At 45.2% G+C, this 72,089-nt stretch overlaps 1 long non-coding RNA gene across 1 annotated transcript; it reads left to right on the top strand.

Moving 5' to 3' along the window:
* Window positions 1-38,901: 38,901 nt before the first annotated feature.
* On the top strand, window positions 38,902-42,204 carry LOC123067113 (uncharacterized). The gene is made up of 9 exons (XR_006431524.1): window positions 38,902-39,373; window positions 39,587-39,745; window positions 40,808-40,915; window positions 41,013-41,048; window positions 41,147-41,242; window positions 41,330-41,413; window positions 41,526-41,790; window positions 41,884-41,934; window positions 42,018-42,204. It is a non-coding gene; the product is annotated as an uncharacterized lncRNA (long non-coding RNA).
* Window positions 42,205-72,089: the final 29,885 nt, after the last annotated feature.

Below are 72,089 nucleotides of genomic sequence, written 5' to 3'. Positions count from 1 at the left end.
GAAACATCTATTCATAAACAAAGAGCATGACAAGTTGATGCGATGGCACAAAGAGGACCGTATGAAAGACGGGAAGTTGATAGCACCCGTTGACGGGTCGTAGTGGAGAAAAATCGAGAGAAGGTGGGGGGACTTTGCAAGTGACATAATGAACGTATGGTTTGGTTTAAGCGCAGATGGCGTTGATCCTTTTGGGGAGCTGAGCAGCAATCATTGCACATATCCCATGACTCTATGTATCTATAACCTTCCTCCTTGGTTGTGCATGAAGTGGAAGTTCATTATGATGTCAGTGCTCATCCAAGGCCCTAAGCAACCCAACAACGACATTGATGTGTACCTAAGGCGATTAGTTGAAGAACTTTTACAGTTGTGGAATCGAAAAGTGAAGGCAATATGCCCTAAAGGCAATAATAAAGTTATTATTTTATATTTCTTTATATCATTGTAAATGTTTATTATTCATGTTGGAATTGTAGTAACCGGAAACTTGATACATGTGTGGATACATATACAAAACACCGTGTCCCTAGTAAGCCTCTACTAGACTAGCTCGTTAATCAAAGATGTGGCTAAGTTTCCTAACCATAGGCATGTGTTTTCATTTGATATACTACGGATCACATCATTAGGAGAATGATGTGATGGACAAGACCGATTCGTCCGCTTAGCATTATGATCGTTCAGTTTATTGCTATTGCTTTCTACATGTCAAATACATATTTCTTCGACTATGAGATTATGCAACCCCCAGATATCGGAGGAATGCCTTGTGTGCTATCAAACGTCACAACATAACTGCGTGATTATAAAAATGATCTACATGTATCTCCGAAGGTGTTTGTTGGGTTGGCATAGATCGAGATTAGGATTTGCCACTCCGAGTATTGGAGAGTTATCTCTGGGCCCTCTCGGTAATGCACATCATAAGAAGTCTTGCAAGCAAAGTGACTAATGAGTTAGTTGCAGGATGATGCATTACGTTACGAGTAAAGAGACTTGCCGATAACGAGATTGAACTAGGTATGAAGATACCGATCAATGAATCTCGGGCAAGTAACATACCGATGGAAAAAGAGAATTACATAGGAGCCAATAAAGATCTTCATAACGAATATTGTTCGACCCATAAAGATCTTCATAGGATATGTAGGAGCCAATATAAGCATCCAGGTTTCGCTATTGGTTATTGACTGGAGAGGTGCCTCGGTCATGTCTACATAGTTCTCGAACCCGTAGGGTTCCAACGCTTGACGTTCGATGACGATTTAGTATTATATGAGTTATGTGATTTGGTGACCGGATATTGTTCGGAGTCCCGGATGAGATCACGAACATGATGAGGAGTCTCGAAATGGTCGAGATAAAGATTGATATATAGGACGATAGTATTCGGACACCGGAAATGTTCTGGACGGTACCAGGTACATATCGGATCACTAAAAGGGGTTCCGTGCACCCCCAACAAAGATATGGACCTAATGGGCCAAGAGGGGAAACATAGCAGCTAGCAGGGGCTGATGTGCCAACCATATGGGCCGCACCTGAGGGGAAGGAAAGAGGGGAAGGGAGAAAGGAAGGGGAGGGATTCGGCCTCCCCCTTCCTTCCCTCCTCCCTCCTCCTTCCTTTCCCCTCCGGTGAATAAGGAAGGGTGAGGCAGAATTGGGGGAGGCGCCCAAGTAGGATTCCTCCTAGTTGGCGCGCCCCTGCTGCTCCCCTCCCTCTCCCACCTATATATATCCGCAGCCCAGGCACAACGTGCATGTGCATGATCCTGGTAGTGGAGCGACATCCAGCACAGCAATGGCACATGCATTATTTTCTTTGCATGCACAAGGCGTGGACTTGACAGATCTTGCCAAACGCATCTTGCTCAACGTAGCCGATCCGCGGAGATGACTACAGATCCAAAGCCCGGTGGCCTGCCAGATTGGGAGCATAATGGCAGCCAGATCGCGATGCCGCGGACGTAGCCAGATCGAGAGGCCGGGGATGCACAACAGCGACAGACAGATCAGAAGAAATCTTGGTTGGTTTGAGTTGAAGACCACCAGATTAGAGAAAGAAAAAAGACGAGCAGGACATGCCTCGCCGACGCCGTCCGCCGTCGGACGACCTCGTCTAGTGGCGGCGTGGTGAACGTGGAGCTGGGGAAGGGCTTTGTAAGGTCCTAGTGGCGGCCGGCGGCGCCTCCGGAGTAGCCCTAAGCGACCTAGGAGGCAGTTACGTCCTCGAGTAACAATGGAATAGAAAAAAACCAATCAAAATTTCTAGAGGGGAACCCTAGTATATCCCACCACATTTTCCTCGATGAGGACATTTTGTTCTTCAAGGCATTCTAGGCTCTCGCAGGTCATGTGGCAGATGGTACCACTCTTTCTCGGAATCGCAATCGATGCATGAACTAGTCTGCAGTAATCTTGGATGGGGTGTGTGTGCGTGTGTGTCAAGTTAGCTAGGTTGGTCCATGTTGCTGTTCATTTCACGTGGCAACCGTTCGAACTTGTTATAGTGGGTCTCACTCATTTTTCACTAATAATGAAGGTATTCTCTTCTTCTTCATTTATAAATTGAAACATATAGACTCCATTTAAAAGAGAATAAATTATTGGATTAGCAAAAATGTTGAATAACCAATAAACTGCTCCAAGATAAACAGATAATGAATGTATATCTCATTATCAGAAGAGAAACTAGGAACCGATCAACTACTCTACCAGATGGTACATGTGGCAATCTATCTTTAAATTTTTAATAATAGTGTGAATAAAAAAAGCTGCTTTTACTTCTTTTAATGAAAATAATAATAATCTAATAATTTCTTTTTCTATTGATTGAAAGTGCCCTGACACTTCCGGAACAGGTCCACAATACAATACACTTATCCAAAATTGTGCAACTCTAAAAACATTGACGGATTTTAGATGAATTAACGAAGAAAAAAAGATTCTTGTACTTATTTTAATGAAGAAAAAAATCATTTCTTTGTAATAACGGAAAAAATGCACTGTACACTTTTGGACGGGTTCAGAATAAAGTATTACACTAACCAAAAATGCGCAACTCTAGAAACATGGATGGATTTTATATAATCAACCTTTATAATGCTATTGCATTTGAGTGCTTTAAAAAGATCCATAGCAAGATCCCACAGAACAATTATTATGCATATAAGTTAAATCTGACAAAGGCATATGATCACGTTGCCTGACGTATACTTAAATGAGCACCGACTAAGCTTGCCTTTTGCCAAAAGTGGATCTCTTGAATGATAACCAGCATGTGGTCAGGCACATCCCCTTGGAAGCTTGTGCAGACGTGATTCGCTTAATTTGCTGGTGCCATAATGTTTGTCTTCAACATTGGTACATGTAAATCGGAGTGGGAGAACCACTCCAATGAAAATTGTTAGGGGGAACCCTGGTATATCCCATTTCCTTTCCATGTGGCGAGACATGTGGTGCCTCGGTTTTATCATTGAGCCATATGTATTTGTTGGCCGATGCCTCGACATTAATCTCAGTGGGGAGATATCAATCACGTTGGAGTATCCATTTATTAATATTTTTCATTAAAGCAAACCGTTAAAAAAGAATAAATGTTTCATTAAAAATATGATCTCTACTTATTCGTTCATGGTTGTTGCCTTGTACTAAACTTTTATACTTCATTTTGTCAACCTATTTTTTATTAACTTTTTTACATAGCATAATTAGTCTAAAAAAATTATATTAAAATTTGATACAATCTCATACATAGTTCAAATGTATATTATAAAAAAAATACACTAATGCTACATTCAGAATATACTTAAAAACAATGCTACAATCGTTCATTTTCTAGGCATTGTCGTGAACACAGTTTTTTTTCAAAAGCAAGCAAACTAAAAGATCAAGATCACACACATCCACATTTTAGTTTGTGGTGTTGCATAACTAAGTTCTGCTCGTTCACAGGAATGTGTATACATGTCTAACTTAATATCCTTAAATATTTGGAAGAATCTCTAAAGCGGGCAATCCAACAGTTGTTTCGATAGACACTTCTAGTGTAGGATATGTAGGGTTGGATGTAATCGTTATAGATTCTAGAGTATATATGGTGCTCACATGAATTATAAATTAATTGGTATCTCTAGTTTAGTGGATCCGCTGTGATTGTTATTTATCCTCACTATCGGACGTCTTCCACTCCAAGCATTCTGTTCGCCAACACCGCCTTGCCCTTTTGTGTTGGTATGCGACATGCGGCTAACCTTATCAGTGTCGACGCTTCATGTGCCAGTTGTCCCCAGCACCTGCATATTTTCCATGCAAGCTCTTACTCGACCTTTTCTACTGGTTTTCCGTGCTCGCCACCTTGTGGCCTGGCATCGCCACTTATGCCTCCCTGGTATAGTCTCCTGTAGTTCTCGTGTGGTCATGTGTGAATGCTTGTTCAGTTTGGTGTTACTTCCATAATTTAGACATGGCCGCGGTCTTCGACGATGTCACATGATGTCTCGTTGACAATGTAACGGCATGTCTCATCATCATGGTCATCGAAGCATTATCGCGGCCGTCAACGTTGTCGCCGGCCGTAGCAGCCAGAAGAGATAGTACCACGAGCAAGCTCGCCACGAGCAAGCATGCTGCAACACAGCATACCCTTGACTTCGACGAGAAGCCGTGCCATGCCTGCTAGCAAGAAAAATGCAGTGTCGACCCTCCGTGAAATCTATGGCGACGGTCGCCGACCTTGCAGCTTGCAACACGACGGTGGTCGGAAAGCCGATGATCCTCACTCGTAGCATCGGCGGCTGCGTAATATCAACAGAGTTGGAATGCCTAGGCAACCCCATCACGGCGGTCATGGCAGCACGATGTCATCGCAGAGCCTGCATGGGCGACCGCACGTTGGAAGCTCCATCACGGAACACGCCACCCACGCTAAAAGCGCTCAACACTGGCAACCACATGCGATGCTCGAAAGCTCCATCACTACACAACCAACCCGCGCTCGTAGCACCGGTGGGCACAGGCAGCATGGCCAGGGGCGGAGCTTCCTTGGGGCCAAACCGGGCCATGGCCCGCCCAGGATTTCTGTTGTTTTTCTATACCTATGCTGCACTTCTTGGCCAGTCAACCACATCGAGTAAGCCTCCAATCTCACACGAGTGCACAGAGCAGGATGAGCCACACGCAGCCGCCCATGACTACCGCCGCCGCCGGCATCCCGCACAGGCATCGGCGCGTCGCACAGCCAGCCCCTCCTACTCACACGCACAGATCGCACAGCATCCTCACGAACGCACGCACACACAGAAGACGGTATTCCATTGGTTGTACTGAGCACAATTAACGCATTTTATTAGTTATTCATAGGTGTCAATAGAAGAAGATATTTTTCCCTTGTGAATCAGCGGATGTTCATACCTAATGCTTTATATTCTTTTGTTGAATGCATTTGAGTGTATGAAGTTTATTGAAACAAGGTAAAAGATGGTATCGTGCCAGTGAGTAGCTCGCTGGTAACTGTTTGCTAATGTCTAAAAAATTTGTGCTTTTCTTTAGTGTGGCCCGCCCAACTTTTTCTTTGAAGCTCCGCCACTGAGCATGGCCCTATCGTTGTTAGCGTACGTGCAACATGCGTCGCTCGTACATGATTATTTTCCCACAATTGCTAAATTTTAGTCGACTGACTTTTGCTCTTAGGCGAGTCGAATTTTGAGAAGGGCGAAGAAGTTTGCCGAAGGGAGGACTTTATTACTCGTTACGTCCGAAAATAAGCGTCTCAACTTTGTATTTTAGTCGTTGGTTGATAGTGTATGGATCTAAATGTAACTTTTATTATTTTTGATGTTCATTGTACTATCATAATCGAAGATGAATAGAAATTTTTTTCTCACAAAAACCAAAAAAAGTACAATATTTCTTTTGAACAAAAGAAAAGTACAATGTTAAGGTAGTACTTATTTTGGGACCAAGATAGTATTAGGTACAGATTCTCGTTTCCTACGTTCCTTAACTCTATCCTTTCCAGCTTTTTTTTTTGAGCATCAGTACAGACACAAGCGCTCATATACACGCGCATACACTCATCCGTATGAACACACACACGCACACCCTACCCCTATGAGCACCTTCGAGAGACTGAGCCGGCATATCATCTTGAGATTTACGAAGTCACCGTAGGCGCCTCGTCGTCGACGGGAACGTCTCCTCCCACTGAAAGCGCATCGACGGAAATCCTGAAATAAATCCAGAAATAATGCGAACACCAGGATTTGAACCCTGGTGGGTTGGGGATACCACTGTCCACCTAACCAACTCAACCACAGGTTGATTATCCTTTCCAGCTTTGACGGCGTGTTAAGCGACCTGAACGTGAAAGTCGCGTGTATTTCTTTTCTTAAGAGAATCGTCGCAGCTATAGATCTATCTAGCCGGCTGGGCGGCCATGTACGATGACACGGCGGAACCAGCAGCCAAGAGGCCGATGCATCCCGCACGACCTCGTGACGGAGGTCCTGCTCCGGCTGCCCGTCAGCACGCTTCTACGCTTTAAGTGCGTCTGTAAGACCTGGCACCGGACCATCTCCGAGGACTCCTCCTTCCATGACGCGCACCTCCACCGGCACAGGACCGATCTGAGATTACTCATTGCCCCACGGATCTGTACCAAAGTTGCCGGCTACAATTTCCATGGCGGCAGCAACGCGTACGTTGACGCCATGGCCGGCCTCTACCTGTGGGAGTCCTATGCACCCCATATGCACTGTAATGGTCTGGTGCTCGTGGGCACTGAGTCGGCAGGGTGGGTGCTCAACCCCGCCATGCGCCGTATCCTGCTGCTACACCTCTCCTTTGGCAAAACCACCATGTTCGGCATCGGACGCGACCCTCGCTCGAAGGCCTACAAGGTCGTTCGCTTTTACCATAGACACAAGCCTGACTCCACATCGGTGACCGGCTACGGAACATCACCCCATGTGGAGGTGTTCACCATCGGAAGCAACTTTCCGTCCTGGCATGAGACGGTGGCACAGCCCCCGTGCCATGTCAAAATGCGACTGACGGCTACCTTCTTCAAAGGGTCCTTGGTATGGATTATTGATCATTGCTACGGTGGCGCTCCCTTGGGTCTTCTCCGGTTAAGGTTGGACGACGAAACGTTCAGCATTGTTCACCCCCCTCCTTGCTGGTCATCGCTCCACCATGAGCCATCCTCCATGGCGGTGCTGCGCCAGGAGCTGTGCATGACAATAAGTGTAGGGCTAACCTACCAATCCCTTGACTTGTGGATATGCATCGACTTTGATACGCTACAATGGGAGAAGCGCCACAACATCCTCAGTGATTGGACTAGACCTCTTCGGCCGGTCGCTGTGTTGGGTGATGGGGTACTCATGTGTCGACTCTCCGATAGGTATATGTGCCACTGCACCTATCAACCCGGAGAAAATGTTGTGGTCAAGCATACAATTGGATTGAATGACATTAGCTATTACCACATCGGCAAGATCACAGCTGTTCAATATCCAAGCCCAAGTACCTTCTACTTTGATGCAATTCCCTATGTTCCAAGCTTGGTTTCAATTTAGTAGATTCTCCGGCTTGGCTAACATTATGTGAGATAAAGACAGCACAATTAGGTGTGCACGCTTGCTCCCTTGAAAGTATTTATGTTTTACCTAGCATGGTCTATATTCCTGGTTTTGCGCTGAATATTTGGCATTTTAATACAAATTCCTGCATCAACTTCAAGTGTCTTTCCTGTTTGCACCCTCTGTTTGCACCCTTTGTTTGCACCCTTTGTTGTAGCTGACAATTAGAAGATGCAGATTCTTCTCTTTGTGCAAGCTGCACCTTACTTATAGAATACCTTGGTTTGGAGTACTACTCTTTGTACATGTTGCGTCATAGTTTACTTCTCAACAGTTAAGGCAGATCTTTCTTCACGCATCTACCACCGTCTATGTTGCTGGTTGTAATTGTTACTGTTATGCGACCGTTAAAATCTATGGATATCTTATTCCATTTTGTCCATGGCACGGTTTGCAATTATTGTTTTTTGAAAAAGGAGGATAGACCCCCCGGCTTGTGCATCTGGACGATGCATGCGGCCATTTTATTAATTAGTCATAGAGGCCATAGAAGGTAATACATCAGTTAGCCTGAAGCCACCATCTAGGCAACACATGTTGCTACTACTCTCCCATTGATGAAGATGTGTCGAATATCCAGGCCTGGCAGGTCAGTGATAAGACTAGACAACTCAAGTAACCAGCATCTTCTACAACCATAAAACTTGCATGTCTTGCAGAAAAAAATAGCCCAGAATTCACAAATGAACTATGTAGCACAAGAATGCTATAGTATACCCGGTAAAAAAACATAACTTTGTAGCACAAGAATGATATAATATAACCTCATTTACCTATTGTTAATGACTCACCCAAGTACACTTCAGTGATAGAAACTGAAAAGCGAAAACTGCACTTGACATGTACCGCTATCAAAAGTGAAAATGTTGTGCAGAACAAAAGGGAGGCAAGAAACATCTAGTTTAAAACACATAAAACATAATTGGCTGTATGCATTATGGTCCAAGTTATCACATAAACAGGTCTGTCACAATGACCAATAGCAGAAGGAGTGTAGATCATCAATGGAGTGTAGATGAACTCAACCAAACAAGGCAGGGCAGCTAGAATTTGTTAACATAATCCTAGCTAGTACATGATATATCTAATTAAACTATTAGTAGGCATAATCTTAGTAGAGAAACCAGCTAAAAGTGATAACAAGGATAGCTACAATTAGTTATCAGTAAGGAGGACACATCCAGTAGCTAGAACCTCTTCTAGGAGCAAGGTAGCATTGCTAGTAATGTTAACAGGGGCCACCATTCAGACAGAAGCAAGAAGGGTAACCAGTAGAGCTTGTAAGAACCACTGCCTTCCAGGAGCCATGTGCGTGATCTGCATCTCAGCGAACCAGGAGACACCCCCCGCTGTGCCTTGGTGGGATAAACACAGGGAACGGAGCAGCAGTAGCAGCGGATGATGGGTTGCAGCTGCACAAGTGGATGTTGCGGTTGAAGGCAGCCATACGACAAGGAAGGCATGAAACCCAGCTTTGCACTTTGACCTTGGAACAAAACAAATATTCCATGGTTAGGAGAGGAGCAACCCAAGGCATGCATGCTGTCAAAGTGAGGCAATTCTTTTTATAGATGCACATATCGATCGGTTGGTAAGCTAACGCAATCTATTAATACAAATGAAACAATCATATTATGACCTCATTTACCTATTGTTAATGACTACCCCAAGTACACTTCAGTGATGAAAACTGCACTTAACATGTACCGATATCAAAAGTGAAATGTTGTACAGAACAAAAAGGGGGAAGAAAAATCCATTATAAAACACAAAAAAACATAACTGGTAGTATGCATTATAGTCCAAGCCATTACATAAATCTGCCTTGTCGCACAACCAACAAAAAAGGGGAAACCATCTACAATCTTATTGGCCTACAAGTCAACTGGGCATATCATTCTACCATCTCATTTACCTACTGTTTAATGACCCACTCACATTTACTTCAGTGGCCAATACTAGAAACTGCAATTAACATGTATGTGACTATATCAATAGTAAACTTTGTTGTACAGAACACGGGGGAAGAAGCATCCATCCTCCATTATGAAGCATAGAATACATAAATGGCTCATGGGATAATCATGATAACATGAGGACTGAAAACCCCGTTCCTACAGAGCCAATAAAGGAATTTCCTGAAAAGAAACACAATGAAACATAATAATGGTTGGTGAATCCATCACATAGATATAGAACCTTTTTCTAGCATTCAAAGGAAACGGCAGCGGGAGAGGATCCCACTGCCTTCTATATTAACATCAACATAGATATAGATATAGAACATTATGTTGACAGTGCATAATCCAATGACTAGCGGCGGATGTGCTACCTGCAAGTTGTTGCGGGCGCACGGTGATGAGCATCCTCTCTTTTGCTCAGCGCAACAACAGCGACCCTGAGCGACCTACAATGAATCAATCACAAGGTGTTGTTGTGCCCATGCCACAATCACAAGATGAGATTCATTGTTGTTATTGTGGCATGACCATTAATCAATCACAAGGTGTTTTTTGTTGTTGTTGTTGCTAGTACTGCTGGGCTGCTAAATGTGTTGAGATGTATGTTGTATATCTCTTAGCTAGACTTGTATACGACCATCCATGTCTGGCTTGATTGCAATGAAACAAAGGAGGAGGAGGGGAGGAGGTCACCATTGCGTGGATGACATGGCAGAGAGGAGGACGGAGGGCATCTAGGCCCAGCACGTCAGTTGTCCCCTTGCCCTTGCCCTTGCCGTTCCCGTTCCAGCACAACGAAGGAAGGAAGGGGTGGTCGGATCTGCAGCACGCACGACATACATGAAAGAAGATGGAGGGCTTGTCAAGGATCGAGGAGGGCGTATGTATCTACCTTGGGCGTCGAGGGCCACTGCAGCAGGAAGCTCCGGTGTGGTGTGTTGTGCCGCGCAACACCGAAAGAGGGCAGTGGATCCCGATGTGGCCGGCCTCCATCGCGCTACTTCTGTGTACGTGGGTGCGTATCTGGCACCGTCGTCACCGGAACATCCATCCATCATCCATGGGTGGGTTGATCCATGGGAGAGAGGGTTTTCATGGGTGGATGGAAGAGCGGAAGAGGGAGGTCGCCCGGCGGTGCATGAGGGGGAGACTAGGTCGGCGGTCGGGATGGGTTTCTCCGGTCAGGCTGCGGGTCGCCCGTCGAGATCAGCAGCGGCGGCGGAGAGCAACTGGGGGTGGGGCGGGGAAGAGGAGGATTTTCTGCGGGGGCACATAGTTGTCATTGTACTCTTCTTCTTCGTTCTCTTCCATCATAACCTCTATTTCTCCGTGCTTGGTCCAAACATTATAGTGTGGCATGAAACCCTTCTCAAGCAGTTGAATGTGAAGGATTTTTCGGTTAGAGTAAGACTTCATATTCTCACAGATAGGGCATGGACAACATATAAATCCATTCTGCTTGTTTGCCTCAGCCACTTCGAGAAAACCATGCACGCCCTTAATGTACTCGGAGGTGTGTCTATCACCGTACATCCATTGTCGGTTCATCTGCGTGCACTATATATATAAGTTCATTATATATAAGTGTGCCAAAAACAATTACAGAACATCATGAATACATAATTAAGTGAACAATTTAATAGAAGTTCATCATCGCATTAAAACCAAAGCACGTACATAGTTCTCGTTGAACAACATATAGCTCTCCAGAGCATCTAATTAATTAAACAACACATTGAAACTATGTAAAACATTTCAATGCGAAAACAAATGCAATCATAATCGCAACCAAGGTAACAATTGATCCATCGGCATAATGATACCAAGCCTCGGTATGAATGGCATATTTTCTAATCTTTCTAATCTTCAAGCGCATTGCATCCATCTTGATCTTGTGATCATCGACCACATCCACAACATGCAACTCCAATATCATCTTCTCCACCTCAATTTTTTTATTTTTTCCTTCAAGAAATTGTTTTCTTCTTCAACTAAATTTAACCTCTCGACAATAGGGTCGGTTGGAATTTCCGGTTCACAGACCTCCTAGACAAATAAAATCTATGTCACGTTGGTCGGCATAATTTTCATAAACAATAAATGAACCAAATAGTTCTAAAGATAATATATACCACATCCAGATTATAGACTGGACGAAGGCCGACGGGGGCGGATACCAAAACCATCACACTATATAATAACAAACAATAATAAAAGTAAGAAAATTAGACAAGTATCTATCTAATTATACAAGTAAGATTTTTTTTCAGAAAGAAGATAAGAACAAGAGGCTCACCACAGTGGTGCCGGCGATGAGATTGGCGCGGGCGATCCACGGCGGTGAAGAAGGGGACGGGACGTGATGGACCGCTAAACCTAGACAAATATCGAGGAAACTGGAGCTTGAAGGTAGAGTTTCGAGAGGAGAAAGCTTAACTACTGTAGCTCAGGCATTTTATCGAACACCTCGTGTGCATAGCAGGTGAGGTAGAGCATCACAAAGCTCTCCCCTCGCCGGCCAGAAAAAACAGAGCAGTGGAGTGCCCTGCTCGCGGCGAGGGGTATATATAGGCAACTCATTGGTCCTGGTTGAAGGAAATATGCCCTAAAGACAATAATAAAGTTATTATTTATTTCCTTATTTCATGATAAATGTTTATTATTCATGCTAGAATTGTATTAACCAGAAACATAGTACATGTGTGAATACATAGACAAACAAAGTGTCACTAGTATGCCTCTACTTGACTAGCTCCTTGAATCAAAGATGGTTAAGTTTCCTATCCATAGACATGAGTTGTCATTTGATTAACGGGATCACATCATTATAAAATGATGTGATTGACTTGACTCATTCCGTTAGCTTTGCATTTGATCGTTTAGTATGTTGCTATTGCTTTCTTCATGACTTATACAAGTTGCTATGACTATGAGATTATGCAACTCCCGTTACCGGAGGAACACTTTGTGTGCTACCAAATGTCACAACGTAACTGGGTGATTATAAAGGTGCTCTATAGGTGTCTCCGAAGGTACTTGTTGAGTTGGCGTATTTCGAGATTAGGATTTGTCACTCCGATTGTCGGGGAGGTATCTCTGGGCCCTCTCGGTGACGCACATCACTATAAGCCTTGCAAGCAATGTGACTAATGAGTTAGTTGCGGAATGATGCATTACGGAACGAGTAAAGATACTTGCCGGTAACGAGATTGAACTAGGTATTGAGATACAGACGATCGAATCTCGGGCAAGTAATATACCGATGACAAAGGGAACAACCTATGTTGTTATGTGGTTTGACCAATAAAGATCTTCGTAGAATATGTAGGAGCTAATATGAGCATCCAGGTTCCGCTATTGGTTATTGACCGGAGACATGTCTCGGTCATGTCTACATAGTTCTCGAACCCGTAGGGTCCGCACGCTTAACGTTCGGTGACGATAAATATTATGAGTTATGTGTTTTGCTGTACCGAAGGTAGTTCGGAGTCCTAGATGAGATCCGGGACATGACGAGGAGTCTCGAGTAGATGATTTTTCATATAAAAAACTTTTTAATCTGAGTTCGTATGCAAAAGTTATGCCCATTTTACAAATTCCACAGAGATTTTGCAAATAAAGTCGAAATTCATATTTGTAAATCTTTCCAACAACTAGACCACATATCACATGGGAAACTTATTTTCTTTTATTTTTTTGACATTTCCATCAGTTTCTTTTATTTTTTGACTCACTTGCATCATGTACTTCATATATAAAAAACTTGCATCATGTACTTCATATGTAATTCCAGAGAGATTTTGCAAATAAAGTCGAAATTCATAAAATGCAAAGCCCCATGTACTTCATATGTAGACTTAGTTGAATCACTTGCATCAGAGCCTCACTGGTATCTCTAACCCTCTGCCTCACCTCCAAAATTATCAACATTACTCTGCACTTGAGCTTGCAGCACAACCTTCTTCCTTTTTTTCAGCATCTCATTCTCAGGTTTCGAGTTTATTTCCTTTTTTCTCCTCGAATGATGTTTTTGCCCAGTTCTTGCTCCTATAGTTAATGGAAAAAATGAAGTGAAGGCCTCCACAATATTCAGTGTTATCTCAATGAATTAATGAATGGCATGTAGGCCTCCATCTTCGATGGACGGCGATGATGGATACGATTCGACTTACATCTCTTTTGGGATTGAAAATATTCAACTCATGGTATACTAGAATATGTGCTAGCCTCCTCATTTGGTTCCACCCTTGGTCATGGTTCTACAAGTAAAGAACATATGGTTTTAAAAAACTTTAGCACCATTTTCAACACAGAAACTAACATTAATTACCACTTTACACTTAGTGATTTCATTCCCCTTGTGCTCTACAAGTAAAGAACATATGATGTGTAGCAAGTAAACATAAAATCCTGCCATTTTTCCTATGAGACAGTGGAAGTTAATTAGTTAGTGAAATCATCTATTAATTAAGTTAAGAGTTCAGACTAATTAAATATAGGAAGTTGTTGTGTGGACTCACATATCGACTTCATATTCATCTTGAAACACCATATCAAAACCAATGTTACCGTCAAAAGTGTATTGCAAAGGTTCTAATTCTTTTAACCTCAAAAGGGTTGCGTGTAACTTAGCAGCCTATTGCATATGAATTAAATTAGCTGGCTAGAGATTAATTGAATCTTTTACGAAGCATGACTTAGATTTAGACAGTGTACCAACCACATTTTTTGCTACTATTGATGTTCCTTTTCCTGTTCCGAGGCATCTAGTGTTGGACAGAAGAGTAGTTATTTCTTATACTCTATAAGCATGATGGATAAAAACCAATGCCTTTTATTATTTAGCATAAAATAAAACTGCAAAACAATATTTCAATTAACGGATGGATCACTTTCACTTGTAACGAACTCAAGACAGCATTTACCCGCAAGAGCATATTCATCTTTGCTTCTTTCCTAAGATAGTCATGAACACATTCTTATATACAATTTTCATTAACAATCTTCGCCTATTTTGGTATCAAAAAGAACAATCAGCTAGTCTTTGTTGGCACGACAAATTGTGAAAACGGAAAATATGCATATCAGAGCCGGAGGATCGATGATCAAGCCAGCGTACTTGCCTATGATTTCCAGTCTTCGATCAAGGCCCTAATGGTCACATTCACAAACTCCTTGTTTACTTCTCCTCCTTCCTTCAACGAATTTATAAACGGTTTTGCAGTTATAGAAGCATCACCAATTTAAACCATTGGATTGCAACTAATTTCTTAAGACAACACATGTTTCTCATATGATTGAATAAATTTGCTACAAACTGCTGGTTTGTATTTGCGTCCAATATAGGTATGGCAACGACTAGCTCTGAGACGGGCAGTAGACGCAACAACTTCAAAATTTGAACCCAATTTTACACATGAAGCCTTGTCTGCTGCCTCTCGAGTTTCTGGTCTTGTACGTGGCAGGAGTATCATGTTAGCCGTTGGACATTCACATATAAACGAGTCTTCATAATTAGAAGCTTTCTGAACTAAAGATTGACAGTTACTTACCATTCTCTATGTGGAATGCATGTGCCGGCAACATAAACATGGTGGGAAATATTACCAACCTCTCCTTTGTTAACTTCTTCCTCTTGTTCCTCCGGATTGGATGCACGACTCCAAGGAGGAACCGCCGCATTGCTTTCGTGAACTTATTCATGCCTAAATAAGTCTGCTAGGAAGCACTTTAGATGTTCAGAGTATGAGATGTACAAATTACACTACATGGTGAGCCAAAAATATAATATTTGTGTAGATTTAGTTATTTTTAATCAATAGAATCATATAAGCAAGATCAGTGTAGTGAGAAATATTACCTTCACCCGTTGTACGAAGAGAACAATTTCCACCTAAGGTCTCCACAGGACCTGAAATCTCCGTTCCCTTAATTGTTAAAGGATCAATAACAACAACAACAACAACAACAACAACACGAGATCGACAACACCAGTTTATTTATCACCAGTTTCATAAGAACTACCGCCATAACAATTCTCCAAATCACTAAAACCTCTAACCACAACAGATTTTCTAAAATTTAGCGTGTCAATTGCAGTCCCCAAATATAATGCAGGAGCTTTCTGGGAAAACACAATTGACACATAAATCAGCTCCCCGGGAACAATATGATTCAAAATATTGCAAACCTAAATATTTCAACCGAGTAGTATAAAAGATTATCAGATTCTTATTGCATTATAGGCATAGACTCACATTTTTCTATAATTCCGGCTAAAGTTCCGAGGAGATGATTTCATGCTCCATACATTGGTGCTTGAAAACAAATTCTGAAAATGATGAGGATGGTCTTGAAATATGCATATGTTGATAAATTTACCTTCAGGCAAACAATGTCATTTTCTTTGCTGCATATTCTAGATCAGTATCTGTGATGTGTGCACTACGTGGAAAACTAGCTACTGGTGCTCGCGATTTTGTATAGGTATATTTCACGTAGTCTGCATATATCAGCTGCATGCAAAGATATAAATATAGATAAGCAACAAACAAGTTGCTGGTACTAAAGCAATATATGAGTTTTGAACTTACATGCAGAATGTGAAGACAACCACAAACATATGTCTTATTTCCTTCTTTGTATGCACATATACCGCCAACAAGATAATCGGCAATGAATGTACACCAGTCAAACCCCTTTATTTTTCGATGATCAATGAGATCATCCAAAAAACTTACATCTACTATATACAGAAGGAGCTAGAAACATATTTAGTCATGCCAACATAAAAAGGACACAAAATTCATCGTCAGACGCAGCTGCTTTCACTTTCCCCCATAATTTTGCAAAAGAGCAATTAACTAGCCAACTAAAATTTATCTTTAAATGGCCACTAATGGCAGTCTTTCACTCTCTAAGAGGTAGTTCGGCTCAAATAATGGCAGCCTTTCTCTCTTTAAAAGCAATTAACTTCCTCTTAGAGACAGAAAGACTGCCCTTAATGACCATTTAAAGACAAAGTTCAGTTGGCTAGTTAATTGCTCTCTTGCAAAATTATGAAGGAAAGCGAAAGCAGCTACGTCTGACGTTGAATTTTGTGTCCTTTTTATGTTCGCATTACTGAACATGTTTCTAGCTCCTTCTGGTTATATAGTAGATGTAAGTTTTTTGGATGATCTCATTAATCATTAAGCAATAAAGAGGTTTGACTGGTGTACATTCATTGTTAATTATCTTGTTGCCGGTATATGTGCATACAAAGGAGATAAGACATATGTTTGTGGATGTCTTCACATTCTACACGTAAATTCAAAACTTATATATTGCTTTAGTAGCATTAACTTGTTTGTTGTTTATCTATATTTATATCTTTGCATGTAGCTGATATATGTGGACTACGTGAAATATACCGATACCAAACCGCGAGCACCAGTAGCTGGTTTTCCACTTAGCGCACATATCATGGATACAGATCTAGAATATGCAGCAAACAAAGCGGCATCTGTTAGCCTGTATGTATAGTTAAGAAGTTCAATAGGAAGAACATGTGCATATTTCAAGACTGTTCCCATTATTTTCATAAGAATCATCTTCAAGCACCGATGTAGAGAGCATGTACTCATCTCCTCAAAACTATCGCCAGAATTATAGAAAAAAGTGAGTCTATGCCTATAATGCAATAAGAATCTGATAGTTTTTCATACTACTCAGCTGAGAAATATTTCGTTTGCAATATTTTTTATCATATTGTTCCTGGGGAACTGATTTATGTGTCAATTGTAATTTCCCAGAAAGCTCCTGCATTAGGTTTGGGGACTGCAATTGACTTGCTAAATTTTAAAAATTATACTATGGTTAAAGATTAGAATGATTTGGAGAATTGTTATGGCGGCAATTCTTATAAAACATGTGATAAATACACTAGTATTGTTGTTGTTGTTGTTGATCCCGTACTACTGTTGGTGTTGTTGATCCATTAATAATTACGGAACAGAGATTTCAGGTCCAGTGGAGACCTCAGGTGGAAATGGTTCTCTTTGTACAACGGGTGAAGCTAATATTTCTCACCACACCGAGCTTGCTTATATGATTCTATTGGTTAAAAATAACTAAGCCTACACATACATTATAATTCTGGCTCACCATGCAGTGTAATTTGTGCATCTCATACTCTGAACATATCAAGTACTTCCTAGCAGACTTATTTAAGCATGAAGAAGTTCACGAAAGCAACGCGGTGTTTCCTCCATTGATTCGTGCATCCAATCTGGAGGAAGAAGAGGAAGAAGTTGACCAAAGAGATGATGGTAATATTTCCCATGATGTTGATTTTCCTGGCACATTCCATCTTTAGGATGGTAAGCAACTGTCAATCTTCAGTTCAGAAAGCTTCTAATTATGAAGGCTCCTTTATATGTGAATATCCAACGGCTAACATGATACTCCTGCCATGTACAAGAACAGAAACTCAAGAGGTAGCAGACAAGACTTCATGTGTTAAATCGGGTTCAAAATTTGAAGTTGTCACGTCTACTGCCCGTTTCAGAGCTACCAATGGCTATACTATATTGGACGTAAATATAAACCAGCAGATTGTGGCAAAAAAATTCAATAGAAACATCCATTGTCTTAAGAAATTAGTTGGAATCCAATGATTTCGATTGGTGATGCTTCTGTAACTGCAAAACCATTTATAAATTCGTTCAAGGAAGGAGGAGAAGTAACCAAGGAATTTGTGAATGTGACCATTAGGGCCTTGATCGAAAACTGGAAATCATAGGACAAGTACGTTGGCTTGATCATCGATCTGCCGGCTTTTGTGTGCACATTTTTTGTTGTCACAATTTCTTGTGCCAACAAAGACTAGCTGATTATTCTTTTTGATACCAAAACAAGCTATTATTCTTGAAGAAAATTGTATACAAGAGTATGTTGATGACTATCTTAGAAAAGAAGCAAAGTTGACTATGCTCGAGCGGGGAAATGCTAACTTGAGTTCATTTCTAGTGAAAATGATCCATCAATTAATTGAAATATTGTTTGGTACACTATCTAATTCTTATTCATGTTCGTAAAAGATTAAATTAATCTCTATCCAACTAATTTAATTCATATGTAACAGGCTGCGAAGTTACACACATCTCTGTTGAGGTTAAAATAACCAGAACCTTTGCAATACTCTTTTGACGATAACACTAGTTTTGATATGGTGTTTCCAGATGAGTATGAAGTCGATATGTGAGTGCACAAAACAACTTCCTATATTTAATTAGCCAGAACTCTTAACTTAATTAATAGATGATTCACTAACTAATTAACTTCCACTGCTTTGATAAGGAAATATGGCGAAATTTATGTTTACTTGCTACACATCATGGAAGAGCACAAGGGGAATGAAATCATCAAGTGTAAAGTAGTAATTAATGTTTTTGTGTTGAAAATGATGCTAAAGTTTTTAAAAACCATATCTTTTTTACCTGTAGAACCATGACCAAGGGCGGAACCAAATCAGGAGGCTAGCACATATTCTGGTATACCATCAGTTGAATATTTTCAATCACAAAAGAGATGTAAGTCGAATCGTATCCATCATCCCCGTCCATCAAAGATTGAGGCCTAGATGACATTCATTCATTCATTGAGATAACACTGAATATTGTAGAGGCCTACACTTAATTTTTTTCCCATTAACTTTAGGACTAGGACATGGGCAAAAACATCATTCGAGGAGAAAAAAGGAAAGAACTCGAAAGGTGAGAATGAGATGCTGAAAAAAAGGAAGAAGATTGTGCTGCAAGCTCAAGCGCATAGTAACGTTGATAATGTTGAAGGTGCGGCAGAGGGTTAGAGATGTCAGTGAGGCTGTGATGCAAGTCAGACTATTGAGACTACATATGAAGTACATGGGGATCTACATTTTTATTTTGGCTTCTTCCTTGCATTCGACATACATAATTGATGTACGAACAAGAACCATTCCGTTGTCTCCATATAAGTTTCATAGGTGCAAAATAGGTTTCATGGCCTTGCATTCTACATAATCGCCAGATTTAAGTGATTTGGGCAAGGTTTCATTAATGGATGCCAAGTTTCATTCTCATCCGTGGATGCCAAATTTAATTCTAATTCCTGGATGTCAGGTTTCTATCAATTCTGCCAGGATTTTTAGGGTGGATGCCAAGTTTCATTCTTATTCGTGGACACCAGATTTCTGTCGGTTGTTCCAGGATTTTTAGGGTTCGCTCGCCGGTCACGCAGGTCGTTACACAGTTAATTCCTACATAGACTAGGTTTTTGGATTGCTGAGTGAATAGGCAGTTTTTTGACCAAATTAATCCAAGATTAAATCACTAGCATGTCATTGACATAAATAAACACATGTTATTCAGTTGTACAAGCACATACTACGCTAATTGCAGACATGTACATATAACGCTAGCATGGCTAAAACCGAAAATAATAGGAGCGGGATAAATGAGTTATACTCTCTAGTAGGCAGGCAGAAGCTGCAGCGGCGGAATTTATGTTTAATTGCTATAAATCAGGGAAGAGCACAAGGGGAATGAAATCATGAAGTGTAAATTGGTAATTAAGGTTAGTTTTGTGTTCAAAATGGTGCTAAAGTTTTTAAATACCTTATCTTCTTTACTTGTAGAACCATGACCAAAGGCGGAACCAAATCAGGAGGCTAGCACATATTGTGATAGACCATGAGTTGAATATTTTCAATCCCAAAAGAGATGTAAGTGGAATCATATTCATCATCCACGTTCATGAAAGGCGGAGGCCTACATGTCATTCAATCATTCATTGAGATACCACTGAATATTGCAGAGGCCTACACTTAATGCTTTCCATTAACTGTAGGAGCAAGACCTGGGCAAAAACATCACTCGAGAAGAAAAATGGAAAGAACTCGAAAGGTGAGAATGAGATGCGGGAAAAAAAGGAAGAAGGTCGTGCTGTATGCTCAGGCGCAGAGTAGTGCTGATAATGTTGGAGGTGAGACAGAGGGTTAGGGATGCCAGAGAGGTTGTGATGCAAATCAGACAACTGAGACTACATATGAAGTACATGGGGCTCTTCTTTTTTATTTTGGATTCTTCGTTCCATTCTACATACATAATTGATGTACGAACAAGGAACTGTTCCATGATATCCATATAAGTTTCATAGGTGCAAAACAGGTTTCATGGCCTCACATTCTACATAATTGTCAGATTTCATAGGTTTATGCCAAGTTTCATTCATGGATGTAGGATGCCAGGTTTTTGTTGCCAAGTTCCATTCTCATTCCTGGATGCCAGGTTTCTGTCCGTTGTGCCAGGACTTTTAGGGTTGGCTCGCCGGTCACGCTGGCCCTTGCATGTTCAATTCCTACACTTGTTAGGTTTGTGGATTGTTGAGTAAATACACAATTTTTTGACTGAATTAATCCAAGAATAAATCACTAGCATGGCATTGACAGAAATGAAGACATGCTAACATTCAGTTATGCAAGCACATGCTACACCAATTGCAGACACATCTACATATAACGCTAGCATGGATAAAACAGAAAATAATAGGAGCGGGATAGATGAGTTATACCCTCCAATAGGCCAGGCAGAAGCTGCAACGGCGGTGGCAGCAACCTTCTTCTCGGCTTCAAGCTTCTGGGCGGCAGGACGGTCGGCATCCGTTGGCTTAGACATGGTGATGACGAAGGTGTCGCATAGGGGAAGCCGTTGATCGGTGGCGAGCAGTCGCGTAGTGGCTCCCCAAAAACAAAATCACCGTTGTCCCGTACAGGATCGAGAGAGAGGCGTAGTTTCGAAGGCCTGCTTTCCCATCAACCATGTACGTGGTGAACGGGATGGAGTCGCCGGCGGCAGCAGCAGCAAAGGAATGACGTGCACGTGGAGGCATATGTGATCTGATTCGCGTGGCGACTAGGGTTAGCAAACGTCCCACATATATATGCACGGTCGCGTGGAAAGACATGGGCTGGACCCATGTCTGAGTAGGTAACAACCCATGATCTGATGCCTTAGATCGACGCTAACATATCTAAAACAGAAAATAATAGGAGCGGGATAAACAAGTTACATCTTTAGGGAACATGCTCCGTACGACCACCCTCTGTACAACCACCAACGTCCACTTTGCGACTAACCACAAAACTCCACTCTGAGACTATGCAACATGCAACATCCACTCACCCGAGCGCAGGCCACATCTCTAGGTCACATGCTCTTTCAGGCAAGAAACGCCTTTTCCCTGGCCATATCCGACCCACGCGCGCAGAACACCATCCCTCTGCCCATAGCCGCTGCTCCACACTAGAAAGACCATTCATTTACAATATGTCTAATTACCTTAAATTTTATTTTATGCAACTATTTTTATATGCATGGATGAAGTTATTTTTTTTCAAACTTCACTGCTAGAAGCTTACTAAGAGAACCGGGAACATGAAGTTCTTGATTGTTCGAGTAATAGAAATGACATATATAAACATAGTTTACGTGTTCTTTCATGCTTTTAATCTTTATTTTAGGCTTTAAATATTCATGGGCATTATTCCTAGGCTGCCAAGGCTACATAAATAGTGTCAAAATTACACTCGGTAGATACTGACTTTATTGATACCTTCTTGAAGATCATGAATGTGTTTGGTAATTACTATGGAATTAGATAAAAAATAGGATGCCAACCATGTAAGGGTAACACTACGTTCCATGGGGAAAAGCACTGGTTTAAATACCCATAAAGCTATTTCAAAGGCTTTCACATACATCGCAGCTCAAAAAGCTATCTTTGTGAGATTCGCTGACGAGTTGAACAAATACGTGTCAAATGTTAAGGAAATAGATCAAGAAAGGACTTGAAAGGCTGAGAAATGTGACTGTTGTTTTACATATTCTTCCGTCGATGAATGTGTTGAGATCATTTTCTATGATTTAAATAGACTTGAAGATGGTGGCTTTGTCACAAATAGTTTAATTGATATTTAGAAACTGTAAGTACACTCTTCTTAGTCTCTAATATGCTTATAAATAGGCTACATCTAAGTAAAGTACGGAAATATAATGATGTACCTCATGTACACACTTGTAATGATCTCATATACTATCGAAACTTCAAAGCAATGCAATGCGTAAATAATATTTCATTATGAATCAATTGTACTATGACAAATTATGAACAAGAAACACACAAAGGGACAAGTGATTGTCTTAAATTCCTCTATTTATTTTCTTGCCTAAAATTTTAAGTTTTCTACTCCATACATTTACTTAATTTCTTATTGCACTTTGAAAGAGAAGGAGGAAGTCTGAATTTAAGAATATCCCATATCCGTTTTGCAATGTGAATGGATAATCAATCTATTTTTGTTTTCTTAACATGCATTTCGTTAGGTAGGTGTTTACGTTGGCCTATAGTGAAGGATTATCTCTCCAAGAATACATTTTGGGTGAGCATGTTTTATTCTATGGTGCAAAAAAACAAAACACTTGAGTCTCACCATCATATACATGGAAGATAATCAAAGAACGAGAATTCTTCAAATGGATTCGTATGTACATGAAATAGTACACAAATTTTTGAGATCCTTGCAGAGTATGTACTGTCAATACTCAAAATATTGGTGTAAATGTACTATTAGGTGTCGGCATAATACTTTAAAAACGTGTGTATGTTTTGCAGATATATGCAGTCAACGCTCAGAGTCAATGGTTTGATCGACACTAACATTACTGAGATAACTCGGAGGGTTATTCACTTCTAGCAAGCTTTGACACATGATCTTACCATCTTTTGCTGCCAGGTTCTGCAAAAGACAAATGGTTATGATTGTGGCATTTATGTTGTACAACATGAATAAGTTTATCAAAGACTGCAATGATAACATCTAGGTTAGCCAAATATAGACCAGACTGTCTTTTGACATTGTACAGAAGGCTCAGCAATTGACATGTTTCTAAGTTATAGCCATTTGTTTACCCTGACTTTTGATGTAGTTTGGCACAAAATGGTATAGACCAGAAGATGAATCTGCATTGAGAACCACTCTAAAAGATTGAATTCAAGTGAACAGAATGAATAGTTTTCGTCATGGTAGGTGTAATAGTGCAACGAAATGGGCAAGTAGCTTGATCAACTAGAATGGTGTTGAGAAATGATTGTGCTCATTGGTATAGCAATTTGCAGTCTAAAGATGCACATAGTGAAACACAAGCAACAGACATATGTCATCTAGTTGCTTAGTTGCATATTCTTTGTCGCATTTTTCCATTTGTACATTTGCATATTCTCAAGGTAAAAACAAAATATTTGTGTACTTATTGTTTTACCTGGTTGGATGAAACATGGTGTTGTAATATGCTTGTTCACAAGTTAGAAAAAGGTCATAAACATGATTCAAATTAGATGTTTTGTGATCAAGGTTTACTAGAATGAATGTTCAAGATCTCAAGGAATTTACAAGTTAGAATCCAAAGCACTTGTCGATGGACCGAGAGTAATTATAATATAAACACCTCAACAGGTTATGAAATAGCTATAGTAGTCCTCACTCATATTAGTATAACATTCCTTCGGAGCCTTGGGGGCATGTGACATCAAATATCAATATGATGGAGCAAACAGAGAGTGTTGAGTGATGGAGAGAGAATCCAGAGATAGGTGAACTTCTATTTTGGCGTTTGGAGAGGCGCACACGAAACCTTGTGGATACACCGATGGGTGAAGTAATCATTCATTGTAGTCACTAGCGCCCCGGCGAGCTTCGGTTTCACTCCATGGTCATCGCTCCAGAGTTTTCTTATGGGCTTGTTAACCTAGTATTTTCACATTGAAACCCTATTTTGTGAACCTTGGATATACGCTTCCAAACCTGAACCCCTAGTCTCGAAGCGGCATGTTGGTCATCGGCTCCAGTTAAAAGAAATTTCAAATGGTCAACCATGTCTGTCATCTAAAATAAATTCAAACTTGAAAACTAAATTTTCTTTGTCCATCTATGGTCATCGAAACGAAAAAAATACAAAATAAAAATTGTGCGGAACAGCAAAATGAATTTAGTTGTTAAAGGGAATTCAAAAGGTAAACTATGTGTGATCAATTTGACAAAAAAACATATTAAAAACTCCAAACATAATCCAGAAATCGAAGACTATTACTCAATGAAACTATGAACCGGTCAAGGGAATGGAATCACAACATCGCGGTGCATCTTTTTCATGTAGACCTTATCTCAAACTAAAGCACCATTCTGTTGATTAGGAGGTATTATTTGAAGGTGATTCGAGAAACTGAGGATAATAGAACACGTACAAAACTGCTACGTATAAGTGGAATACCGTGCCCATTTTGGTTTGGGCTGGGCATGGCTTGATTGAAATGGCCCGGTGTTCGCTGAGGAATAGGTTGATGAGCGTTTTGTGTAGTGTGCGGTCCACTTTTTTCTTGAAAACTAGGCAACCAAATGGGCCAGACATGGACCTCTAAAGCCTACTTAGATATTATGTGAGCAAACTAATAGACCCAAACTGCTTGTGCCATTCATCTTTTCTCTTACTTGTATATTATTTGGATATTGGTCTCATGGTCATTAAGTGGCACTCCACTTAGAGGCATGTTGTCGATGTCATGGTGGTTGGACCGCAACCACCTCGAATTGTACTCGAGCAGGATGATAGTGAAGCTTGTGTTCGATTTTTGTCAATCTTCACATGGAGGCTTTGCTATTCCATTATCCACCTCCAAAATGTGTCTTTTGTTTAATTTGTGCCAATAGGCACATAAAGACAAACACTCAACTAATGCATCATACCCCCCATTTTATAATTGGCAAATATTTAATGATTACTCTTTGTTGCTGTAGTCTCGATGTCAACCTAATCTTCCTCCACTTTTGCACTCTCATTTCCCATCAGGAAGGCAAAGTCATCAATTCCAATTAAGTCACAATTGAACATTGCCATGAACGAGTCAACTTTTGGGTCCTTTTACGCACTACAATGCCAATATGCACGAATTAAACATCAACACATATCAGCAGTAGAAAACTTCATCGAACAAGTTGTGTGTCCCACCGATATTGTAGGCCTGCTCAGGCCGCGAGAGAGGAGGAGGAGGAGGGGACGTGGTGATTTCTTGGGGTGGCGGAAGCAGCGAGGGGTCAGCAGTGCATTGTTCTTCTTACGTGGTGGGGTACTATCCTTTCTGTTTGTCAAGACACACCATTATATCATCGTCAGGCGACATTAGACCGATGTCGGTAGTTGTGGTAGGCACGAGCATGGTGCTAGCAGTGGTAGTGGCATAAGCGAGGCCAAGCCACAATGTTGACTGGAGCGGCGCACAACTTGTCTGTGGTTGGAGAATCGAGGAAGGAAATGGATGCGGGCCTTTCCATTGACTGCACGAGCTCAATCTCACAGGTCTATGGAAGGTAGGATTGCATTAGATGAGTGTTTGTCTGCACAGGCCTTTCCATTGACTGCACGGGCCTTGAACCATAGATCGAACAAAAAAAAGCCTATACGTCGGTGGTGCTTGTGCGGATGCAATAGGACGACTAAGAAGGATAGAGAAGGGTCATTCGTTGGGGTGTGACTCGCATACAGTTGCTCGTAACATCTACTGTTTGAGCCTACCGGGTGGAACTTCGATCCGTCAACACTGTCGCAACCGCAAATAGCAGGCGTTTCTCCGCGGATGTCATGTGCAGATCCCTTCTAGGCCTTGCGGATCATGCTATTACAGGAATTTGCTATGTTCCCTTGTAGCCCTAGCTACTACAGTACAGTAAAGGGGACAAAGAAAAAACACGCAGTGAAGGAAAATACCTTCATATCAAAGCTGCCATTTATCTTGTTGGTTAAGATGACGTAGATAGGTAGACTTTTCTCTAGCCACGGTCGCACGCATGGATTCTACGAGGGGGTTCACTTCATCACTTGAGAACAAAATAAATGCTTACGTTAAAGGTTTGACATCCCAGAGACATAATAATAAAATAAGAGAAAGATGAATCGTCAAACCTGGATGAACATGCCGTCCCCGCCAGACGATACTCTTCCTTGGGAGAGGCTACAGAGTGTGCTTCTTGTCGATGAATCTGAGGGCGTGTCCCTGTGCGATGCCGATGAGGATCATGCGTCCTCCCTTGAAGCCGCCACCAGGCCATATCCCATATGGACGCCTGATGCACCGCTGCCGACGTGTGGTAGTGATCAGGATCTGACCACAGGATCACCTTCAGGCAAGATTTACAGGTCTTCAGGGGCAAGACGGCAGCGGCGGCGCCATGGCCGGGACTGGTGGCGGCGGCTGCGTGCGAGCGGGGGCAGTCTATCGGCCGCCGTAAGGTGAGGGGAGGATGGGAAAAGGGTCGCCATCTGGATGTCCAACGGCTGGGCTTTTTCATCGTGCGGGTCTGCGGGAGGTCGAACGACAGCCCTTTTTTTTTTTGGTGCGGGAGAGAGAGCGACGAGAGCGGACGAAGGACGCGCAGAACTTATCCGGTGAAGCGTATCCGTAGTTTTCTTCTGATACAAAACGAACGTCCGACGAGTGGACAAGGGTTTTGAATTTCGGCCGAAACAAATGGATTTCGGCCGAATTTCGGCCATCTCGGCCTAGGGCGAAATCTATCTTCCGCCGAAATTGGTCAAATTTGAGAAATTTTGGTCAAATTTTAATCAAATTTCAGTCAAAATTTGGTCAAATTTCGGCCGAAATTTTTAAAAACGACCGAAATTCGGCCATCTCGGCCTAGGGCGAGAAAAATCACAAACCGAAAATCAACTGGACAACCGTCAATTCAGTTGGAATACTTTTTGGAAGCAACAACATTGTTTAGGAAGCAATGGTCCTTGTGAGTGGAAACAAATAAAATATCTTCAATTAACCATCCCAAGATTTGAGGAATTAGTATTAGAAAAGAAATATTCCCTCGGTAAACTAATATAACAGCGTTTAGATTACACTTTTGCTTCGGTACAACTCCCGAAACATAAGGGCGGTTCAGATTAGCCTATAATTTGTTTCTTGATAAATGTTTACACCCGGCACGCCAGCGAACTTTAGGCCGGACGCGCACGGGACGTTCAATCGCTCAATCGTGCGAGTACGCGGCAGGCGACCGGAGCGCTCTTTTCCAATCGTTTTTTCTCCCCTACCTTCTTCTTCCCCAATCGTGCGAGTACGCGACAGGCGACCAGGCATCAGCCCCCGCCGGCACCGCAAGCATACACGTCTCCGTCTGCGATGCCGGCACCCTCCGCCAAGCGCAACCCCCTCGCCCCATTCGCAGCTCCAGTTTGCCCACTGGAAGCATGCATCTTATGTTCCTGACGGTTGAAGCTTTTTCCATCAAGGTTGAAGCTTTTTTCCCTGGTTGTTGCAGCATCTGCGAGATGGATTGCCGGTTCCAACGACCGTCGTCGAGGTCGTAGCTCCTCGTCGCCGCACCGATCGTAGCACGCGGTCACCACGGTGCTAGCAAAAAAGAGCATCGATTGTAGCAAATTCTAGTCGCCGTGGTCACCCATGTCACCGCTCGTCGTACCACCGTACGCCGGCCGCACCACCGCACACCAATGGAAGCAAATTCGTTTGTCGGTGGTAGGTTTTCCACTACCGGTAGCAACAAATTCGCAACGTGTCGTCGCTGGCCACACTTCATCGTCTTCCTGGTTGTAGGAAAATCAGGTGCCAGTGAAAGCTCCCCCTGTTGCCTGTGCAGCAAAAATCATGGATAAAAAGCTTCAACCACGAAACAACTCTTGGAGCCTTGCGGGAAAAGCTTCAATCAACGTGTGAAAAAGCTTCGACCACGAAAAGATTCAGTGGCCATGGGGAAAAAGCTACCAGCCATGAAAATAGCTTCAACCACAATGAAAAAAGCTTCAAGCGACATGGAAAAAAACTTCAATCGGTACGGCCTACCGACGATGGTGCGAGCAGGGACACCGGGGAGCTACGGGCCGACGGCATGGCGGTGCTGCATCCATCGAGGTACAACCATCACCACGCGGAGCTGCAACCAGAGGGCCTGTTGCATGGGTGGAGCCGGGGACGAGGGCGGCGATAGGCGACGAGGACGGCCGGCGAGGGCGCCCAACGGCGAGGAGGAACGCCATGGTGGTGCTTCAAGCTTAGTCGTTTTCTCGCGGGGCAATGGCGGGCTATCGATGGTGCTCGGGGCATTGCATTTTTTTCTGTAGGAAAACGACTCGTGAGGAGGACGAAGCGGGGAACAGATTTGACAGTCTTTAATGCTGCATCACGCGGCCAGGGCTCGACCGGCCCAACCGTTCGGCTGGCGCGCCAGCGCCTAGCGTCGCCCTTATTTTTGCATGGTAATACATGTCTCATTCATATGATAAAGATCAAAGTACAAGTCACGTAAGGACCAATAACATGACAGAACTGAAAAGATAGCAGAACATCTCTAAGTTTGACACCAACGACTATCACCTGTCTGCGGCACGACCACAGCAGCCACAAAAGAATAGAATAACGGATCACCTCCTCACCCGAGCTCGACGCGGCCCCGTCATTGATAATCAGCTTTTGCGGACCTCCAGGGTGGCTCCTCAAAAGTGAAGTCATTGCCGTTGAACGAATCAAACCGAGGCAACACACCGGACACGCCATCGAACTCTAGATCTGACACCCCACCACGGCTAAAACGTCGAAGGAGGAAATTACACTTGCAATCCATCAACCAGGAATCCACCACATGTTCCGTCTTTCAGATGTCGTCGATGCAGACCACAACGTGCATCCGCTCTTGAACTACCTCCCAAGCTCCGCGCCGATGCTGGATCAGACGTCGTCAGAACGGCGGAGCCCGAGGACACATGACCACCACGAGGATGCCGCCGCCACACCATCCTTACTAGAACAAACTGGATTCCAAATCCATCCCCAATGATAGGACCAATCGTCTCATCGGAGTAGGATCCGAAGAAATTTTATTTAGCGCCGGCGCCGATGCCAAGACGATGAACAGCCTAAAAATCTAAGCTACTTTGCCCTAAACACGCGCGGATCGGGCGACGCCCCCCCCCCCCCCCCCCCCCCCCGCGCTGACGACCATGAAAGGCGGCATGCGAACATTGTGTGTCCTGAGTCCTGACTAGCGCATCAAGCGTTGAGTAGGAGCTCCCGCTGTTTAGGGAGTAGCCTCATACAAACCGATGCACACAACTCCTCCATCCAGGGCTTGGCCACTTTATTTATTTTTCCTTTTTAACCATCAAAAACATGTGCATGGAAGTAGGATCCGAATGATGGACCTCTTGGGTTACTTCCACCCACTATAACTTCGAATTGTGAACTCTTTCTCAAATTTGTGAATCTTTTTTTAACCATCATAAAACAGGTGCATGAAAGTAGGCATTCATGACAGGTTTGAGCAACGCTCGACACCGTTGGCATGTTGCAACACATTCAGCCATTTGTCGGGCTTTTTCGCGAGCAAACTTCAGAAAATGCAAAGCTTGTCAAAAATCTAAACAGCTTAGCATAATGCTTTGAATTGATCACAGAACCTAGTGGAAAAATTGTGTGTCCGTTCGGTGTCCATTGGTTCGATGTCCAAATTTGTTCAAATTAAGCGCTGAGTACTAGAATGGGCATGCCCAACTGCTGGCAAATTTTGGGTAAATTTTGCGATTGACCATTACTACCTCATGTACAACGAAGGATTTCGGTTTAGGTGGAAGAGTCGGTTCCATATCACTTTTTTTCCACATACGTCAAATAAACCCAAAAATTTGCACACACTAGAATCATCATGACATGCATCTATGCCAAGTTTCCACATACATTTTCTACAGTTTACCTAGTGAAAAAACTAAAATACTATCCAGATGTGACACAACATGGGTTAGTTGTCCAAATTCGTTTAATTTTTTGCATGCAGTACTACACTGAGCATGTCCAGCTTCTAGAAAGATTTTAGTAAATTTTATGAATGTCCACAGGTACGTCATGTACAACAGAGGGTGTTTTGGTTTAGGCGGAAGAGTCTGTCCCATAGCACTTTTATTTCACGTACACCAAATGAACCTAATTTTTTTCCACACACTAGAATCATCGTGGCAAGCATCCATGCCTTGTTTGATCGAAATTTGACATTTTAAGCATTTTCTACATTTTCCCGATCAAAAACCCTAAAAAATAGCCGGACGTGACGATCTAGCCCACATCCGGATCCCGCCGCAGGTCAACATCGCGATCCCATGTGTCGATCTAGCCCACGTCTTGATATAGCACCGGGAGAGAAAAATAATGCACCGTGATCCCATATGTTGATCTGGCCCCCTACTTGATGTAGAATTGGTCGAAAAAAATAATTCTATTAGAGCATCTTCAACAGGTGACCTAAAATAGCAGCCCAAAAACCGCGTGATGTAAAATATAGATCACCAAAAACGTGATTTTTACATCAACGAAAATGTCCAACTCCAAAGGTGATGTATTTGAGGAGGTGGAGCAGCCGTCAAGATCGCCTTCTTCAAGCGTCCTGGTTTCTGTCCGGACGGCCTTGCGCGGAGCCTTGCCAATGCCTCAACCACGTCCATGACTGCCGATCTCTTCTTCTTCGCCTCCCCGACAATGGTGGTTGGCCGTGGACGGCACATCTGCCTCGTCTTCCACGGCTGCCGTTGACGGGCGGGAAGTGACGGGCCGGCTGCACAGATGCGGGAACAACGGAGGGGCGGCAGGGTGGCGACGGAGGTCCGAAGAAGAGGCGGTGGAGATTAGTCAACGTCGGCCGAAATGATGGCAAACGAGCAGCGACGCAGGTCACGGCGGCAGCGTGGGTTGGCAGGGGGGCGGCGGAGGGGCGACGAGGAGGCGGTGGAGACTGGTCGACGCCGGCCGAAATCAGGGCAAATGAGGGGCGGTAGAGGTTGCGACAGCGGCGCGGGGTGGCGGATGGGCGGCGGAGGGGCGGCGGAGGGGCGACGAGGAGGCGGCAGAGACTGGTCGACGCCGGCTGAAATCAGGGCAAATGAGGGGCGGTAGAGGTTGCGACGGCGGCGCGGGGTGGCGGATGGGCGGCGGAGGGGCAACAAGGAGGCGGCAGAGACTGGTCGACGCCGGCCGAAATCAGGGCAAAAGAGCGGCGGCAGAGGTCGCGGCAGCCATATACATAATGGTGTGTACGTATCAATGCCATATACATACGTGTGTGTACATATCAATGCCATATACATACTTGTGTTTATGTATCAATACCGTATTCTATATTCTTAACAAATATATAATTTTGAAAAAAATCGCATTGAACAAATGCCCCCTCGCGAGTCGAGTTCAAGCGCGAAGCGAACCGGATTGGGGTAGGTGAGAATTCCTAGTTCAACAAAGGGCGGATGACGGGATATCAACCACGCGGTCATAAAAAGCCCTAAAAATATTTAATCCCGGACGGTACTATACACTATCCGCTGAGTGGTTATTTTGAATACATCCTTGAGTCACGGTTCACTTAAACCAGTTTGTTATCTCCTTGAGAATCAAAACAAACATGACCTGCGAACCGGTTTAGATCTTCCAAGGGAACAATATAAGCATCAGCCCCCGTGGGACATGTCCATATCGACGCTCATATTCGAGAGCAGCCGCCTCTTCAACTCAAGCAGTCGGTCAACTCGTACAGAAGGTACAACTCGTTGTTAACTTCGCTTTCCTCGCAGTAACGACGCAATCAACATACGTCGCATGCATCTGCAGAGAGATAAGGCATAGACCGGTTTGGTACATGGATACTACCAACTTCACTTTTATTTTGTTTTCTTCCATATAATCATAGCAAGCTATATGCGATGTATATACGTTTTTTTAGCGTAGATAGATTATACTCCCTCCGTTCCTAAATATAAGTCTTTGTAGAGATTCAACTATGAACCACGTACGGATGTATATAGATGCATGTTAAGTGTAGATTCATTCATTTTGCTCCGTATGTAGTTCACCTAGTGAAATCCCTATAAAGACTTATATTTAGGAACGGAGGGAGTAGATCAGTTTCACTAGCACGCTCGCCTGCATGCATACTATTATTTTTATTTTTTGGCATAGATTGCTTCCAATAGCAGGCTCGTCTGCATGCCTACTGATGTTTATTTTCTTGAGCCCACATCAAAGATTAGTTCCAGTAGCATCGCTTGCACGCATGCATACTTATGTTTCTTTTCCAAAGCACCGATCATATATCAGTTCTAGTAGCACGCGCGCATGCATGCTTACATTGTTTTTTGTAGGGTTGATTGAAATATGTGTGCATACTGATTCATTGAAATATAGGGCGCAACAACCCTATGGCTCCCAAGAAGCTGGACGCTCAAGAAAAGAGCAGCTCCAACTCCAAGTCAAGATCCATGTCCGGGCCATGCTGTGATCTTCACTGGCATCAGGAAACAAGATTGGCTGTCGGTGATCTGGTCGCGACAGCGGGCACAACGACGGGTCATCCTGGGATTCAGCTCCCGTATCATGGCCTGCGCCCGACAGCAAGAAGCCCAAGAGGGCGGTGTACGCCGGTCACCATCACCGCTGTTGCGAAGTCGGTTTAAGGTCGGCCGGCGCCCACGGGTTGCCGAAGTTACTCCTCCACAGGGGATAGGGCCAAATGGCAAGATGAAGCGTGGTGTGGGCCTAGCTGAAAGGGCACCATAAGGTTCGCGCCGCTCAGGTGATGGAGCATCTAGCGGAGTTGAGGTGATTGATGTTCCCAGCGATGCACACCACGAAATCCTGACGGTACGGTTAAACACTTGCATAATCATTTTTTTCTTGTAGTGCAATTGTGAAGCCCTTGAAACCTTTTTTGCTCATATTTTGAAAGGACAAACTGGATGAAGTAATAGACCAAATGCATAGGGAATTGGGGACACATGTTGTGGATCCGGCAATAAACTTGATCTACCTTGAAGACCTCGATAATGCCAAAACCTCATTGTCTGGCCCGACAAGCTCGCTTGTTGGGGTCGTCTTGTCCATAGGTGGCGGAGACGACCCCAACGTAAGCTTGTCGAGGCCGACGATGAGCTCTTGACATTATCAAGGTCTTCGGGGTAGATTAATTTTATTGTGTGATACCAACTTGCGTGCCCAGTTCCCTATTCATCTGGTCTATTACTTCATTCAGTTTGTCCTTAAAAAAAGCAAAAAAGTTTGAGGGGCTTCACAAGTACAGTATAAGAAGAGGAAAATTATTATGCAAGTGTTAGACCGTATCATCAGTATTCCGAGGGGTCCACCGTTGGGCACATCGATCACTTCGACATTTCAGTAATGAATTGCATCCAGCTAGGTGCGTACTGATACACTCATGACAATGTGCATGGATATCTCATGATTTAGCGACATTTGGCTGGCATATATATAGTTCATCAGAATGGGTATAATGTATAGTAGACTAGTAGTAAGTCAGCTAGCTATAGCTATACTAGAAGGAAGAAATTGGTCCTGAGCTAGTAGCGAGGCATTTCAGTAATTATTACTTGTTTCAAAAATGATTCCTTGATCAATTGTTATCTATGTATGTACAATTAGTTGATATGAGATGTTGGAGTGAAACAAGCATGCCTCGAGTTTTCGGATGCGAGCGGTGTGAAGTGGTAGAAGCAGAGTATGCCGATCTTAATTTGCGGTCGATCGATCAATTGGTCTTGTCCCACCGGAACAGAAGCAGAGCATGTCCTACTAGCTAGCACGACTCTCACCACCAGTGATAAGTTCGATTATACACTTCTCCATTCCCCACTCACCTTTTTATTTATTTTGGTCGCATTGTTCGCTACGCATGACTTTAGCCATGACTGAGTGCGCCATTGAGTAGTACGTAGCCCATACATGCTCTGTTTCCAAAGCTCATTCAGATAACGAAACAGAGCCGAAAGTAAAGTCGTACTAGTACAAGAACAACTGTAGAGTATATCTCAATTCAGAATACAGAGCAAAAAGAAATCTTCCAGGCCCTGCGCGTGCCAGGAATTCCATGGGACCGGCCCACCGCCCATCATTCTATCTTCTCCCGCGCGATGACGGGAGCCACTCGTTTTCTCCTTCAGGAGCCGACTGATGTGCTGGAGAAGACCCAGAACCTCTCCGTCAGGAGCCGACTGAACCCGTTGTTGATCATGAAAAGGAGGTGCAGCAATAAATTTTAGAAGAAGTGACAGAAGTTGATGCACAAAATGTGCCAGAAACTGAGGCCCTTAGAAGGTCTACAAGACACAAAAAGTCAGCTATTTCTACTGATTATAAAATTTATAACACGAAAATAGTTCATACAGGAAAAGATCCCACCTCATATGAAGAAGCTATGAGAATCTATCATTCATCGAAGTGGATGAAGGCAATGGAAGACGAGATAAAATCGATGAGTTCGAAAGATATTTGGAACTTAGAGGAAATTCCTAAAGGAGCCAAAACAGTAGGCTGCAAATGGGTCTACAAAATTAAATATGACTCTAAAGGGAATGTAGAAAAGTATAAAGCACGACTCGTGGCAAAATGATTTACACAAAGAGAAGGGATAGATTGCAATGAGACATTTTCTCCGGTCTCATGTAAGGATTCATTCAGAATCATAATGGCATTAGTTGCTCATTTTGATTTAGAGTTACATCAAATGAATGTAAAGACGACATTTCTCAATGGAGATTTAAAGGAAAATGTCTACATGAAACAACCCAAGAGTTTTATCATGGAAGGCAAGAAAAATATGGGATGCCTTCTGAATAAATCCATTTATGGATTAAAGCAAGCCCCTAGACAGTGGTATTTAAAGTTTAATCAAACGATTAAAAGTTTTGGATTTAAAGAAAATATTGAGGATAACTGCATTTATGCAAAGTTTAAAAATGGGAAATATATTTTTCTGATCTTGTATGTGGATGATATCCTTCTTGCTAGCAGTGATGTTAGTCTACTACAAGAAACAAAGAAGTTCTTATCCTCAGATTTGAACATAACAGATTTTGTTGAACCGTCATATGTTTTGGGCATAAAAATTCACCAAGATAGGAATAATGGAGTCTTAGGACTATCGTAGAAAGCATATTTAGAAAAGGTTCTTAAAAAATATAATATGCATGCGAGTAAAACCACTCCTCCTCCTATAGTCAAGGGCGATAGTTTTGGGAAATTCCAATGTCCCAAGAACCAGTACGAGATCGATCACAAATGTGCACTCGCCCTGACTTAGCTTTTATCACCGGGGTACTCGATAGATATCAAGAGAATCTAGGCATAGAGTACTGGAAGATGATAAAGAAATCATTGTGTTATGTGCAAGGCACGAAGGAGAAGTGATTCCCTAGAGATAAAACGGTATTCAGACGCAGATTTTGCGGGGATAGAGATGATAGAAAATCCACGCCAGGATATGTATTCATCCTCGTTGGGGGAGCTATTTCGTGGAAAAGCTCCAAGCGGTTGATAGTAGCATCATCCACGATGTATGCAGAATTTATAGGATGCTTCGAGGCCACGGGGCAAGCGATCTGGTTAAAGAAATTTGTACCCGACTTAGAATGTGGTAGATTGTATTCACAAACTACTAAAGATGTACTGTGACAACCAACCCACAGTATTTTACGCTCACAACAACAAGTAGAGTAATGCTGCCAAAAAAATAGAAATAATGTATTATGTTGTGAAAAATAAAATCTAGGATCAAACTATAAGTATCGAGCATATAAGGAGAAAAGATATGCTTGCGGATCCGCTAACGAAAGGCTTACCACCCAATGTGTTCATGGAACACTTAGCCGGCATGGATTTAAGGGAAAGCCTATGATTCCTGGATCATGAGAGGCCCGAAAGGAACATAATTTGTTTCTAAACAAAACGTATGTTGTAGCTGTATGATTCTATCAGCAATTAAGCTGTGATGATGAAACATGCTCTATGTACCAATATGTGATGAAACAAATAAACTAGAAAGTATAAGGTTAAAAGTAAAAGTTAAGATCAAGGGGGAGAATTTTAGGTTGATCTCTCCCGTGTGTGCCCAACGGCCCACCCGACCCCTGATCCGCGCCCTTATCGGGGGCGCCCAACCTCAATATGGTTGACGGGCCCTGTCACGCAGCACTACATAAAGAGGTGGGGGCCGACGGCACGCAGTACGAGGTTCACCGCTTTGCCAGGCTCCCCACTGAAACACCCGACCCGATCTAGGTCTTGCGCTGACAACAAAGGGAAGCTCTGCCGCCGCCACTGCCCACACATCGTCGCCAGCACCATCTCACCCACTCTCCGCCATCACCGTGCGCCACAACACCACGATGGCTTCCGGCTCGAGCTCGTCAGCACCAGGAGAAGGTAGGTTCACCGGAATCACTAGCCTACACCGATCCAGAGGATCTATCAGCTGCTTGTTGGAGGAATGCTCGGCAGGTCTGTCATATGCCGACAGATGTGGTCACATTGGGCTGCCCTGCACCCATCCTCGTTATCTCTTATATATCCCTTCACACGCAAGCTCTTCCTCTCCCCTGATAGACCTTTTGTTCCCCCTCTCCCCCGTTCGTGGAGGGCAACCATGGCGGCGGCCTGATATGCGAGCAACTCCTCCTCCCGCCACTACTACGAGCATCTCATCTCCTAGCACCCTAAGCTGCTCATCGCCGCCGACTAGAGACGACGTCGCACATGCTCCTCCCCCTGCCCCCCTACCAAGCCGATGCTACGTGGGTCGGCCAGTGGTGCTACGTTGTTGTCGGTATCGTGAATGGTTGGTCCACAAGGTCAACCACGCATGGACCACAGGCAGCTCTCTCTTTGGCCGAAACCATCAAGTACCCAAGAGCTGGGAATAGAACCTCCGACAAGAGCTGGGCTTCCTGACCTCCGAAAGCAACCCAACCAGGCTTTTATATGCGTGGTGCGACAACTCTGCCTCATTAGGACAGTCACGACATGTTGCGAGCATGCAGCTTGGGCAGTGAAGATGCGTCAGTCGCCAGGGGTGATTCACCAGCTCACCTACCTCAAGGCCGACACCTACCTCAATGTGTGGCACCACCAGGCTAAAATATCACCAAGGGCGGCGGAGACAAGACTGGAGTTCGCTCCCGGAAGATAGAAAACCTTGACACATCACTACACATTTAATACGTTCACCTACCATGTCAGAGGGCATTCCCTTAGCAACTATGTCATTGTGTAGACCCTTGACTTATACAAGAAGGATCGGGCGAACAAGAAAATAGGTTGGACACTTGGTGGAACATCAGTAGGGATACACAAACGCTTCCTGTTCCTGGGAAGGACTTGTAGCTCTTAATCCGCCCACATAAACACACAAAAAGCAGGAGTTGGGTATTACACAACCATGTGGCGCTAACCTGAGTAAATCAATGTGCCCATTTCATGTATTTCAGTCGTGTAGGTCCCCACCTTCGTGCCCGATCCATGAACTATAAAAAGGACGTCACCAGTCCACGGTGTCATGAGCGTGCTCTACATGTCGGCCGACAGTCGCCAGAAGGCACACGAGTCGGTTTTGCAAGAGGATGTGCTGGTGTCCACGAAGCGACGACAAAAGCTTCAAGTAGAGATGACCAAAGGGTGAGCTTGACCACTGCGCAAAGACCTGAAGTTGCAAGTGGCATAAGCGAAAGCTTCAATCAAAGACGGTGTAATTTGAGGCCACCCAATTAGTAACCGCCAAAGCTGCAACCAACGATGAAAAAAAATTCTACAGTAGATGAAGCAAGCTATGGATGATGACGAAACGCTGCAACCCGCAATCTAGAAAGCTTCAACATTCATGTCTTAGCTACGACCCGCAACGATGGCGATCATGATGTTTTGGTGCAATCGTCGTCCTTCTTGGGTATGAACGGCGATGAAATTTGCTCGAACCATTCATGGCTGTGCTATAAGCGTGTTAACGAGCACCACAAGATGTTGGGGGTGGCATGTTATGACCTATGGTGGCGAGAATCTATTGTGTAGCTGTGGGCGGTGCAGTGTAAAGCGAGGATGGAGAGAACTGTGGGGTCGCAATCGGCATGATGGAGAGCGGCGGCCAACAGGTCGGGGCGAGCTACAAGCCTACAGCCTTTGGGGGCCTAGTAGTGGTCAAATGCAGACAATCAATTCAACACATCTGCAACTAACCCTAGCATGGGCCTTTTTTTTTGCTAGCATGTATTCTTTATTTGACAAAAAACTCAAACCAAAAAAAGAAAACTCTAAAGGGAATGGGCCTACATTAATAGCCGCCCAGCCCGCAAAAAGTTACACGATGCTCTGTACATCCAACCCTGGGTATGCCGCTGCATGATCTGAAAGAAGAGGCGCCGCCGCCACAACAAACCCCATCGCCAACGATCCTCTGCGGACGCCGTGGTGACTGGTGAAGGAGGCGAATCGTTCTCTGGATCGCTTGTCGTATCGGATCGGAGCACCACGACTTCCGGGGCACGAGTGCAGACCATGAGACCTTCGCCCAACTGCCGCTACCAGACCGAATACAAGGTTAGAGATTATGAATTCTTATGCGGACCAGATGTCAAGGAACCAATTAGAGATTATGTATTCTTGAGCGGACCAGATGTCAATGGACGAGTTAGAGATTATGAAGTACTGGATGATATCATCCGTGAAGAATTCTCGAGAGCATATAAAGTGCTCAAGTCTCGCACACCTCAAATTGACACCGAGACTCAATTGGATGAAGAGGAGGTTGACAGGCTCCGTGGAAATCATGCACGTTATCGCATCAAAGCTTGCCTGGTTAGTCACACAGCAATGCTACCTCCTATTTTTGTATCTATCTATCTACCAATCATCTACAATAATAAAAAAAAACAGCATGCTATGGCGAAATAGCGTAGCCCTTAAAATCCGTTATATCGAATGATTGTACATTGATTTCATTTAGGAAGGTATTGCTCAGAATATTTAAATCAGTGATCATTTAGCTTAATCATTTTTCTTCCTCTGCAGTTACTGAAGGGAAAGTGCATATACCCCCCAGAGCTTATCTTGGAGAATACTTACCTCTCTCGTTACATCAAAGATGAAGCCTTGGACTGGTATTTTGACTCGGACCTCTGTTTACTTGCGTCATTGAGTGACTATCAGCGGCTGGTCCTTCGTAATGAAGTAAGCATGTGTATCAATTACTTTCAGCTTAGTAATGCATCTACATGTCATCTGTGTGCTCATGCAGCTGGTAACCAGTTCCTCCTTCTCTTTAACTTTGAATGGGTGGCAGCAATTTTTTGTTTCATGGGAATATGGATGCATTTCCTATTCTTTTTAGCACGAATTTATGCGAGTAACCTCCAAGTTCTAGGGCCAGAGCTTCTTGGCGAAATGCAAAAATGATTGTCACATCCTGCGGAGATAAAGCACAGTTTAAAAATGTGTGCTTGCAAGAAATTGTGGAAAATCTCATAATGTGCTCCATAGAAGAAAAGGACATTTCAATTAAAATGAAATACAGATTGTTTCATATAGTGAATTACTGATGCATTTTCTGCAAGCAGCAAGTTTCTTTAAAACCAAAATAAAACAAATGGTCCACATACAGGCTGCTCCGAAAATACGCGTACTATCTCGTTTTTTGTATGTGTAAACAGGTTTCTGCCGGATTTTCCAAGTACCCATATACTTTGACATATTCGGGTCACTGAAAAAGATAGCGCGCTATGGCGCCGCTAATAGCACACTATAGCGTGTTGAGAACTGCCTCACTAAATAAATCAGCGTATGATGTCTCAATAATACTCCCTCTGTAAACAAATATAATACTTTTCTAGATCACAAATATAGCATGGTACTAGCATATTTTAAGGTCAGCACTATTTTGTTACAGCAGACTATTTTTTCCTTGGTTCCAGTACCACGTGTATTTCTTTTTGGGATTTCTTAAAGTGCGCAAGTACTCGAATCAATAATAGCTGCACAAAAATATTCCTTAAGAGTATTATTCCACGCCCTAATATCCACTGCATAAAGATACCGCCTCGGTATAGCAAGCAGATTGAGCGAGGTGCCTCTAAATTGTACTTGCCGCTGTATAATTGTCCAATAAAGTTTTCAAAACACTGGCTATAGTGCAGCTATAGCTTATTTTGAGAGCCGCCACTATTTGGCATAGCCTGACCGAATGTCATTCTCAGAATAGCCGTTATATGTTGCTTCTCTTCTTTTATGGTGCAGGGTGGCCACGAGTATGTAAGTTGGAGTGAATACCGAGAGTTCTACAATACCCCAGAAGCTGACAAAGATTATCTGCAGTACAGGGAATCGATTGTGTAGAATCTTAAGGTTTGCGTGGTGCAACAATAAGCTGCTCCAAGTTTAAAACTCTGCTCAGTTTTATTTTATTTTATTCGGAACTAACAACCATTTGGTCTCTTGACAGTGGTTTGAAGATGATGTTCTCAAAGGCTATATTCAGGTCTACTTATATTACCACACAAAACCATATGATGACAACTAATTTCTATATATGTGTGTGCAGTAGCATGGCAGTAACTTCTCTGTTGTACCATGTAGGGGCCTGGCTTCCGTAATAGAGCTTTGTGCCAAGCAATTAGGATTGCTGCTAGGTTCCCGAACATTGATCTGAGGCTAGCATATCATGGCATCGAGGTACTATTCATTTGTCCCTTGCCTATTTAGATGACCAGTTCCGGTTAATGTTTTATTTAACAACTGAAGTCTTTCGATTAAATTCAGGAGTATATACAGAGCACACACTTAGTGAAAGATCTTGCTTGTTTATTTTCTGAGATCTGGAAACTGGTTAATGGTCATGATCAGGTCGGTCCGCATTCTACTTCATAAGTAAGAACAGTGTTATTTTATTGATATATGATATGTCAATGCTTTGTAACCCTATTTATTCTTGGTGATGTTGCTTTCTCCTTCGTAGGACAATGTACAGATGTGTTTCAGTGATGCGCTGGAGCATGTTTATGATGAAAATCGGTATCCATTACGCAAACGTAATTTGAACAACGAGTTGAGGTACACTGGTGGTTTGAACCTGCAGGAACTAGTAGTTTTTTTTTTCTTTTCCTTTCTTACACTTCCGCTTTGTGTTTTCATTGGACAATTAGTATACCTCTTACGTTGCAAACTGCTTCAATCATCTTTCCTTGTAGTTTCGGCAGTGCACACAGGGTATCAGTAAGGAAGTAAGTACACTGTGGTGTGGTTTCCCATACATTGTGATCTCTTATGTAGACCGTAACTTTACATCAGATGTCACTCCTAATTTGTGTGTATAGGTTCCGGATTCGATAGCTCTTGAGTTAATTTCCTGGGAAGTTAGGTTCAAGGTATTATGTATTGATATTGAGAGGTAATAGCTCATTATGTCCATGAGGTTCTGTACCTAATAGCTCATTCTGTCCAATTTCAGTGTGACCTGCCAAAGACATATGTGCAGTATGCCAGAAAGAAGCTCAAGATTGCAGAAACCATAGGATTGATTCCCAAGGCCAAGATATTCGTGTAGTTGTTTGTTGCTTGTTGGCGTGGTGGTCATTTGGAATAAGTTTCAGAAAATAAACTGTAATATTCCAGGGTAGCTACTGCATCTATGGTTAAACGCCTATGTATATGGAGATGCATGTTCATGTGATTTAATTTCGTTCCTTTGGAGGAAATTGCTCTTATTTGTACGTAGTTTAATATGTGTCCCTAGATCTTGCTTGATAATTAAATACATTGATTGGGTTTGTATTAAGGAATTATGACATGTGGTTATTTAGGAACAGGTTTAATCCAATGTTTCCTAATTAAAAAGCATATCATAAAGATGATTTTTTTAGTTTTTCAAAATACTGAAATTTATCATGTGTTCATATAAATGCTACTCCCTCTGTTCTATAATGTAGTATAGATTTCTTTTAAGTCAATCCTCACAAACATTGATGAAGTTTGTGGTAAAAAACATTTACATCTAGAATGCCAAATATATCAATAGATTCATTACAAGATGTATTTTCGTATTTCATATATTTGGTATTCTACATATAAATAGTTTTTTTTATGAATTTGGTCAACGTATGCAAAGTTTGTTTTTCAAAAAATCTATATGCGCTACAGTATGGAGCGGAGGAAGTACTACTGACATGTTAATTTTCAGGTAAAACGTTTCCATTCAGAAAAAGTCAAACATTGATTGTTCTCCATTTTTGGCAACATTCAGAAATTCATGTTCAAAACATCAAGGCAAATCTGCACCCAACATTTGGGATTCAAAAGTTTGAGAAAATCTACTTCAAACATTGAAACTCAAGCATTCAGAATTTTTACATTCAAGAAATCTTATATTTACTAAGGTTGCTGCTAGGCATCAGCCGGCTGATCTTATGGAAAAACGAGCCGTCTAGCAAACCGTTGATTAGCATTTATTTTGGCCGCACGATTCCTGGACCAAACCGATAATTCGAAGAGAAATACAAAGATATCAGGTTTGGTTTGGCTCGGCGCTCGATCGTGAGACCGTGGGTTGTCGTTTAGACAACCATGAAATCAGAGAGGCCCCGAGGTAGACGCAATATCCGAAAGTGGAGCGCCGAGTGTTAGGACACCCAACCCAGTCGGCGTCGGAGTAGGCGACAAGGCTGGTGTCAGGCGATGCCGTCAGGGTGAGCCCCATAGTTGTGGTGCCACGTATATACCAAAGAATATGTTTCACTAGAGCCAAATGAGTGTCACAGGAGCATGCATGTGGAGGCACACCTGGTGGACAACATACTGAATATTCTGACGTCAGTGTAAGGTACTGAAGAGCACCGACAATGGAGCGGTAGAAGGGAGCATTGGACGCCGGGGAGCCCTCGACGGCGGACACCTTAGCCTTCGTAACGACAGGTGTGGTAGTAGGCTGGCAGTTAAGCATGCCGGCTCTCTCCGGAAGATCGTAGGCATACTTCTGCTGGTGCAGGAAGAAACCAGTGGCACGGCGGACGCCCTCGATGCCGAGGAAGTAGTGGAGAGCCCCCATGTCCTTTAGGGCGAACTCGGTGCGGAGGCGAGCTGTGACGTGCTAAAGTAGCGCTGGCAAGGATGCAGTCAGGATGATGTCGTCGACGTATAGGAGGAGGTACACGGTGGTGGCGCCCTGGTGATAAACAAACAGGGAGGCATCGCACCGTGTGGACCGGAACCCCTGCTGCTGAAGGAAGCCCTGCTGAAGGCAGGCTGCTGACAAAACACATGCTCGTCGAGATGGCCATGCAAGAAAGCATTGGACGCATCGAGCTGCTGAACTGGGGAGGCGCGAGAGACAGCAAGCTGGAGGACAGTGCGAATTCTGCCCGGTTTGACAACCGGGGCGAACGTGTCGGTGAAGTCCACGCTTGCGTGCTGGCGGAAGTCGGGGACCACCCAATGCGCCTTGTAGCTCTAAAGAGAATAGTCAGGGCGAGTCTTGTGGCGGAAGACCCACTTGCCAGTTATGACATTGGCACGGGGAGGCCACGGGACAAGCTGCCATGTACAGTTGTGCTACAGGCCGTCGAACTCCTCATGCATCGCAACAAGCCAGTTCGGATCCCGAAGGGCTGCGCGGGCGGAGGTGGGGAGCAGGGACGGGGCCGAGGTAGACGCAACACACGCGTACTCGTCGGAGGTGTAGCGCTTGCTAGGACGAAACGTCCCAGTCCGAGCTCGAGTGACCACGCCGGTGAGAGGTGCGGCCGTAGTTGGCGGAGCCGAGAGGGGGACCGGTGAGGAGGAAGTAGAGCCGGTCTCCGGAGGCTCCAAGGGGTCACTCGCGATGGCACTAGAGGCAGCGGCGGCGGGAACGGCCAAATGGGCTGTGGCGACGGGGGCAGCCGAGGGGGCCGCAACGACGGGGGCGCCCAAGGGGGCCTTAGCGACGGGGGCACCCGAGGAGTCCTCAGCGGTACGGGCACCCGGGGAGGCGTGGTGTTGCTTGTAGCTACATCGGTATTTCCCCAAAGAGGAAGGGATGATGCAGCACAGCGGTGGTAGGTATTTCCCTGAGATATGAAACCAAGGTTATCGAACCAGTAGGAGAAACAAGCAACACAATGTAAACAGTCTCTGCACACAAAGAACAACACTTCGCAACCCGGCGTGTTAAAGGGGTTGTCAATCCATTTTGGGGTACGGTGCCTCAAGATAGGCAAAGGACGTGAGGTAAATTTGTAGATGGGATAGATAGATCGCGGAACAAATAAATTGCAACAAGGTATTTTTGTGTTTTTTTGGTTTAATAGATCTGAAAATAAACGCAATGAAAAAGTAGATCGCAAGACAAATATATGAGAAAGAAGACCCGGGGGCGTAGGTTTCACTAGTGGCTTCTCTCGAGAAAAATAGCAAATGGTGGGTGAAAAAATTACTCTTGGGCGATTGATAGAACTTCAAATAATCATGATGATATCTAGGAAATGATCATTACATAGGTATCACGTCCAGGATTAGTAGACCGACTTCTGTCTGCATCTACTACTATTACTCCACACATCGAATGTATCCAACATGCATCTAGTGTATTAAGTTCATGAGAAAATGAAGTAATGCAATAAGAACGATGACATGATGTAGACAAGATCCGTTTATCTATTGCGGCAGCTATGGATCCCGTCTTTTTATCCTTGGTAGCAACGATACATACGTGTCGGTTCCCTTTCTGTCACTAGGATCAAGCACCATAAGATCGAACCCACTACCGGGAACCTCTTCCCATTGCAAGATAAATAGATCAAGTTGGCCAAACAAAACCCAAATATCGGAGAAGAAATACGAAGCTATAAGAGATCACACATATAAGAGATCAAAGAACGCAAATAACTTTCATGGATATAAAAAGATATAATTGATCATAAACTTGAAGTTCATCAGATCCCAACAAACACACCGCCAAAAGACTTACATCATATGGATCTCCAAGAGACCATTGTATTGATAATCAAGAGAGAGAGAGAGAGGAAGCCATCTAGCTACTAACTACGGACCCGAAGGTCTGATGTTGATTTCCTGCGATGTAAAAACCATGTAGAAAACAACAACTGGCACATGGCACTATGTCAACCAAAAAATGATATAAAATGACTATATACTGATTATAAAACATCCAAGATTGATAATGAAACAACCTGGAATAATCAAAAATTATAAATACGTTTGAGACGTATCAGCATCCCCAAGCTTAACTCCTGCTCGTCCTCGAGTAGGTAAGTGATAAAACAGAATTTTTGATGTGGAGTGATGTTTATCATGTCATATCATATTCTTTTCTTCATAGCATGGACATTTGGACTTTTATGTTATTCAAAGAAATAGTCTAGTTTTGACATAATAATTTAGATACTCAAGCATATCAACAAGCAACCATGTCTTTCAAAATATCAATGCTAAAAAACTTATCCCTAGCCCATCATGCTCAAACATTGATCCATTCATGAAACACACTCGAATATTAGCTACACCCAATACTTAAGTACGATCATATTGTCCCCTAGTTTGTGCTTTTATAAGAGAGGATGGAGACTCAATTCAAAAAATAAAATAATGCATAAAGTAAAAGAAAGGCCCTTCGCGGAGGGAAGTAGGGATTTGTAGAGGTGCCAGCGCTCAAAGCGAAAAAATGGAGAGAAAAACATTTTGGGAGGTGTATCCATCCCACCAACGAAAACGACTTGGAGCATCCCAACACTTTCCATGCTAGATATATCATAGGCGGTTCCAAAATAGAAAATAAAGTTTATTCCTTTTTCCACCATAAATTTCACTTTCCATGGCTAGTCGTATCCACGGGTGCCCTCCATACCAACACTCTCCAAGGAATTTATTATTTGACAACATAAAGTAAATTCATTTTTGCATTTGGGGACAGGGCATCGCTAAAACCTTGGCCCTACTCTTGTGCAATGCCAAGTGAATAAACACTCATCGTGAGAATAACACATCTAGCATGGAAAATGTAAGCTACCCGTTACCGTTCCGCGAGCGAAACAAACACACAAAAGAGAAGTTCATTTTGAAACTAGAGATGGCACATGCAAATTTGCTTAGAACGGCAAACTAATACCGCATATAGGTAGATATAGTCGACTCATGTGGCAAAACTGGTTTAAAGGATTTTGGATGCACAAGTAGAGGTTATACTTGGTGCAAAATGAAGGCGAGCAAAAAGATTGAGAAGCGACCAACCAAGAAACGAATAATCTCATAAGAAAGCATTAAGCATAATTTACAACGAATAGTGCACCAAGTAGGATATAATTTTCATTTCATGATTATTGACTTTCGTGCATGCATAGGGAATCACAAACGTTAACACCAATATTCTTACTAGAGCACAATTAGTCACCAACATGACTCACATATCACATCATCATATCTCAAAATTATTACTAAGAATCAAGTTTATTTTTTCCAATGATCTTCATGACATATTTTTTTATTTCTTTATCCTCCTTCGATATCTATCACTTTGCGACTAATTTTCATGTGTTGATTTTCATAAGCTCAAACAAATAAAAGTGATGATCATGAGCATAACATATTTTCTTTCTCTCAAAATAATTTAAGTGAAGCAAGGGATAATTTCTTCAAAAATACTAAGCACACCGTGCTAAAAAGATATAAGTGAAGCACTAGAGCAAGTCCATTGCTCATAAAAATCTAACTAAAGCATAGAGAGCAATTCTGACAAGTCATGGCATAATTTTGGCTCTCTCAAATGGGTGTGCCCAGCAAGGATTGTTGACTTAAAACACAAAATAAAACAAGCAAAGACACATATCATAACAGACTTTCCAAGGAAAACACATATCATGTGATGAATAAAAATATAGTCTCGAGTAAAATACCGATGGTCATTAGAAGAAGGAGGGGATGGCACTCGGGGGCATCCCCAAGCTTAGTTGGTTGCTCATTCTTGGATAATAGCTTGGGATGTCGGGGCATCCCCAAGCTTAGGCTCTTTTATCCTTCTTTCATCCATTGTAAGATAACCCAAAACTTGAAAACTTCAATCACACAAAACTCAACAAAATCCTTGTGAGATCCGTTAGTAAAAGAAAGCAAACCACTACTATAAGTGTTGTGTCAAACCAATTCTTATTTTTTTGTATTATATCTACACTAGTAGAAAACAGGGCTTTCGTCCAGGCCTGTTTAGCCCATTAGTCCCGGTTCAATCCAGAACCGGGACTAATGCGAGCATTTATCCCGGTTCGTGCGGCTAAGGCATTAGTCCCGGTTCACCTGTGCCCTTTAGTACCGGTTTGTGCCTCAAACCGGGACTAAAGGGTGCGCTGCCCATTAGTCCCGGTTCATGCCTCAAACCGGGACTAAAGCGTAGACCTTTAGTCCCGGTTTGAGGCACGAACCGGGACTAATGGGGTTGAGACCTTTAGTACCGGTTCGTGGCACGAACCGGGACTAAAGGTCCCATTTTCAAACTCTACCCCCCCCCTGTGGATCGCCTTTTCAATTTAAAAAAAATAAAAGAAAATGATGGAAATGTCAAAAAAATAAAAGAAAATAAGTTTCCCATGTGATATGTGGTCTAGTTGTTGGGGAAATTTGCAAATATGAATTTCGACTTTATTTGCAAAATCTCTCTGGAATTTGTAAATATGAGCATAACTTTTGCATACTAACTCGGATGAAAAAGTTTTTTATATGAAAAATCATCTACTCGAAAAGTTACATCCAAATTTAACGGGGGGAACCCCGTTAAACATTTTCAAAATCCTCAAAAACCTAACAGAAAAAAAGTTACGGGGCTTTTAATATCTAGAGTGGAAAAAATCGGAAAAATGACAAACTGTGGTCAAACCATGGTCAAACCATGGTCAAACTAATTATTCTAGAATATTAGTGTTAATAACTAATTTGTTTAGTTATTTTGAATTTTGGTCAAATCTGGTCAAACTATAGTCAAACTGTGGTCAAACTATGGTCAAACCCTGGTCAAACTAATTATTCAAAATAACTATTGTTTTCTAAATAATTATTGTTTTTGAAAACAATAGTTTGAAACTCAAACAGTGAAATGTGTCAATTCATGCTCAAGCAAAATTCCTGAGGGTTAATAGGATTAACATCTTACTATTGTCAGGAAAACAACAAGTGCAGACTTGGAAACGAGGGAGAATAGAACCCGGAAGTTAAGCGTGCTCAGGCTGGGTGAGTGGGAGGATGGGTGACCGTTCAAGAAGTTAGGTGATTTGGAATGATGAGGGTGATTAGAGAAGTGGATAAATTGAGCAGTGATGAGGGGTGCTGATTAGAGATTCACTAATGAGGGGTTAAAATAATTCAGAAATTTGAAAATAAAAAATTTCAAAAAAAAATTTCAAAAAAAATTTCAGAAAAAAATCATAAAATTTCCATTAGTCCCGGTTGGTGTTACAAACCGGGACTAAAGGTGGATTGTTAAAGGTTCCACGTGGCCGCGGCCTTTAGTCCCGGTTCTGGATTGAACCGGGACTAAAGGGGGGAGGCATTAGTACCGACCCTTTAGTCCCGGTTCACCAACCGGGACTAAAGGCCCTTACCAACTAGGACAATAGGCCCTTTTTCTACTAGTGCTACTGTATTCCAACTTTTCTATGGCAAAAACTCATCAAAGAAAACCATAGAGCCATCAAAATAAGCACACAACACAAAGAAAACAGAATCTGTCAAAACAGAACAGTGTGTAGTAATCTGGAACTTTGGAATACTTCTGTCACTCCAAAAATCATACCAAATTAGGAAGACGAGCGTAATTTGTATATTAATATTCTTCAACAAGAATCAGGGCAAAAGCTCTTTTCTGTGATTCATGATAATTATTTTCGTGAGCATAAAGTTTCTTTCTTTTTCAGCAAGATCAAACAACTATCACCCCGGAAGATCCTAAAGACTTTACTTGGCACAAACACTAATTAAAACATAAAAAACACAATCATAACTGTAGCATAATTGTGCTAACACTCAAGAACAGAAAGAAAAAGCAAAAATAAATTAAACCGCACATAAATTTTTTGTATGATCATCCAAAGATTTAACCCATGAGTTGGGCCTTAGCATCATTTTCATCCTTTCCCAAGATTGTGCAACATGCTCATGTTCAAGTTGCTTGAAATTCATGATCTGGGTTCTAAGGGAAATAATTTTTGCGGGAGGAAAATACTTACTGATAAAAGCATCTTTGCACTTATTCCAAGAATGAATACTATTGCGAGGCAAAGAAGGGAACCAAATTTTTGAGGAATCACACAAGGAAAACAGAAATAATTTAATCTTGACCACATCATTGTCCACATCTTTTTTCTTTTGCATATCGCATAATTCCATGAAGGTATTAAGATGGGATGCGTCATCCTCATTAGGAGTACCGGAAAATTGGTATTTCATAACAATATTCAGCAAAGCAGTATTAATATCACAAGTCTCTACACTAGTGGCGGGAGGAGCAAGCGGAGTCTCAATAAATCATTGTTGTTGGTATTTGAGAAGTCACATAGTTTGGTGTTCTCTTGAGTCATGATGACCACACAACAAGATTGCACTCAAAAATATATCCGGCAAGAAAACGGCAAACGGAAAAAGAGAGGCGAGTAAAACATCAATTTTTTGTTAAGTGGGGGAGACGAAAACGAGAGGAAAATAATGTAAATGGGAAGGAGATGAGATTTGTGATCAGGACCCTGGTTATGTTGAAGATCCTCCCCGGCTACGGCGCCAGAAATTCCTTTTGATGTCGCTTGAAGCTACGTCTGTATTTCCCTAAAGAGGAAGGGATGATGCTACACAGCGGTGGTAGATGTTTCCCTCGGATATGAAACCAAGGTTATAGAACTAGTAGGAGAACCAAGCAACACAACGTAAACAGCCCCTGCACCTAAAGAACAACACCTCGCAAACCGATGTGTTAAAGGGGTTGTCAATCCCTTTCAGGGTACGGCACCTCGCAACCCGATGTGTTAAAGGTATTTTTGTATTTTTGTATTTTTTTGGTTTAATAGACCTGAAAATAAACGCAAGAAAAAAGTATATCGCAAGGCAAATATATGAGACAGAAGACCCGAGGGGCGTATGTTTCAATAGTGGCTTCTCTCGAGAAAAATAGCAAACGGTGGGTGAACAACTTACTGTAGGGAAATTTATAGAACTTCAAACAATAATGACGATATCCAGGCAATGATCATTACATAGGCATCACGTCCAAGATTAGTAGACCGACTTCTGGCTACATCTACTACTATTACTCCACACATCGACCGTTATCCAGCATGCATCTAGTGTATTAAGTTCATGAGTAAATGGAGTAATGCAATAAGAACGATGACATGATGTAGACAAGATCCGTTTATCTATTGCGGCCCATATGGATCCCATATTTTTATCCTTAGTAGCAAAGATACATACGTGTCGGTTCCCTTTCTGTCACTGGGATCAAACACCATAAGATCGAACCCACTACCGGGCACCTCTTCCCATTGCAAGATAGATAGATCAAGTTGGCCAAAGAAAAACCCAAATATCAGAGAAGAAATACGAGGCTATAAGAGATCACGCATATAAGAGATCAAAGAACTCAAATAACTTTCATGGATATAAAAAGATATAACTAATCATAAACTCGGAGTTCATCAGATCCCAACAAATAAACCGCCAAAAGACTTACATCGTCATATGGATCTCCAAGAGACCTTTGTATTTATAATCAAGAGAGAGAGAGGAAGCCATCTAGCTACTAACTATGGACCCGAAAGTCTACAAAGAACTACTCACGCATGATCGGAGAGGCACCAATGGAAGTGGGAACCCCTCCCTGATGGTGTCAAGATTGGTTCTCGTGGTTCTGGAATCTGCAGCAGCTGGATGAAAATTTCGTCCACTCCCCTAGGGTTTCTGGAATATTGGAGTATTTAAAGAGCAAAGAGTCGGTCGATGGGGCACCCGAGGTGGGCACAACCCACTTGGGCGCGCCTGGGCCTCCTGGCGCGCCCTGGTGGGTTGTCCCCACCTCGGGACTCCCCCTAGGTGCAACCAGGGCCCGTTGTGTTCCTTCTGGCCCATAAAAATCATCGTAAATTGGCATGGCGTTTGGACTCATTCTGATATTGATTTCATACGATGTAAAAAACATGCAGAAAACAGCAACTGACACTTGGCACTATGTTAATAGGTTAGTACCAAAAATGATATAAAATGACTATATAATGATTATAATACATCCAAGATTGATAATAAAGCAGCATGGAATAATCAAAAATGATAGATACGTTGGAGATGTATCAAGGCGCCAGAGGCCGCGGCGGCGGGGGCGCCCGAAGGGGAAGCCACACCCGAAGCGCCGCGGGAGGGGGCGGCCGGCGCTGGAAGCGCGGGCAGAGCCGAACTCGGTGCTTGGCATGGCCACTCGCCGGAGGTGGTGGCAGGGGCGAGCCGCGCCGCCAGAGACGCCGAGGAGTACGGTACCTATTGAAACGGGAATACCAGCTCATCAAAGTACACATGCCGCGAAGTGAAAACGGGATGGGACACTGGATCATAGCATCAGCAACCTTTGGTGTTGGGAGGATAACCAAGGAAGATGCGACGAACCGACTGGGGAGCGAGTCTATGAGGAGTGGTCGACGTGGTACTAGGATAGCAGAGACACCCGAAAATGCGAAGACCATCATAAGATGGAGCGGCACCGAAGAGGAGCTGGTGTGGACAGTAGTTCCAGCATGGACGACACGGTAGATTGTTAATAAGAAGGCTGGCAGTCGCAAGGGCGTCCGGCCAGAACCGAGGAGGCACGTTGGAGTGGAAGAGCAATGTGCGGACACAGTCATTAGGAGTGTGGATGACGCGCTTGGCACGGCCATTCTGCTGTGAAGTTTAGGGGCAAGTGAGCCTAAAGATAGTACCGTCGGACGCAAGGAGATTGCGGACGGCAACGTTGTCAAACTTGTTTCCGTTGTCAATTAGCAAGGCAAGTAGGACGACCAAACTGTGTGGTGACATATGAATAAAAAGTTGTGAGTGTGGCGAGAGTGTCAGACTTGTGACGGAGAGGGAATGTCCACACATAATGGGAAAATCATCCAATATCACCAAATAGTGTAGATAACTCGTGTTGCTCATAACCGGGGGCGTCCAAACATCACTACGCAATAACTGAAACGGAAAAGTGGAAATGTTTGTAGACTTGCTAAAGGGGAGACGAACATGCTTGCCAAGACGGCAAGCCTCACAAGAGTGGTTGTCAACCTTATTACATGAGAATGAAAACTCTGAAGAATCTGATGAAGAACAGTGGAGTTGGGATGACCGAGGCTGGCGTGCCAAAGAACGACGATAGCGGCGAGGGCGGCAGGACGGGTGGTGGTGGCGCCGAAACGATGCATCGGGTAAAGCTCCAATATCATCTTCTCCTCTTCAACATGCAACTCCAATATCATCTTCTCCTCTTCAATTTTTCTAATTTTTTCCTTCAACTAAATTTAACCTCTCGACAATAGGGTCGGTTGGAATTTCCGGTTCAACAACCTCCTAGATAAATAAAATCTATGTCACGTTGGTCGGCATAATTGTCATAAACAATAAATGAACCAATAGTTATGAAAAGATAATATGTACCACATCTGAATCATAGACAGGACGAGGGCCGGCGGGGGCGGATACCAAAACCATCGCACTATATAAGATGCAATAATAAAAGTAAGAAAATTATACAAGTATTTATATAAACATACAAGTAAGAGTTTTTTTTCCTTTCAGAAAGAAGATAAGAACAAGAGGCTCACCACGGTGGTGCCGGCGACGAGATCGGCGCAGGCGATCGACGGCGGTGAAGACGGGGACGGGACGTGACGGACCGCTAAACCTAGACAAATATTGAGAAGAATGGAGCTTGGAGGTGGAGCTTGGAGAGGAGAAAGCTTAAGTAGTGTGGCTCGGGCATTCCATCGAACACCTTGTGTACATAGGAGGTGAGCTAGAGCACCACAAAGCTCTCTCCTCGCCGGCCATGAAAAACAGAGCAGTGAGAGTGCTCTGCTCGCGGGGTATATATAGGCAATTAATTGGTCTCGGTTCGTGGCTTGAACCGGGACTAAAGGGAAGCCTTTGGTCCCGGTTCATTCCCCCAACCGGGACCAATTATGGTGGGCCAGGAGCAAGGCACATTGGTCCCGGTTCGTTCCACCAATCGGGACCAAAAGGTCCAGACGAACCGGGACCAATGGCCCACGTGGCCCGGCCGGCCCCCGGGGCTCACGAACCGGGTCCAATGCCCCCATTGGTCCCGGTTCTGGATTGAACCGGGACTAATGGGCTGACCCGGCCTGGACCATTGCCCCCTTTTCTACTAGTGAGATAATTAAGTGACCAAATTAATAGAAGTTCATCATCACATTAAAACCAAAGTACATACATAGTTCTCATCTAACAAGATAAAGCTCTGCAGAGCATCTAAATTAATTAAACCATACATTGAAACTATGTAAAACATTTCAATGCGAAAAAAAATGCGATTATAATCGCAACCAATGTAACAACTGATCCAACGGCATAATGATACCAAGCCTCGGTATGAATGGCATATTTTCTAATCTTTCTAATCTTCAAGCGCATTGCATCCATCTTGATTTTGTGATCATCCACGACATCCGCAACATGCAACTCCAATATCATCTTCTTCTCCTCAATTTTTCTAATTTTTTCCTTCAAGAAATTGTTTTCTTCTTCAACTAAATTTAACCTCTCGACAATAGGGTCGGTTGGAATTTCCGATTCAACAACCTCCTAGATAAATAAAATCTATGTCATGTTGGTCGGCATAATTGTTATAAACAATAGATGAACCAATAGTTATGAAAAGATAATATATACCATATCCGAATCATAGACAGGACGAGGGCCGACGGGGGCGGATACCAAAACCATCGCACTATATAAGATGCAATAATAAAAGTAAGAAAATTATACAAGTATCTATATAAACATACAAGTAAGAAATTTTTTTCTTTCAGAAAGAAGATAAGAACAAGAGGCTCACCACGGTGGTGCCGGCGACGAGATCGGCGCGGGGATCGATGGCGGTGACGACGGGGACGGGACGTGACGGACCGCTAAACCTAGACAAATATTGAGGAAAATCGAGCTTGGAGATCGAGCTTGCAGAGGAGAAAGCTTAAGTAGTGTGGCTCGAGCATTCCATCGAACACCTCGTGTGCATAGGAGGTGAGCTAGAGCACCACAAAGCTCTCTCCTCGCCGGCTACGAAAAATAGAGCAGTGAGAGTGCTCTGCTCGCGGGTGAGGGGTATATATACGCAATTAATTGGTCCCGGTTCGTGGCTTGAACCGGGACTAAAGGGAAGCCTTTGGTCCCGGTTCAGGCCACCAACCGAGAACAATGGTGGTGGGCCAGAAGCAAGGCATATTGGTCCCGGTTCGTCCCACCAACCGGGACCAAAAGGTCCAGACGAATCGGGACCAATGGCCCACGTGGCCCGGCCTGGACCGGGACTAATGGGCTGACCCGGCCTGAACCATTGCCCCATTTTATACTAGTGATAGTACAAGTCCTTATATGATGCAGACGTCCATGCGGGTGTCATTGAAGCTCCCGACATGTCTCTGACCGAGATGCAGTTGCGAAGCGAACCTTTGGAGTGGAGGTCGTCCACCATGCGGCATGATAGCAGGTCAGACACTTTGTCGTTCTCATGGTAGGCAGCCACGGGCGATCTCGTCCGACATGAATGCGCCTGCCATGATCTTGGCCTTACTAGCCTCCACATCCTCGAGCTGAGATACTTGTCAAAGCACTCCTCAAGGTGCTTCTTGAAGAGAAACTTGTAGCGCCACATGGCCGGATTCACAGGCCACGGCATCAGACTATTAATATTATTTCATCGTCATTCCCTCAAAAAATTATTGATTTAGTCATACATACATGCTAAACCTCTTTATTTTACTGATTGCATGTTGTTAAGGTTACACGTTTCTTGTGGATCAACCTGTGGTTTAATAGTTTGGTGGACAGCCGCATCCTATGCCCACCATAGTTCAAGTTCTTATGCTCGCATTTATCTTGTATTTATTTCAGAACATCCGACGATGCGTATTCAGTGGGAGAAGACGTTCTCGTCGACTGCGAGGCGCCTACGGTGACTTCATAAAATCTCAAGATGATATGCTGGCTCAGTTTCTCCAAGGTGCTCATAGGGGTAGGGTGTGTGTGCGCGCGTTCATAGGGGTAACTATTTGAGTATGTACTGTGTTAAATGAAGTTTACAAGTTTCTTGTTTTATTTATCCACGTAGGGGTTACAAAATATTAATTCCTTTTCTTAGGATAACACAAGTGCAGAACTTTTTTTAAAAAAAATTCTTCTGATTTTCAATTTTCTAAATTATTTGACGATTTAGTCTCTAATCACCGCTCATCATTGCTCTAATCACCCTTCATCATTTCAAATCGTCTAACTTCCCGGTCGGTCACCCATTCTCTCACTACTCCAGCCTGAGCATGCTTAACTTCTGAGTTCTATTCCCCCAAATTTCCAAGTGTACACTTGTTGTTTACCTAACAATAGTAAGCTGTCAATCCTATTAACCCTCAGGAATTTAGCTTGAGCATGAAGTCACATGTTTCACCGTCTGAGTTTGAAACTATTATTCTAAAAAATAATTATTATTTAGTAACAGAAATATTTCTTGAATAAGAAGTTTTATCATAGTTTGACCACAGTTTGACCAGATTTGACCATAGTTTGACCACAATTTGACCATAGTTTGACCACAATTTGACCAAAAGTCAAAAAACTAAAATAACTATTTATTAACACTAATATTTCTTGAATATTTAGTTTGACCATAATTTGACCAGATTTAACTAAAATTAAAAAAATTGAAATTTGAGCATATCTTTTTTTCCTTTTAGAATTTGAGGATTCTAAAAATTTGCAAACGGGCTGTAGGCAATCTCCATCGGATGCGGATTTTAGTGATGATTTTTTAAATATATTATACGGGTTTTTTCTACATCGTATGCAAAAGGTATGGCCGTTTTACTTTTTCATAACACTTTTTTGCAAAACATGTCCAAATTTAAGTTTTTAAATTTTCCTAAGTAGTAGATGTAGTAACATAACTACATCTCGAAGATTTTAATTTTTGAAGTTTTTATCATTTTCTTTTATTTTTTACAAAACTGAAATGGCGATACACGGTGGGAGGGGGGGTAGAGTTTAAAAATTGTCCTTTAGTCCCGGTTTGTGTCTCCAACCGGGACTAAAAGTTAGACCCATTTTGTTCCGGTTTGTGACACAAACCGGCACTATATGTTAGACCTTTAGTCCCGGTTCGTGTCACAAACCAGGACTAAAGGGACTCGTGGGGCCCCGCCCTGACGCCAGCCTGCCACCACCCCTTTAGTACCGGTTTGTGACACGAACCGGTACTAAAGGTTCAACACAAACCAGAACTAATGCATAGCCGTATATATGAGTGCTAGCATATGTATTGTGTTAAATAAAGTTTACAAGTTTCTTGTTTTATTTATCCAGGTAGGGAGTTACAAAATATTAACTCCTTTTCGTAGGATAATAACTCCCTACACGCATGCGTTTTTTTGGAAACAAAAGTTGCCGTTTGGAAGAAATAGAGAGGAGCCTGGCCCAGTGGGAGCCCGGTCCACAGAGGTGGACTACTATGATTCCGAATCTCTGGGATAAGAATAAAAGCAGCTGGGTCCTGAGGCAAGCTAGCCTAGGGCTTGGTTCGTGTGTTGATCGATGGAGACCAAGGCCGCCACACTGGGGACGTAGTCCACGGGGATCACGACCACCGCCGATAAGAAGGGGGGCCGCTCCAGCGGCAGCCGTGGTGGCAGGCGCCGACTTCCCGACAACCTCGTGAGGCAACTCCTTGTCCTCGAGCAAAATTTTGGCAGCGAGGATTACCAGCACTTTCGTGCCCGCCTCCATCACCAATGGTGCGCCAGGGGCTACGTCGAGCTGGTCGACAAGTGTTCCGCCAGTAACGACCATGGCGACGGCCAGGATGAATAGGCGGCTGGGTACCATGGTCCATGGAGTTGTTTCTTCTGCTCAAGCGAGAGATGCCTTAACCAATTGATGGTTATTCCTGGGTGTCAGGTGTACATAACCTGGTGTGAACTCTTGTATGCAGGGGACAGCAGTGCTTCGTCGCATTTTCTTTCTCCCATATTAGTTAGACGTGTTGATTAATTTGGCATGTGACGTGTTCCTCACATTTAGATTGCCTACCAGTACCTACTATAATTTGGCATGTGATGTGTTCGTCACAGCCTCAAGTCTCTCAACACATTGTTCGTATAAACATCACCTCCACCCAAGTTTGAGTGTTTGACTAAACTACATCACGGCCACTCCACATTGTTTTCGTTTCCTCTTTGTCCCCTGCAGAATATATGCAAATAAACGGGAGATGGGATGGTCGGAAGGGCCAGTGGCGAGGTTGGCTAGAAGGAGGCGAGGTCCGAAAGGTCTGACAAAGAGTGAGCACCCTAACAGCCTTGTTTCGTAGCTTCCGAGTGAAAACCTATGACCGGTCTGGCCAGTTCGGATAACGTGGTGTGTCCTTGACATCACTTCCTCCTTGGAGGCGTCATTACGGAGAACCAGCCGACGGCTTTTGTTACTGCGTGTGGAAGCTCGAGCTCCAACCGCGGCAAAGGCCGCCGTGGTGGCGACCGCCTCTCCGATGATGGCCCGCCCCCATCTCACCGCTCCCGCCGGAGCCAAAAGAGCTAGAAGTCCACAACAGCGCCCCGTCAACGGCCGGCGCCTCGTTGTAGCATCTCCGGCGACCCCTACAACCACAGCTCCAGCGCGTCCGACAGCCGCAGCTTGATGTTATGGCGGTTATGTTATGTTATGCATGAATGCATGTAGATACGAGACGCTCGTTAGACCGAAAGGTATCTATGCCTACTATTAAAGGGACTTGATATTTTTGGTTTGGTTCCGCTTAGTTTGTCCCGTTTTGAGTTTTTTGTATTGATGTACGGTATGTCTTGGGTTTGGTTCGGTTTAACGAACATAGGAAACCAGAAACGTACGTGTGTAAAGGAAACTAAAAGTAAGCGAACCGGCCGCCCGACCCATACGTGTAAAGGAAACCAAAAATAATAAAAGCTCGTCGGCCCTTATTACTAATTTTTGGTTGCCAGAGCCTCTGGCCCGTATGTTGCCAAAACTTACTCTCGGTCGAGGATAGGACGTACGACGCATTGCGTGCGCCGCCGCCGCCTCTCGCTCCCTTTTCTCCAGCGCCGTGTGCCGTATCCATTTTGGATCGAATCCGGGTAGGAAAACTACTACAATACGTATTCATGGATGTCCCCATACGGATTCCACAAAGAATTCATGCTATAAAAAGCTAAATTGCATCGCAAGTTTGCAAGTCTACAAGTATCTTACCCCCGCCGACTTCCCCGAAAGTTCACCCATTGTCGCTGAGACGTGGTTGTAGGAGAGTCTGGGCTTCGCAGCAAAAAGATACGTCAAGTCTGGGCCTCAGAGCAGAGGAAGAAACGCCGAGTCTGGCATCAGAGCAGAGGAAGAGAGGAGACCTGCCAAGGTAGGGCATGCGTCCACCATCGACTGTGGTTCCAGAACCACCACTAGCCTCTGGCCAGGTGACCCGGCCTGCCTGTCATGTCGATTGCGGAATCTCCCTCACGAACAAAAGGAAGGCGGCGATGGCGGCTAAAATTTTGGATCGGCCACGGTCCCTGAAGAACAGAACCGGCAAGCGACTCATCAAGCTCTGCAGGTATGGCTCATCTTCCTCCCGTTCAGTTTCTATAAATGTGAAACAGTTTGAGGGAAGACGCCTCTCAAGGGGCGATCGGCTCATATATTTATATTAGAGTTACAAGTCTTGGAGACCAAGAAATAAACCCTATACGCCTATATTTACAACCTTGTGCAAACGGAATACGCGAGAATAGCTATACAAAGTTATACGTTAACACCCCCCCCCCCCCCCCCCCCCGCAGTTTGTGCGTCGGTCGAACGCATAAACTGTACCGAAAGTCCAAGAAGAGCTGAGTCGGTAAGCCCTTCGTCATGATATTGGCAAACTGCTGTGAGGATGGCACATGAAGAACCCGAATCTAACCGAGAGACACCTTCTCGCGGACGAAGTGGATGTCAATCTCGATGTGCTTCGTGCGGTGATGCTGGACCAGTTTACATGCCATGTAAACAGCACCGACGTAATCACAGAAGACAACGGTGGTGGATGGAAGAGGACGATGCAGCTCTAGGAGAAGTTGACGAAGCAAGCAGCACTCAGCCACGACATGTTCCACAGGTCTATACTCGGCCTCAGCACTGGAGTAAGACACCGTGGCCTGGCGTTTGGAGGACCAAGACACCAGGTTGTCACCGAGGTAGACACAGTAGCCGGAGGTAGAGCGTCGGGTGTCGGGGCAGCCGGCCCAATCCGCGTTAGAGTAGGCAGTGAGCGAGGCGGCCGGTGTGGAGTGGAGCTGTAGACCGAGGTCGAGAGTGCCTCGAATATAGCGAAGAATCCGCTTGACGAGGTTGAGATGCGGTTCCCGGGGAGCGTGCATATAGAGGCACGCTTGCTGGACAGCATGGGCAATGTCGGGTCGAGTGAGCGTCAGGTACTGAAGGGCCCCGGCAAAACTCCGGTACTCCATGGCATCGGTGACGAGGGGACCCTCGTCAGCGGAGAGCTTGCAACAGGTGTCAATTGGCGTGACACACGGGTTGCAATCCATCACGCCGGCGCGCTGAAGAAGGTCGATGGCATACTGACGCTGCGAGAGAAGCATCCCGGAATCAGAACGAGAGACCGAGATCCCAAGGAAGTAAGTCAAGTCCCCGAGATCAGTCATGGAGAACTCCCGGTGAAGCTGGTCGGTGATGTGCTGGAGAAGCTCGGCGCTGGACGCGGTTTGGATGATGTCGTCCACGTAGAGAAGCAGGTAGGCCATCTCAGAGCCGCGCCGAAGCACGAATAGAGACACGTCGCTCTGGGAAGCCACGAAGCCCAGTCGATGAGTGTGATGAGCGAATCGCTGGTACCATGCGCGGGGCGCCTGCTTGAGTCCATAGAGGGACTTATGGAGCAGACAGACATGGTGAGGACGTGTAGGGTCGATGAAGCTGGGCGGCTGCTCACAGTGGACCACCTCGTCAAGATCTCCATGGAGAAAGGCGTTCTTGACGTCCAGCTGATCAACCGGCCAAGCATGTGAGACGGCGATGCTGAGCACAACGCGGATCGTGGACGGCTTGATGATGGGACTGAAGGTCTCGTCGTATTCAATGCCAGGCTGCTGCGAGAATCCATGGACCACCCATCATGCCTTGTACGAGGCGAGAGCACCGTCAACACCAAACTTGTGCTTGAAGATCCACTTCCCTGAAACAATGTTAGCACCAACCGGTTGAGGAACAAGAGTCCAGGTGCAGTTCTGAAGGATAGCATCGTACTCCTCGGTCATGACAGCACGCCAAAGAGGATCCTGAAGAGCAGAGCGATATGTTTTGGGAATTGGGGAGATGGAGGAGTGTTCGGCCGAAAGATTAAGTTTATTAATGGGCTGCAAAATACCACGCTTGGCGCGAGTGAGCATGGTGTGAGTGTTGGTGGAGGAAGTGGTGCCGCTGCGAGAGCGACGAGGAGGGGGAGGGGGTGGTGGTGGTTGTGGGGAAGGGGACTGGGTGGTAGACCAGACGGGGGCGGCGCTGGTGAGGCGGGTGGTGTGGCGGGTAACGTCGGTGTGTAAAGCCCCGAGCCATGCATCGCGGGCTGGGCCGAGGAGGCCGGCGCCATGTTGGGCTGGCCTGTGTGAGGCGCGACGATCGCGGGAGGCAGATGCGTGGCAACCAAATCGAGGAGAAAATCGAGATCATCCGGAGACTGTGTGGTGCGAGTACTGGCCAATGGAAAGGTATGTTCGTCAAAAACGACATGTCGCGAGATGATGATGCGGCGGGACGTTAAGTCAAGGCACCGATAGTCACGATGCGACGCAGGATACCCAAGAAAGAAGCATGCGGCGGAGCGAGGGGCGAGTTTGTGAGGTGCCGTAGCAGACTGGTTAGGGTAGCATAGGCACCCCAAGACACGGAGCTCGGAGAAGGAAGGCGGTTTTTGGTGTAGGAGGGTATATGGGATGCGGAAATCCAAGGCTTGGCTTGGACGGCGGTTAAGCAGGAAGGTGGCGGCGGCAAGGGCCTCGGCCCAGTACACAGGAGGCATATAAGCTTGGAACAGCAAGGTGCGAGTAATGTCGTTGAGCGTGCGAAGTGCGCGTTTGGCCTTGCCGTTTTTAGGGGAGCTGTACGGGTAGGACATGCGGAGGTGTATGCCATTGCGTGCAAGAAACTGGATGAAGGTAGAGTTAACAAACTCAGTACCATTGTCGGTCTGGAAGGACATGACAGGGAGGTTGAATTGTGTGCGTGCATAGGCGACAAAGTTGACAAGAACATCACGTGTGTCGGATTTCCTGTGAAGGGGAAACGTCCACATAAAATGAGTAAAATCATCAACAATGACAAGATAATATTTGAAACCGGAATTACTAGCAAGAGGTGATGTCCATAAATCGCAATGAAGTAATTGGAACGGAGCACCACAAACTGTTGATGATCTAGAAAAAGGTAAACGCACGTGCTTGCCATGTTGACATGCATGACACACTTGAGTACTTTTATTACATGGAATAGCAAATTCTGAAGATAAATGTGACATAGAGTCACGACCGGGGTGTCCTAAGCCACGATGCCAGAGCTCCGATGCGGTGGTGGTGGCGACGAGTCCAAACGGAGATATGGTGGGGTTGTTGTTGGTGTTGAACTCGTAGAGCGGTCCGGGGCTACTGCAGCGAATGATCTCACGCCGAGTGTGGAGATCCTTAATAGAAAAACCACACGGGTCATATTCGACAGAAACAGAATTATCGATGGTAAATTGACGAGTAGAAAGAAGATTTTTGATAATATCTGGAACGACAAGAACATTGTTGAGGTAAAAAGTGTGGTTAGGTGTGTGAAGAGTGACGTGGCCGGTGGCGGTGATAGGGAGGGGAACGCCATTGCTGACAGTGACTCGAAGAGGGGGAGGAGGATGGGAGGAAGTGGAGAGTATACCAGGGTCGGAGACCATGTGCGAGGTGGCACCGGAATCCATCACCCATGCGCCCTGCATGGAGGAGCCGGTTGCAGAGGGCCCGGCGGTGGCGTTGAGGGCAGTGACCAGGGCGGAGCAGTCCCATGCAGGGGTCGGGACGGAGCCGCCTGCGTGGTAGGTCGCCGCGGGTGGAGGCGGGTAGGTGCCCCAGGCATGTCCATGCAGGGCGGCAGTTGTGTCGTGTAGGCGACCTGGCCTGGGGGCACCCAGGTGTACTGGCGAGACGGCGTCGTCGGGGCGATGGACCGTGAGGCCGGCCCGAGGAGACCGGCACCCCGGCGGGACCAGCCGGAGTGCTGTAGGGGCGCCAGGTGGGTTGGATCTGTTGTGTCTTTCCGGTGTAGGGGTTAAAACAGATCCACGGTCCGGGCGCGGCGGCGGGGTAGGCGGGGTTGGAGTTGGCGGCGCCCCCGCCGCCATTCTTATTCTTCTTCGACCAGCGGCCGCTGTGGCCGCCATTGCCGCTGGAATTGCCATCGGTGGAGGAGCCGGTGGAGGAGCCGGTGGTGCTGCCGTAGAGGGCGACTTGGGACGGCACGTGGCCGCCCAGGGTGCCGTTGGCGAGCTGGTTCTCGCGGAGGAGAAGGATGGAGCGCGTCTGCAGGAAGGTTGGAGCCGGAACCTGCATCGTGACGAGGGTGGTGATGTCGGAGAAGTGGAGGTTGAGCCCCCGGAGATAGGTGAGGACCAGAGTTTGGTCGGTCATGGGCTTCCCTACGTCCACGAGTGCGTCGAACATTGCCTTCAGGTGATGATAGTAGGCGGTGATGGTGAGATCGCCTTGGACGAGGGCCCGGAACTCCGCCTCGAGGTAGACGACGCGGGTGAGCTGGTTGTCGAGGAAGAGGTTCCGGATCCACGCGTATGCCTCGTACGCGGTCTGATCTTGGTCCATGATCGTGTCGAGGATGTCCTCGCTGATGGAGCCGTAGATCCATGAACGCACGACGAAGTCCTGACGCTGCCAGTCGGCCGTGCGGGCATCCGACGGCGTGACGATGGAGATGTGGCCGGTGAGGTCGTACTTGCCGAGGAGGACGGTGATGAGCATACGCCACTTGGCACAGTTGGACTTCTGGAGGTCGAGGACGACGGGAACATGCGTCTTGACGCTCGCGACATGGACGGCCTGGGACGCCGGCGATGTGATGGATGGCATCATGGCCCCGGCGGCCTGCATCCCAGGCGTCGAGGAGGTGGAGGACTCGAGTGCAGGGGAGGTGGAGGGGGAGGTCAACATGGCGGCGGCCGGGGAAGGGGGTGGAAGCTGCGGCGGCGCGGAGGGAGTATGGCGGCGGCGGCTTAGGGTTTTGGGGGCGGCGGAAGCTAGGTTGTAGGACCTAGGGAAGATACCATATAAACGTGAAACAGTTTGAGGGAAGACGCCTCTCAAGGGGCGATCCGCTCATATATTTATAGTAGACTTACAAGTCTTGGAGACCAAGAAATAAACCCTATACACGTATATGTACAACCGTATGCAAACGGAATACGCGAGAATAGCTATACAAAGTTATATGTTAACATCCCCCCGCAGTTTGTGCGTCGGTCGAACGCATAAACTGTACCGAAAGTCCAAGAAGAACTGAGTCGGTAAGCCCTTCGTCATGGTATCGGCAAACTGCTGTGAGGATGGCACATGAAGAACCTGAATCTGACCGAGAGACACCTTCTCGCGGACGAAGTGGATGTCAATCTCGATGTGCTTCATTCGGCGATGCTGGACCGGATTACATGCCATGTAAACAGCACTGACGTAATCACAAAAGACAACGGTGGTGGATGGAAGAGGACGATGCAGCTCCAGGAGAAGTTGACGAAGCCAGCATCACTCAGCCACGACATGTGCCACAACTCTATACTCGGCCTCGGCACTGGAGTGAGACACCGTGGCCTGTCGTTTGGAGGACCAAGACACCAGGTTGTCACTCAGGTAAACACAGTAGCCGGAGGTAGAGCGTCGGGTGTCGGGGCAGCCGACCCAATCCGCGTCAGAGTAGGCAGTGAGTGAGGCGGCCGGTGTGGAGTGGAGCTGTAGACCGAGGTCGAGAGTGACACGAATATAGCGAAGAATCCGCTTGACGAGGTTGAGATGTGGTTCCCGGGGAGCGTGCATATAGAGGCACGCTTGCTGGACAGCATGGGCAATGTCGGGTCGAGTGAGCGTCAGGTACTGAAGGGCCCCGACAAAACTCCGGTACTCCATGGCATCGGTGACGAGGGGACCCTCGTCAGCGGAGAGCTTGCAATGGGTGTCAATTGGCGTGACACACGGGTTGCAATCCATCACGCCGGCGCGCTGAAGAAGGTCTATGGCATACTGACGCTGCGAGAGAAGCATCCCGGAATCAGAACGAGAGACCGAGATCCCAAGGAAGTAAGTCAAGTCCCCGAGATCAGTCATGGAGAACTCCCGGTGAAGCTGGTCGGTGATGTGCTGGAGAAGCTCAACGCTGGACGCGGTGAGGATGATGTCGTCCATGTAGAGAAGCAGGTAGGCCATCTCAGAGCCGCGCCGAAGGACGAACGGAGACACGTAGCTCTGGGAAGCCATGAAGGCCAGTCGATGAGCGTGATGAGCGAACCGCTGGTACCATGCGCGGGGCACCTGCTTGAGTCCATAGAGGGACTTAGGGAGCAGGCAGACATGGTGAGGACGTGTAGGGTCGATGAAGCCGGGCGGCTGCTCACAGTGAACCACCTCGTCAAGATCGCCATGGAGAAAGGCATTCTTGACGTCCAGATGATGAACCGGCGAAGCATGTCAGACGGCGATGCTGAGCACAACGCGGATCGTGGCCGGCTTGACGACGGGACTGAAGGTCTCGTCGTAGCCAATGCCAAGCTGCTGCGAGAATCCATGGACCACCCACCATGCCTTGTACCGAGCGAGAGCACCGTCAACGCCAAACTTGTGCTTGAAGATCCACTTCCCTAAAACAATGTTAGCACCAACCGGTCGAGGAACAAGAGTCCAGGTGCGGTTCTGAAGGATAGCATCATACTCCTCGGTCATGGCAGCATGCCAAAGAGGATCCTGAAGAGCAGAGCGATATGTTTTGGGAATTGGGGAGATGGAGGAGTGTTCAGCCGAAAGATTAAGTTTATTAATGGGCTGAAAAATACCACGCTTGGCGCGAGTGAGCATGGTGTGAGTGTTGGTGGAGGAAGTGGTGCCGCTGCGAGAGCGACGTGGAGGGGGAGGGGGTGGTGGTGGTTGTGCGGAAGGGGACTAGGTGGTAGACCCAGACGGGGGCGGCGTTGGTGAGGCGGGCGGTGTGGCGGGTGGCGTCGGGGTGGAAAGCCCCAAGCCATGCATGGCGGGCTGGGCCGAGGAGGCCGGCACCATGTTGGGCTGGCCTGTAGGAGGTGCGACGACCGCGGGAGCCGGCTGCGTGGCAACCAAGTCGAGGAGAAAATCGAGATCATCCGGAAACTGTGTGGTGCGAATAGTGGCGAATGGAAAGGTATGTTCGTCAAAAACGACATGTCGCGAGATGATGATGCGGCGGGACGTTAAGTCAAGGCACCGATAGCCGCGATGCGACGCGGGATACCCAAGAAAGACGCATGCGGCGGAGCGAGGGGCAAGTTTGTGAGGCGCCATAGCAGACTGGTTAGGGTAGCATAGGCACCCCAAGACACGGATCTCGGAGAAGGAAGGCGGTTTTTGGTGTAGGAGGGTATATGGGATGCGGAAATTCAAGGCTTGGCTTGGACGGCGGTTAAGTAGGAAGGTGGCGGCGGCAAGGGCCTTGGCCCAGTACACAGGAGGCATATAAGCTTGGAACAGCAAGGTGCGAGTAATGTCGTTGAGCGTGCGAAGTGCGCGTTTGGCCTTGCCGTTTTGAGGGGAGGTGTACGGGCAGGACATGCGGAGGTGTATGCCGTTGCGTGCAAGAAAGTGGATGAAGGTAGAGTTAACAAACTCGGTACCATCGTCGGTCTGGAAGGACATGACAGGGAGGTTGAATTGTGTGCGTGCATAGGCGACAAAGTTGACAAGAATATCACATGTGTCGGATTTCCGGTGATGGGGAAACGTCCACATAAAATGAGTAAAATCATCAACAATGACAAGATAATATTTGAAACCAGAATTACTAGCAACAGGTGATGTCCATAAATTGCAATGAAGTAATTGGAACGGAGCACTACAAACTGTTGATGATCTAGAAAAAGGTAAACCCACGTGCTTGCCATGTTGACATGCATGACACACTTGAGTACTTTTATTACATGGAATAGCAAATTCTGAAGATAAATGTGACATAGAGTCACGACCAGGGTGTCCTAAGCCACGATGCCAGAGCTCCGATGCGGTGGCGGTGGCGACGAGTCCAAACGGAGATATGGTGGGGTTGGTGTTGGCGTTGAACTCGTAGAGCGTCCGGGGCTACTGCAGCCAATGATCTCGCGCCGAGTGTGAAGATCCTTAATAGAAAAACCACACGGGTCATATTCAACAGAAACAGAATTATCGATGGTAAATTGACGAGTAGAAAGAAGATTTTTGATAATATCTGGAACGACAAGAAATTGTTGAGATAAAAAGTGTGGTTAGGTGTGTGAAGAGTGATGTGGCCGGTGGCGGTGATAGGGAGGGGAACGCCATTGCTGACAGTGACTCGAAGAGGGGGAGGAGGATGGGAGGAAGTGGAGAGTATACCAGGGTCAGAGACCATGTGCGAGGTGGCACCGGAATCCATCACCCGTGCGCCCTGCGTGGAGGAGCCGGTTGCAGAGGGCCCGGCGATGGCATTGAGGGCCGTGACCAGGTCGGAGCAGTCGCATGCAGGGGTCGGGACGGAGCCGCCGGCGTGGTAGGTCGCCGCGGGTGGAGGCGGGTTGGTGCCCCAGGCCTGTCCATGCAGGGGCGGCAGTTGAGTCATGTAGGCGACCTGGCCTGGGGGCACCCAAGTGGACTGGCGAGACGGCGGCGGCGGGGCGTTGGACCGCGAGACCGGCCCGAGGAGACCAGCACCCCCGGCGGGAGCAGCCGGAGTGCCATAGGGGCGCCAGGTGGGTTGCATCTGCTGTGTCTGTCCGGTGTAGGGGTTAAAGCAGATCCATGGTCCGGGCGTGGCGGTGGGGTAGGCGGGGTTGGAGTTGGCGGCGCCCCCGCCGCCATTCTTCTTCTTCTTCGACTAGCGGCCGCCGTGGCCGCCATTGCCGCCGGAATTGCCACCGGTGGAGGAGCTGGTGGTGTTGCCGTAGAGGGCGACTTGGGACGGCACGTGGCCACCCGGGGCGCCGTTGGCGAGCTGGTTCTCGCGGAGGAGAAGGATGGAGCGCGTCTGCAGGAAGGTTGGAGCCGGAACCTGCATCGTGACGAGGGTGGTGATGTCAGAGAAGCGGAGGTTGAGCCCACGGAGATAGGTGAGGACCGGAGTTTGGTCGGTCATGGGCTTCCCTACGTCCGCGAGTGCGTCTGACATTGCCTTCAGGCGATGACAGTAGGCGGTGATGGTGAGATCGCCTTGGATGAGGGCCCGGAACACCGCCTCGAGGTAGACGACGCGGGTGAACTGGTTGTCGAGGAAGAGGTTTCGTATCAGCGCGTATGCCTCGTACGCGGTCTGATCTTGGGCCATGATCGTGTCGAGGATGTCCTCGCTGATGGAGCCGTAGATCCACGAACGCACGACGAAGTCCTGACGCTGCCAGTCGGCCGTGCGGGCATCCGGCGGCGTGACGACGGAGATGTGGCCGGTGAGGTCGTACTTGCCGAGGAGGACGGTGATGAGCATACGCCACTTGGCATAGTTGGACTTCTGGAGGTCGAGGACGACGGGAACATGCGTCTTGACGTTGTAGACATGGACGGCCTGGGACGCCGGCGATGCGATGGATGGGATCATGGCCCCGGCGGCCTGCGGCCCGAGCGTCGAGGAGGTGGAGGACCCGAGTGCAGGGGAGGTGGAGGGGGAGGTCGACATGGCGGCGGCCGGGGAAGGGGGTGGAAGCTGCGGCGGCGCGGAGGGAGTATGGCGGCGGCGGCTTAGGGTTTTGGGGGCGGCGGAAGCTAGGTTGTAGGACCTAGGGCAGATACCATATAAACATGAAACAGTTTGAGGGAAGACGCCTCTCAAGGGGCGATCGGCTCATATATTTATAATAGAGTTACAAGTCTTGGAGACCAAGAAATAAACCATATACGCATATATGTACAATCGTATGCAAACGGAATACGCCAGAATAGCTATACAAAGTTATACGTTAACAGTTTCCCTTAATATCGGTGCTTTAGGTGCAGCCCCGGTCGTCATTGTGTGACTGACGGGAACGAGTTCTTCTCCCAAAGTTTGGCAGTCAATGGTACTGGTGCGTACCAATCTGCACCAAGTTGTTGCATGAAGGCGTGATGATCACCCTGTTTAGTACTCCTGCTCACTTCACGATGTTTTGGTGTGAAGCTTCAGTCTTGAAAATTTGTAGGTTGGCAACAATTTTTTCATGTAGGTTTAGGCGGCGAGCGGGGCACATACCTAATCGGACCAACGCCTCCCGAGGTGATCCCCTGCCATGAACACGTCTATCCCCTAGAGGCGACTACTAACAGCTCCTCTCCACTGGAAGCGGCAAGGTCATGGGCGTGTTCTATAGCTTGGCGCCGCACCATGGGTAACCCGATTGTCGCCCGGACGGCCACCACTGCAGACTTTGTGGTTGGCCTGCTTATCCTCGCCGTGTTCGGGATCAGAGGCAGTGCGTGACCGGTGACCCAATCTCAACTTTGAACATTGACACTGACGGCGGATTTCACGCACTCCACTATATGCTTGGTACAAAGACCAGCATACGGCTTAGCCAAGCTGCTTTTTAACCATTTAATAACTACAAGTGGTAGATATTGTTGTGGGATAAATTTTGATGGATAGGATTTTAACAAGGCACCGAGCAGTGATTTGACAATTTGGCTGGAACATACTACTTCCTTCAGTAAAAGAAGAAGATGTCCTGAATAAGTTCTAATATGTCACGATGATTGTTCTCATTTATTAAAAAACATGGGAAAATTCTTTCAAATAATTGACTTATCTTTTCAGATCTTCCTCCTCATGCATTTTTACTAGCTGACAATGTTGAGTGATCCTTTTCCATACGCTTGTGCATAGTATGTAATTTGTTTTCAGAAATAGTCTTCCGAGGGATTTGTTTTTATTATGTTGCTACAACGCCTTCTTCTGTCGGGAGTCAAACTATCACTCACAAGAATTTATTATATTGTTATCAGCCATGATTTACGCTATTTTTTACCATTTTGTTAAATGTGAGACTATATCATTATTTGCTTGTGAAATTTATCAGTTATATATTTGCATACGTATACCGTCACTTAGTTTAACATGATATGTATAGGAGAATTAGGTGGGACTACATTATTGATAATCATTATATGTTTTATATTCTCAATGGCTCGGTTTGAAGGTTGTAAATTTGTTTCTCTGAAACAATTGCACGGGCCTTTTTGCTCACTGGAAGAGCAGAGAAAGGTGAGTGGATCTGACACATACGTTGATTAATATTTTACCAATGGCGCTTAGTGTTTCTCTTGTCGAGTACAAGGGGAGATCCCATTCTGCCAGCTTTCGTTTGCTAATTCATCACTGTTTTGTACCTGTTCTTTGCAAAGGTACTTTCTCTAAGGGGTACCAACGCATGGTTGGCCAACAAATGCTACCAATCTTGCGCCACTTCAAGCTTAGAAACACTAAAGTTTGTATGTCTGGTAAGCACCTTTTTTCTGGTTGATTTAAGGGTACAAAAACCAGAATTATTTTAATCGATAGAAATGTTAGCTATTTAAGAATCATGAAATTTCTGTTGCTGTGAATAATTTCCTATGAATGATATATTGGGCTGCCATTTTACTACGTTAGTGTTATTTTCTCAACTCTATTATTAATAGCCATTTAATATGTTTTTTTTAATAATATATTAGTGCAAGCATGCGTGGTGTGAAGGAGGCATGATGAGACATGCGTAGAGACACAGAGTATGAGGGATGAAACACATGCGGGGAGGGACTCACGGAGTGGGCCCTCATCTCCCGCTCGAGAGATTAGTTGAAACATTCCCTTCCACTATGCGAGGTTCAGCGTCAAATATGACGTGAGGTGGTCCAGCTCATCCCTTGCACTGACAATGTCTAGACGTGATGTAACTAGATGAACAACCCGTCCACAATCGGTAAAGTCAAGAACAAGGATAGGTGGTGACACAGATAGGACTTTTTGTTCAAATAGAGGTCATGGAACTGAGAGTGGGGGATGTATCCTAGAGTCATGCCTATTAGACTAGGATGCATACATTTTTGTATTTCTACCGTTGCAACGCACGGGCATTTTTACTAATGAAAGCCAGCCCTGTCACGCTCATCACTTTTTCTACTCACTAAATGCTATCGGAATAAGTGAGTCCTGATAATCTCTTCTCCTAGACAGGAAGTTCATACATCCTTAGTTCGTCCCCCACCTCCCACGTACGCCTCCCACCTCTCCACCATTTTTTTTTAATCCCACAAAGAACCGGTGCACAAATAATAACCAGATAAAATCCATCATCAATTGACGTGGCCAGCCAACTTTCCTAGTTACCAACAGAACATCCCTCGGATGCGGTACACGCCCCATCTGCGTATCCCCAACCCCATTATTTTCTCCCTTCCAAACTCTAGATGTCTGACGGGGCAACGATCCGGCAGCCCCAGAGGAGACTATGCCTCGGGCTCCGTTCCGATGCACCCTTCACTTTCGTCTTTGCCAATGGGTGGGGCATGTCTAATGTGACGACATGGAGGGTGGTAGGGGTTGTCCGAGTCACATGGTGGGCGCCGCGGCGGCGGAGGTCGAGGAGAAGGAGAGGTATGTTCTAGGTAGCATGTGAATGCTGGTCGCTGGAATGCCCATGCTTACGGGCACCACCGCACTCACCCGCAGGGTCAACTGTCTGTTTACTCCATCGGCGCCATCGCTGCCGCCATGCTCAGTGTCTTCATGCCTGACTGTGCAGGACACCGCCACCATAATCACTCTCCCAATAGCTGGTCGAAGACTGACGGGTTTGGGGCGATGGATGGAGTTGTTGGACGTACATGGTGGCGATTGCACCCGGTCCGATGCGGGCGTGAAAAGCGCTGTATGTATATATACATGGTATGTGCAACTTTTGCCACAAAGGAATAAAAATGTCAACTTTCAAAATATAATATACATGTGTGAATGATGATTGTTCAAGGTAGCCGAATACAATTTTGAATCTATATATCTGAGTGTGGCTACACAAATT

Source organism: Triticum aestivum, chromosome 3B (assembly GCF_018294505.1).
Source record: "Triticum aestivum cultivar Chinese Spring chromosome 3B, IWGSC CS RefSeq v2.1, whole genome shotgun sequence".
In the NCBI taxonomy this organism is placed as follows: domain Eukaryota; kingdom Viridiplantae; phylum Streptophyta; class Magnoliopsida; order Poales; family Poaceae; genus Triticum; species Triticum aestivum.
This window is presented reverse-complemented; position numbering and strand designations above follow the sequence as displayed.